At 35.1% G+C, this 67,267-nt stretch overlaps 3 protein-coding genes and 1 pseudogene across 7 annotated transcripts in view; 2 read left to right on the top strand and 2 right to left on the bottom strand.

The window, feature by feature from the left end:
• LOC127862947 (hippocalcin-like protein 1) overlaps window positions 1-2,872 on the bottom strand; it is a 10,242-nt gene extending 7,370 nt beyond the window's left edge. Inside the window, exon 1 of the mRNA XM_052402214.1 lies at window positions 2,074-2,872. Coding sequence (XP_052258174.1) covers window positions 2,074-2,472 — 399 coding nt within the window. The 5' untranslated portion in view covers window positions 2,473-2,872. The remainder of the gene's footprint in view (window positions 1-2,073) is intronic.
• A 5,980-nt stretch (window positions 2,873-8,852) lies between these two features.
• Window positions 8,853-18,151, bottom strand: LOC127862793 (uncharacterized). Of its 5 annotated transcripts, none has more exons than XM_052402065.1 (5): window positions 17,965-18,151; window positions 12,283-12,387; window positions 11,706-11,799; window positions 11,236-11,404; window positions 8,853-9,179 (listed from the first exon to the last, which is right to left on the bottom strand). In XM_052402065.1, the coding sequence occupies exons 2-5, from the start codon at window positions 12,363-12,365 to the stop codon at window positions 8,917-8,919; spliced, it is 609 nt and encodes a 202-aa protein (XP_052258025.1). In that variant the 5' UTR covers window positions 12,366-12,387; window positions 17,965-18,151; the 3' UTR covers window positions 8,853-8,916. The 5 variants fall into 5 exon arrangements, with proteins under 5 accessions (XP_052258025.1, XP_052258024.1, XP_052258023.1 ...); XM_052402064.1 differs by having other exon boundaries at window positions 12,283-12,509; window positions 17,965-18,150; XM_052402063.1 differs by having other exon boundaries at window positions 12,283-12,425; window positions 17,965-18,150.
• An 11,986-nt stretch (window positions 18,152-30,137) lies between these two features.
• Window positions 30,138-41,125, top strand: LOC127862096 (pancreatic lipase-related protein 2-like; annotated as a pseudogene).
• Window positions 41,126-56,804: 15,679 nt separating this feature from the next.
• On the top strand, window positions 56,805-58,692 carry LOC127862099 (uncharacterized). Its single transcript, XM_052401068.1, has 3 exons — window positions 56,805-56,917; window positions 57,717-57,904; window positions 58,113-58,692. The coding sequence occupies exons 2-3, from the start codon at window positions 57,719-57,721 to the stop codon at window positions 58,311-58,313; spliced, it is 387 nt and encodes a 128-aa protein (XP_052257028.1). The 5' UTR covers window positions 56,805-56,917; window positions 57,717-57,718; the 3' UTR covers window positions 58,314-58,692.
• The last annotated feature ends 8,575 nt before the right edge of the window (window positions 58,693-67,267 follow it).

Below are 67,267 nucleotides of genomic sequence, written 5' to 3'. Positions count from 1 at the left end.
CAATGCAACAGAAACCAATATACTATACTAAACTAGAATACTAAACATCAACGCGTGTGTTTCGATGGTTTGCACTCATTGACGCTTGGAAAGCCGTTCGATTATTGGATAAATCTGAAGGCCATATCCCGATTGTTACTCTGTTAATGGGTTATTCCTGGAGCTCAGAGTACAAACAATGGAGGGACCAATTAAGTAAATTAATATTACATTAACCCTCGGGAAATTAGCACTAGACTTGTCCATAATTGTGACCAAACGTACCTGTTTACAAACACATTGCGGAAATGATAACAACGCATGGCTATAATTGTAAACAAACGTACCTGTTTACAAACATATTGCGGAAATGATAACAACGCATGGCTATAATTGTGACCAAACGTACCTGTTTACAAACACATTGCGGAAATGATAACAACGCATGGCTATAATTGTGACCAAACGTACCTGTTTACAAACACATTGCGGAAATGATAACAACGCATGGCTATAATTGTGACCAAACGTACCTGTTTACAAACACATTGCGGAAATGATAACAACGCAAAATACTTATTGTAATTAATAAATAACGTAACAAAATATTCGGTACCGGGTAACTACACTTTAGAATACCGATGTGAGGGTATTAATACATAGACTAAGTTGATTACGAATGTCAGCCGAATAGTTGAATAACTAAATAGGAATACGAATATTGTTTTGCAAATTAAACTTTTATATGATGGAGGGTTTATTTAAAACCTTATTTCATATCATGTGTAAAATATCCGATAACTTTCCTGTGTTCGTATTGTTTGAAATTGGATATTAAAAAACATATTCAGAAATATAAACACTTAATTGTTCCCTAAAAGGTTTTTAACTTAAAGCGTACATAGTCATTAAGTATTGTTTACTTACAGTGACATATTTCAAAACATTTATGCTAAACAATGAGGATTGTAGCAGTTAATCATGAATACATTATATTTATACAATAATACACAGTAATCAACAAAAGTATAATCAAATACATTCTTAATACACCCGATCTGTTTAATAGTTTGAACTGAAGTCAATGTAAAACTAGTACACAAAGTTGAATCTAATTATGACTTAAGAATAGTTTATTGTAAGTACTATAATTCCTATCACATGCATTCGTTGACCAGTTTTATACATATGTTACAAATGAAGTTTTTGAATAAAGAAAACAAAGCATAAAACTATATTAAATCAAAGATACTAAATACTTATAAAAACGCCTATTCCAGTTCGAATAACGCGTACAGTATGTAATATTTCTATTATAAGACGTGTCATTTTATTAATAAAAAAGATTATAATACAACGCCTAGCATACCACTGCCTTCCATCACGATATTACACTTTCATAAAAAATATGTGATAATGTGGGTTTTGTCAATTTCGTTTACGTGCTCCATTTTGTTTATATAACATCGTTTTTGTATTTAAACAAAAGATAACAAATTGCGAGGAAAGGATGTCTGTCCCAAAGCAGAAAATATAAATGTTATTTCTAGAGCTGTATTTAAAATTATATCGCTTGAAAGTATTTCTATGTGTGAGTTTATTGTTGTTTAAGAAATAGAGTAGCGTTTAATTGAACACGAGTTTTAAGTCTTAACGAATACGTGTCAGTTAATTTTTGTTTGATATTTATATAGGGTGCTGTTCAATTGAACATAAGTTATACGTCCCAACGTAATAATTATGATTCTGTACAGCTAACTACTGGTAACATTAGTTTGTAACTACTGATTGTTCAGAATGCTATCGGGGCATAAGTTTTATACATCCATGTACAAAACACATTTAAACTGTTGGGAAATCCACATTTTTTATACGACACGTATACAAAACCTTTATATTGAGTGTTTAAAAAAACACATACAAGTCAAAGATAATCGCCATTTCTGTGTTAACGCCTAAAAGGGGCATTATGTGGAAACCGAAAAGGAGCACGGCACATCACCTAGCTATTGGACACTAGAGATTTTCTTAACACTAAACACATTAAAAACAACAATACACACAGAGTGTTATGACCTTCCGATGCATAGTTACCTTGATAATATTCCTCATTTCGGCCCATGATATCGTGCCGTCACCGTCAATGTCGTACACTTTGAACGCCCAGGTGATCTTTGTTTCCGTGTCCTTACTTCCGGCGAGGCAAAGTCCGAGTAAGAACTCCTGGAAGTCCACGTGGCCATCGTTATTCAGGTCAAACGTTCTAAAAATGTGTTCAGCAAACTCACCGTTATCGCACCGGAAAATACCACGGTAAACGTTCTTAAACTCGTCCCTGGTCAGGTCGGACTTTCCGCTACTGCTGCTTTGTTGGTAAGTTTTAAAACATGCTTGAATCTCCTCCTCCGATAGTTCTTCTTGTGTCAAATGTCGCAATTTGTCGACGGATTTTTTATCCAGTTTCGTTGGTGATTTTGTTACTTTTGCTCCCATTATGAATGTCTTTATTCGTGTTAAATGCACGCAAATAGTATTGATAACAACAACCACAAACTAATTTTGACGGAATGATAATGTTAATTTTTTGTAATAACTCATAATTCCACGTTAACGAATTTGCCGCAATCAAGCAAAGATTTCGCTCTGCCACTTCTAAAACGAATAATATTCCCAAGCGAAAATGAACTAACAAATTTCCATTAACAATAAATTTAAAATCACCCGCGATATACCGCTTTACTACATAATTGTTGTCTATCGAATGACGCGTTTTAAGAATTTCAAATGCTACTATTATTGATCATAAAGATTACAAAAGCGGTTTATAACCCCGAAGTCATCAATCGTCCAACGTCACGCGGATTCCGATACTACATTTACGAATACCAACATCGCGATGGGCCATTGTCGTTGGAATTGGAAAATCTGGATTAAATCCAGCTATACATACCCATCGGATGCTTGGCTGAAGTTCAATTTCCCATTTCGCATAATTGATTGGGGAAGCTAAAGAAAGAATTCAAGATCACTATCGATCTGCACGCTTAAAATCAAGGTATCACATTGGCGAGATCTTTATTAGCACGTTATAAATGATACAATCAGTCGATATATTGCCCGCTATAAGACTAATACATAAAGGGGTGTTACACTATACGAAATAGTAAGTTTAACTACTACTACTACTACTACTACTACTACTACTACTACTACTACTACTACTACTACTACTACTACTACTACTACTACTACTACTACTACTACTACTACTACTACTACTACTACTACTACTACTACTACTACTAACTACTACTACTACTACTACTACTACTACTACTACTACTACTACTACTACTACTACTACTACTACTACTACTACTACTACTACTACTACTACTACTACTACTACTACTACTACTACTACTACTACTACTACTACTACTACTACTACTACTACTACTACTACGACTACTACTACTACTACTACTACTACTACTACACTACTACTACTACTACTACTACTACTACTACTACTACTACTACTACTACTACTACTACTACTACTACTACTACTACTACTACTACTACTACTACTACTACTACTACTACTACTACTACTACTACTACTACTACTACTACTACTACTACTACTATAACTAATACCTACTACTACAATACTCTAAACTACAATAATACTACTACTACTTACTACTACTACTACTAGACTACTACTCCTACTACTACTACTACTACTACTACTACTAAACTACTAACTACTACTACTACTACTACTAACTAATACTAACGACTATTTCTTCTACTACTACTACTACTAATACTACTACTACTCTAATAATAATAATAAAATACTTATAATAAATACTACTACTACTACTTACTCTCTACTACTACGCGTACCGATAATAAAACCAATTTCAGATGAACATAACATTTCAATTGGTCTAATCGAGTGTAACTCGTCTGAGAAATAAGCAATCGAGCCGGCGTTGATGCACATATTTGGACCCCGTCATATCTTTTTAATAAAACTAGGACATAACTTGTCAGCTGCTGATTTCCGCAGGGGATCGATCACATGCAAGGTTTCGGTCCACGGTTGACCCTAAGACAGCTCATTTTTTCACACAGACTTGCACATATACTTTAACATCGTTACACTGTCATTGGCGCAGTGTTACAGCATGACCGCGAAAATCGAGAAGCACTAATTTGTCATGTTTTTTATATTGCCGACAAGCAAGCCTTAATCAACTTATTGGCAACGCAACAGAAACAAATATCAACTCGGGAATGTTTACCACGAACACGTGTGTTTCGGTGGTTTGCACTTATAAATGCTGGTTACAGCGAATACTGCGCCCGGTCTATTGTTTGGTAAATATGAAGGTTATGTCTCGTTTGTTCCTCTCTTGGTGGTTTATTTCTGGAGTCTTAAGTATAAACAATGGAAGGACCAATTAAGTAAATTAACACTGCATTAACCCTCGGGAAATCAGTGCAAGATCGGTTAATAATTGTGACCACACATAATTGAAACAACGTACGTTGGTATTGTGCTTGAATAATAAATAACATAACACAATTTTCGGCATTTGGCGGCTTGACTTAACCTTGTACGTTTTTTTCCAGTAATACATTGACCAAGCTTTATTGTGAATGTCAGCTAACAAGTTGAACAATTTAAATCGAATAAGAAAATTGTTTTGTAAATGAAAAATGTTTATGATGAAAGGTCTTGTTCAAAACCTCCTTTTATATAATATGTTTGAAATCCAATCACTTTAATGCCCTCGCACTGTTGGCAATAGGATATCGAAGAAAAGCTGTTAAGATAATCACAATATATATAAATTATATATATTTTCGTACACGTTTTTAAATTTTACGCGTACATATGTTCCAAATGTTTTAAATTGTCACTGATTCTTGTCTTAAAATACATGTACAAGGGATGTCGGCAAAACAGCGCGGATTTTTTAAATTACCGCATTTAAAAAAAAATTAATAAAACGATTAGGTTATTAACAAAAATTGGTACGAATAAAAGTAAACTCTCGATATACGATTTTTTTTATCAGTTAAACTGAAGTTTATGCACAACCTGTATACCAAATTGACTCTGTTTAAGACTATGAGTGTAAAATTGCCAATTTATTAGTATTCTAATTTAAGACATATTATGTAAATGAACTCTTTGAATTTAGAAAAATGTAGATACGGGTACTAAAGGCTTTAAAAACAAAAATGTTGTCTTTCGCTGCAATAACGACAATGCGTAAGATAGTCTGTGCTATTTTCAAAAAGACCGAGCTTATTTTGTTCACCACTAAAAAAATAATAAGACGGTAAGCATGTTACCTTAAACAACTGAACCACTTGGATATGCATTCAAATACAAAAACTGAATGTTCCGAGAAATAATAGTGTTAAGAACCTAACTGATGTAACCAACTAATTTTATCAAGTCAACAGGTCATTAGAGCATCTGTAAAATATCAGCACACGTGATTCCCAACGTGTTTGGTCCACCTCTCATACATGGAAATCCAATATCCTTCTGCTAACACTGGTTTGTATCAATAGCGCAATGAGTTAAACGACCAACGCCTGGGTTTCGATTTAGTACATGTCATTTATAGTTCGTACTTAGACGTCTGTAATGTCTGTTACGTCAAAACAATAACGTCATTCACTCACTTTGATTACACATCCAAAAAAAAAGGAATGAAGAATTGATTTGCTTATATACATATAAGTTTGGAGACTACTATTCCATGTCTTACATTCATTCAATTCCTTTAGCATGTTTCTTCGTTATGTGTAGTCTTACATGGCATTTTAGGAAATAAAACGCGTTTGCGTCTGCCTACCTAATTTGCTTATTTGACTCGCAAAACTTGGGACGAATGTTGAATTATAGCTGCATTTCAAGATTTTCCAGAAAGTTATTCAATTTTGGTGTGGCCTTGTGCTGTGGGGAAACCTGAGTACCCGGATGAAACCCCACCTTTCCGGGATGGTGTCCACAGACTAAACGTACATGCGCCGGGAGCGGAGATTGAAGCCGGATCGCCTTTGTGAGAAGTGCATGTATCATTCACTGCGGTAACCGGACAGCCTTTGGCGGATGAAGTGCCTTCGCAACTGCTGTAAACACATTGCAAACTGGACAGAGTGGGCAGTTAAAACACGTGGGTTGGACTACTTTCTGAGCCAACTAAAAGTATGAAGCTTATTAAGATTGTAGTTCTTTTGCAAGACATTACGAAATTATGTTTACATGAGATCATTAAGCTGCACGTGTGGTATGTGTACGCCGACATTAAATAATATATCTTATGTAACGGTACATTATTGTTCCCTATTGTTCGCTATGCATAATTTATATGCGGATTATATAAACCTTCTGAAGACCACGTGTTTAAGACTTAACTTATTTATTATTTAGCATCCTGCGTTATTTCGGTGGTCTTGATGATAGTTAATGTGCCATAACGACCATTATTACTGTCACACATGAATTATGAAACTTGGAATTTAATTTGGTAAGAAAATTTAAACATATTAGCCGTTTTCTGGGAAACCTGGGCTTAATGCATGCGCTTAAAGTTTAGTCACATAGTATTCTGTGCAGTTGTATTCACTCATATAAAATCAAACTACTTTTTAATTAGGCATACATTAGCGCTCGATAAATAGCAATTGTTGGGTGCTTGCGTTTCAAGCTAGCGCCCCAGCATGCTCAAGAAAGTGTTCAATAAATGATGAAATTATATTTATAAACTCACTGTGCATATCAATGTACATTTGAATTTTGGTTGCTTTCTACGGTATTTTTATATGTACGTTTTACGATAAATCATTTTGTCTTATGGCGAATAATGTGTTATTATGCCGTTTCTCAACAAACTTTCAAGGTATTTTTTATCCACTCTTTAAAGTTTTGTATATTTCCATGAAATCAAATTAATTGTGTAAAAGGTTCAGCTAAGGCTCTATTTATTTAATCGCGTTCTGAGAAAACTGGACATAATGCATGTGCGTAAAGTGTCGTCCCAGATTAGCCTGTGCAGTCCGCACAAGCTAATCAGGGGCGACACTTTCCGCTTAAACAAGATTTTCGGTAAGAAGGGACTTCCTTTAAACGAAAAATACCATAAAAGCGGAAAGTGTCGTCCCTGATTAGCCTGTGCGGACTGCACATGCTAATCTGGGACGACACTTTACGCATATGCAATAAACCCAGTTTTCTCAGAACAAGACTCAATTGATGGTTTGTTTTCAAACTGATGCACATGCGCACTTTTTTGCTAATGTTTAGTTAAGCGTTCACTGTTTGCTTAAATTGATCGATGTGTGTATGTATGTCGATACTTCTGTGTGCACATAATATTCGATTTTGCCAAATGTCTGGTGTTCTTACAAGAGTAATATTACATTAATTGTATTTAACCGTTTGAAATTAATTATAGGCTGGGGCATGTATAAAGAATTTAGCAAATGGGTCGCGTTCCGAGAAAACTGGGCATAATGCATGTGCGTTAAGTGTCGTTATAGATTAGCCTGTGCAGTCTGCACAGGCTAATCATGGACGACACTTTCCACCTTAATTGGATTTTTGCTAAGAAGAGACGTCATTTAAACGAAAAATGTCATAAAAGCGGAAAGTGTCGTCCCTGATAAGCCTGTGCGGACTGCACAGGCTAATCTTGGACGCCACTTTACGCACATGCATTATGCCCGGTTTTCTCAGAACGCGTCTCATATTTAGTTCGCTTTCTTTAATTCTTTCAGTGCTGGAACCGAGTTTTGAAGGCTTTTGCAAACATTTTGGATCCAGATGATCCAAACTGTTTGCTATTTTGATAGTAGTCTTTGAAAAAAATCGAAGATAATGCTAATTTTAGAAGTTCAGCAGACGACATTTTAGCAGTGATGAGTCTATTTCATAAACATATTAGTTTTGTTTAAATGCATGTAGCGGTCTAAGTCACCATACAAAATTATGGTGTGGACCGGGGGACTTAAGTGAGATGTTGGTGAAATTTGTCCAGTATTTCTAGCAATGATGACCAAATAATTGTGAATCATGAGTAAGTATTTGTACGGCAGTTAGATCAAAAAGTGTTAAAGCTAGGTCGACGAATAACGTGGCATTGTTAGCACGAATCCAAAGAAGGTGCGTGAATTACGGGGGCTGGCACTTTCATATGATTACACGCGATTTAGAAAGATCGAATACTCAAGCATGTAACGCCAGAATAATGAAAACTGTTCTTTATTTCTAGCGGATTAGTTCCACATTATACATTAAAGCTCGCTTTCAACGTTGTATTTTTGTTTGCGCTAAATCATTTTCAAGGTTCCAGTTTTTACAATAACTATTACAGTTTCTTATCTAGTTCAGGTCAGAGGGATATTGTGAGACCATGGCGGCCTGAGTAGCAAACAACAATTATTTAACAAGGGCCTCCTCTCCATACTTCATCAAATCCCCAAGAAAAATCAGCTAAGGCGCAGAATATATGTTTTTTAAATATATGTTTGTGAAAATACGTTTATTTGAACGTTTATTAAAATATCATGAAATAAGACACATTCGTTGAAGCATAATTTCGACAATTTAGTTAGGCAGCATTGAATTAAAACAAACGACATAAACAGTATTTAAATTGTTAAATTAATAAAATTTAAATTATAGGACATAGTTTGTACTTTAAAAACTAAATGCAACAAATTAATGACATTGTTTAAGCATTGATTTAGAACATTATTTGATGGCACATGGTTTTATGGTATTCAAATGGTGTATAGTCCCATATCCCAAATTCAATAAAACGCAAGAAGATGAATACAAACAAGGGGTTTTAATGTATCATCTGATCTTTAAAAACAACGTCATCAAAAATAATAGTATCATTTTTCATAAAAAGAAGACAGTCTACAGACTGGCTGAAAATCGCCAACTGATTCATCGCCCGACGAACCGAGTTCATTGAACAATCGCCGACGGGCAGGCGTTGCCAAACCCGACGAGACGGAGCATATAGAAATCGACGAGACGGGGTCTATCGTTGAGGGCTCACATGTCGGCGGCGATTCTAGATGCGATGTTCTGCATTCAGGGGACGCAGCGGAAAGGTTAAAATGGTTAGGCTTGAAAAGCAAGGCTTCGGTCTCTGGAACACACACGCAAGAATAACAAAATAAATGTTAATAAGAATTAGTAAAGCATGGAACTTACAAACGAACCCACGAAAAGAAACGATATTAGCTACCTTAAGCTACCTAACGATCATAGACCTGTTGCTCAATACTGTTACGATCTCTTAAACCCGCAGCCGTTTGATTTTGGATAACATGTTTTGACAGAAAAAAATCTGATAGTATTAAAATGAGTTTTTTTTTTCTAAATTATTTGTGGTATCATTAGACACGTATGTCTGATGTAACTAAGCAAAACCAAACTGTTAAAATGTGATGTATAAAACGTATGATTTTAAGTTTGGAAGAGGTGATAAGACTTTTACAGTAGGACCTCATTTATAAAAAACATTTACAGTTTTGGAAAATCCCCACTTATATATGATGTTTTTTATATGAGACAAACACACAATATTTGGTTCTATAACTAATATGGTGGTGGCGTAAACTTGGTATGTATGAATTTCAATGAAATAAGCTCATTTTATTTATGGTGAAATTATTAAACAGTCATTATGTTTTGTTTACATTCATCATTAATACTCTGTTCATAAAAAATACAGAGTAAAACAAAGTTATATGCAATGTGGAAATTTGTTATGGACAAATACTATATGAAGCCATCTATTCCGGCAAGTACCAAATAGAACATATTCAAAAAATCTAAATGGATTGACATATTGTTTGAGTTAAATTTGTAAACATTATAAAAGCATAGAAGCACTTCACATATAGTCACAATCATGGAGAACATTCGAATTATTTTAAAATTAGTACCTCTGCAAAAAAAGTCATACGTGTCAATACAAATAATCGCAAAGAGCGTAAAAGGTCGCCGAAAGCATTATGGAATTATATCAAATTACAGGCAAAGAGTACACGCTATATTGGTGATTCGGAAAGCCGTAATAGAGTACTTCAACGATACAGACAAAGTAAACTAATGAACGATCTCTTTGCATCAGTGCTTTTACATGTATAAGACTTAAGATTACAATTCATGCTTTTTTTTCATTCTTTTTAGATAAAACATATGTTTTTACAGACAGTATTTTATTGGGAAAGTCAGTCTTTTTATTTCTAATCTAACTTTAGTTGACATAATTATATTTGAAAAAGAATGTAATAATGGAAAACACATAAAAGCCTTTTTCATGCTGTTTACATTAGTTTTATTTTTAAATATACCCTGCATTCAAAATCACTTGGTTATTGTTTTAGACGACTTACAGATGAATTATATCGTTTTCACGTCCGAGTAACATTTTATGTCAAGATTGAATGATCCTATTGATGTTGAGGATTTATTGTTTGTGGGCCATGAAGACAACAACAACATAGCTTCAACTGACACATTCAACAACGAAAGCCAGCTGTATCCCTTGAGTAAACACTGATGGTAACCTATCAAGGCGCCAAAAGGCAATCAATGGTATGATGCATTTCCATAAAAGGAATGTGGTTAAGATACAGCTTATCTAAGTTTTGATTGGGAACAAAATCCACGTTTAACACATGGTAACAACAAAATCATCTGCAAAAATGGGAACGTATTTAAAAGTGGATTCGACAAACACTGGAAAGACAAGTGATATGCAATGTACAGTATTTATAAATAATATCAATAATAATAAAAAATATAATAAAGAAAAGCAGTCATTGAGAGTTCATATAATCCATAATGGATATGTACCATCTATAATCTACATCATGTAAACAGGTAGGTTTTGGCTTAATATTGAGAAAATGTTGACATTAAAATCACAAAAAAACTTAGGGTTACTGACTGTAACCATCGGTCACCAAATTGATACAATAAAGAATAGTGCGAGTTAAAAAGGTGTTTATTTCAATTATTAAGCTCTGCACCTTCGCAACCAGTTGCCAACAAAAGCCTAACATAGTTTGAATTAAAACTTTACTGTTTGAACTATTGAGATGAATGCGTACGTTTAAATTGTTAGAAATGTGCTTATAGAGATAGTTTAAGTTGCATTTCGTTGTACAAGAATATTTTATCAGATACATTACCAGCCAATTTCTTTGAAATACAATTTTCCGATGACGTAGTATTGGTTGTATTTTTGTCGTGATCGTCACCAGTCCGTTGTGTATTTATCAACGAATGAGATTCGCTTAGGTTTCTTATAGCAACATGATTTTGATCGGAAACACTGGCGTTCAACAAGTCATGGCGAGGCTGTAAAAATAAAATTAAAATACCATATTAAATAACAAATTTAACTATTGCTTTTTAATGGCCTTTTTATTAGCTGCAGCACAAACACATTTTTGCTCAAAAATGTCAAAATGAAATGCGCAGCCAGGTATAATAATATGAAATAACTGATTTAGACAATTTAGTTGCGGTTCTTCCGCATGTTTACGTCGAGTCGCAAACTTTCTCGCATGAAAATACACGTACAGAATTAAACCAATCTGTTTTAAACAAAAAAACAACGAAATTTTGTACAACAGAAGACACGAACGTATAGTAATACCTCAATGAAGGGTGTCATTGGCGACCATTCACATTTCAACAGCCATATATTGCTTTCCGGACACAGGAACGTGTCGTGTGTCCGTGTCATGGTACTGGAATTGCAGTTAATACTTATTCAATATACACCTAGCATGTTCTTAAATGTCAGCCTGTATACGTAGGATTTATTTAGAAATAGTGTTTCGTGCGTCATGTATGGAAATGTCTAAGGTATCCGTTAATGAACGCCATGAGTAATATTAGGTAGATTTGTATATTGAACATGCTGCGTAGTGTTCGACTTAATGCTTTTAAACAGTTTTTTTTATACAAGTGTTCATATTTTTCGGAAAGACTTTCGAGCGAAAAGCGAAAAACACGCGCGTAAGATTATGAAATATCAATACATATATTACAAATTAAAATATTAATTGAAATACAACAATAGTACAATTAACTTTTACTGGTAGTAACTGAAGACAATTACAAAACAAATCAGTATAATAATATTGTTATGCTATGAGCTATCAATTACAATAATGACATGCACAAATTAACCAGTGTATTTAGTCTAGAATTTGACGATAATAACATACCTATCGACAAGTTGCCCACAGTTTTTGCACTGCACAATATTACGACAAATTTCCTCGTGATTTCGATCTTCGGATACTTGCATCTTCCTGCCACAGTTTGAACACCTGCCGGACATGTTGCATATGCTCCGTTTATGTAGCCGCTATAAGTATTGGAGCTCCAACTTAACACACAATGAGTACATCTTTGTAATACTATATCAACGGCCTAACTGTGAGGTAAACATCTGCAGAGTGACAAACGGTATGATAGAGCATATCAAACATGTGAAAGATACGCCATAGAGCTGCAAACATCTGTATTGAAATCCTAACTTAATAACTTAACAAAAAGGAAATGCTTGCTACGATATCTCAATTAAATTTATGATAGGCAATCACATTGGAATTCGCACACCATACATGTTATGGTATGTATCACTTAAACACGACATAACCATGTAAGAGAAGGCTTAGAATGTTTTAAACCTTGTGAAACAAATCGTGTCGTCTTTCGCATAAAAGTACTCTCCAAAGTTCTGTCGTATGTCATCGATTTAGACTATTATATTTCGCAATACTTGTACCCCTTTACACCGTTTACAAAAATACTAATAAATAATACTGAAACCGCTTTCAAATGCGTGTGTTAAATATGGGATATTCTAACGATTATACGATTCATTTGTACATTTGTATGTGTATATGTGTAGGTGACAGCCTGCTTCCCATTTCTTTCAGCGTAATGCAATCACGCGGTCTAAATGTCTAGAAAACACATTTGCTTATATGCCCTTATAGTTAACCTAAAAATCTGAGAAATGTGCCTGAAAAAAAAGTTGGTTGGCATTTTTAAGCCATGGGTTCTTTTTATGTTTTTGGTATCTGCATAACCTCTGCTGAAAATCTAGAGGGAATGTCACCTTCTTAGGTGCTTGATATCCTTTTAATTAGGTCCATAGGTACAGTTTTCAGTTGTTTAGGAGATGAAATACATCTCATTTTGATTTATAACCAAAACTGAAACGTTTAAGACAGTGATATTGTCTGAAAATGAATCTTCTTGGATCTATTTAAAATTTTATTTATTCTAGTATATACTTATATAGAGCAAAAGGTCATTCAGTGCACTTTTATGCCAAAATAAACATGACAAATGGCATTGAACATCAACAGAATAACATATTATTTTCCAAAAGTATTTTTAAAAAATTGAATAATTCTTGCTGATTTTTGTTAACTCTATAAACATATTTGTTAAGTAAAAAGAAGAAAAAAGCATCCATTAAATATATATATATTCGAGCGAAAAGCGAAAACAACGTACGCTTAAAAAAGACTGAAACTCATCTGTGTGTAAGAAATATGTAGGCATGTTTGACAGAAATACACTGTTATAACTGCTGACCAGCCATTATACAGCAAAGGCAAAGAAATATTATGGGCAAATAAAATAACGTTACAAGAATATTATTTTCATGATGGGAGGACTTCATGTATGCTTCAATTTCCTTCGCGCGATCGGTCAACATATGGAATGTTCAGAATTAGAGGACGTTTTTCTTGAAGTAGGTGTATTTAGACCAAATGCTGTTACTTATGTTATGGATGGAATGGCATATTAGTGAGCGGTTAGGGGTCTTATGCTTGCATATGAAGCGATTTGGAGGTTAAAGTTAAGATATTTAAGTCAGTGGTAATAATCTAAGGAAGAAGAAATTCCAGAACTTGAACATGAAGTAAGAGAGTTAGAGGTTGCTTTTGAAATGAAAAGTCGCTTGAACCAAGATGATTTTCGTGAAGCAAATGATAATCTTCTTGAAGAAGTCAAGGAGATAGATAGGTGAATTACTAGATAAATTCGTCAAAGAGAAAAGGGAATTAAAGAACTTTTCTTTCTTGAATTCCTACCTTTATTTTGTTGAAATACTTATGAAGTTCATTACAGCCCAAAGAATAGTCTATTGGCTGTTGCATATTGAAGCCTTTTCCGAAATTCTACCGTGGCTAATGGTGTACGACCAGACAAACCATGCCCGTTGGGGTCCTGTATATCTAGCAGACATAAAAGCATTAGAATATGAAGCACCTGAAGTGTTCAAAGAGTATACTGAAGGTCACTTTGTAGTCAGACTGAAGTAAAAAAGCACTCAACGGAGTACCCGTCGACCAAGCTACTGAGCGGATAAACAGAGTGTGTAAAACGACAGGGGGTATACTTGGAATAACAAGACAGGACCAGGCAATAGATAGTTTTCGTATTACGTGGTCAGTAAGATCTGAGGTTTACAATTATAACATGAAATTGTTTAATCAACATGATGATGACGTAGATAATGGAATATTCAAGAATAGAGCAGATGGAACTCGTTCGAGAGTTTCTTCCGAGGAAAAGTGCATCAAGAAAATGATGCAGCTCTTTGGTTCGTATGATATTTTCTGAGTGCATGAAGAGGAGAACAGACTGTTCTCAATAGCATCTAAGGACGTTGATATCAGAGATGAATTATTAATCTGTGAAAGTCGATGTAAAACATTACTCAAGGAATTTGTAGAGAAAAGGCTGAAAGAGCAGAATATTGAATTTTATGCTCCTATTCAAAAGGTACATTCCAAAACATTTGCATATCTCTATAAGAGGACAGTCATTGAACAGCAGAAAGTGAAAAAGATTTTAAAGGCTGATAGAAAGCTAATGTAGAGACTGTTCAACGCAGCTTATTCAGGGAGAGCCGTAGAAACAGCATCTGTACTAGAACATTACTTTTTGATGTGCCATTATCATTTGCAAAGGCTAGTGGGAAAATGCATGAAACTCAGAAAACGAATTACTCCAATTGCTAACAAAGGGCAATGATATAGTGAAGCCTCAAGTTGTTCCGACGATGACTGATGCAACATGTGCAATAATTGATGGACACGCGCTAATACAGAGTTTTGGTAAGCCTTAGGACTGTCAAGCATTTGGACAATATGCAACTGTTTTTGTAACATCTGTTTCAAGGCATTTCAGCGCAAACACTACCCGAGTTGACGCGACTTTTGATCGATACTTTGGAAGTTAATCTACCAAGGAAGCAACTAGAGTTAATAGAAAAGGAAAGCGTCGACCTATTAGGAAGCTCATAACAAGTCAAAACGTTCCTCCTCCGCAAATATGAGAACAGTATATCACACACGATGACAATTAAGCAGACTTGGCTGAATTTCTCTCAAACGAATTGCTAAAACAATCAGCAAATCTTCCAGCAGGATCAACTAAAGTTGTAGGAGGTGGATTGCCAGGTAATATTGATTCCTAGTCGAGTACTTTTTATGTGACAAACCTATGTGTAAATCATGAGGAGGCAGATACGCGGATGATATTGCACTCAAGGGACGCTATTGATAGAGGCTACAAGCGTTTAAAAGTATATTGTAGAGACACTGACGTTCTGATCTTGCTAATATACCACCTTGGAGCTGACGCCGAGGTATATAAGATATCTGGTACAGGCTAACAAAGAAAACTTTATCCTGTGTACACAATATCTGAAAAACTAGGTGGCAATGTCAGAAGGAACATTTTGGGGTTTTACGCATTGACAGGATGCGACACCACGTCTGCTCAAAATGGAATAAGTCAGAAAACCGCCTGGGTGAAGTATATCGCAAAACCTGATACATTGGAGGGTATTGGTAGTGATGGTGATGCTATAGCAGTTTCTAAATTTCTGTGTGTGCTATATGGCTGCTGTCAGGACCACCCACCAAACATTGACACATGTAGGTATCGGTGATTTTGGATAGCAAGGAACAATTTGGATTTCTTACCCCCTACAAATGATGCGCTTGAACTTCACATTAAAAGGGCAAATTATCAGGCAAAGATATGGCTAAATGCCACAGATAAGGATTTTCAGCCTGATGAACTTCTTGATACTGGCGCATGGACACTTGCAGAAAATAAATTGTAACCGGTACGGATGAGGAAACCAAATGTCCCTGCAGCATGTGTCAAGTTAGTATCATGTGGCTGTCAAACCAAGTGTAGAACAGCACGATGTAAGTGCTATCGATCTGACCAAGGATGGTTGTTTGAATGCGCATGTGAAGCGAATGGCTTTTTAAACCCTAGATAATTAACGTAAACGACAAAAGATAAGGAGACACATATACTGCGATAGTAATTCGTGTTAAATGTATTATCACACAAGACCGACAATATCTTCAGCATGATGACACAGTATGTCATAATAGTGCATTGAAGTCAGATGAACATTTGCTTTATTTTATAAATGGTAATCCAAGATTTTGAAATGTATTACTAAATAGATCACTGTTTTTGGTAAAATAATTTCTGTTCAACATTATTCATATCTATTACAATTAATAGAGAGAGAGAGAGAGGAGAGCGAGATAGAGAGGAGAGATGAGAGATAGCAGAGAGAGAGAGAGAGAGAGATAGAGAGCAAGAGAGAGAGAGACGAGAGAGAGAATCGGGACGAGACATGAGACAGACGGAGAGAGAGACAGAGGAGAGAGAGAAAAGAGAGAGAAAGAGAGAGAGAGAGAGCGCAAGAGAGAGAAGAGAGAGATGCTAGTCGAGAGAATATTTAGAGAGAGCCGCCACGAGAGACAGAGATTAGATAGGAGAGCCTCGAGACAGGATAGAGAGAGATAGAGAGTGAGAGGGAAGAGAGACGAGAGAGAGAGAGAGAGAGAGACTGAGAGAGAGAGACTGTAGCGTAGATCACACATATTTACTTGTAACTATATTGTTTAAAGTCTTGTAATTGTATTGATAGGATAGACAAAATGTTGGTTCTTTTTATAAAAAGTAGTTATTTTATAAAACGCAATAAGTATTAAAAGTCTTTAAATGAACATTGTTTTCTTTTAATTTAGGTTACGTAATTTACAAAGTTAGGAACATTCACTTAAAATACAACAGATACATACTCTTTTCATCAACAAAGTATCCATCACTCATTGAAAAGTTACTTACAAATATATAATACATGGATCCATGGTTGGTTTCAACAAACACTGCAATTTACGTCCTATACGGGTTATAAAAGTGTACTGGATGACCTTTGACCTACTTATGAAAAGCCAACACCAGTTTTAAACAACCCATTCGAGTATCAAATATAAGTCAGTTCAGGAGTTAAATCAATAATAGTATCTGATATTTCACAATTTTGGCAATGTTACCACAATTTTTAAAGCAAAATGCACTCATTGACCTTTTGACCTAATTACAGGGTCGTCAAGCATCCCAGAGGGTGACATTCCCTCCAGAAACTTTTAAAAAGTTATTTGCAATCATTATAACATTAAAGGAAGCCATGCCTAAGAAATGCCATCAGATGTCAGATTTCAGGAATTTTTAGGCCAACTATTATGTAACACTTTTATTGGCCCTATGGCTTATTGCTTTACGTTTTGGAATCAATCTGCCCATTATACTTTGCCTGTTCATGTCAGTTTATATATATATCACCACATATTATTTTTTAACCCATAACAAATTATGTGCGTTGGTTAACAAATATTAGACATGTAAATGTATACATCCTAAATATAGATCATATTAATCAATAAATTATATTAATAGACATACAAATCTAAGTACTTGTAACGTTGCTATGTGAATTTCACATTGGCATACATGCCGCAATAGCACACATGTACTACATGTAATAAAATATGTGTACTCACCGCAAATATCCTGTATTTGTATTATAAACAGAAATCGTATAATATCACATTCTATTGTTTGTCTTATGTAATGTTAGTCCATACGGGCAGACATAAACACGTTAACTTATCTGGTTTCGTTCGAAAAACTTAGATTGTATAGATATTATATAGATAAACGCCGGGCTTCACATACTTGGACGTATGACTGTTTGCGTTTAATAATACACTTACCTCGTGATTTAAACAAAACTTGTTTTGTTTTAAAATTTGATATCAGTATACGCTGTTATAAATGATGTTTAGGATTGGTGAACAAAGTGTAGGCTTAACAAATACTAATAATAGGTCACTGTAACATTTACAAAATGCAAATTAAAAAACGAATTCTCGTAACTATGAATTCGCTATAAGTATAGCTATGTGAAAGAAAATATAATGGTTTATTTTATTTACATAATCAGCAATACATGCTTTTGGCAAAATAAATCATGGTATAAATACATATACACGGTAAGATGAAGTTCGGCTATACATATAATTATAGTATGTTATATGGATTATTGTTATTCCACAAGTAAAGGAAAGTAAATTATAAAATAAAATAATGTCGATAGATGATATAAATAAAGCCAAAAAGGCTCAAGAAACAGTAAAATGTAGCAAAAAAAAGAAAAACAACAATGTGACGGAATTTTAAGCAACTAGGAAGCAACAGAAGAATCAATGACATCTTTTCGTTTTAACATTGCAAAGTAGATAAATTTCGATACGTTACGGATACGTTTTACAGACTTTGTTGACATATTTTTTTCAAAATAATTCAATGTGTTAAAGTGATATTATGGGCATATTTCACTGTTGAATTGAGCTGAAAAGAATTAACAGGTAAAAAGAGTTAGTTAAAATGTGGTTACTGACCAATTATCTGCAACTCATCTTGCTACCAATTGTTTATAAAAATATATTTTATATTCGATATTTTACGTGACCCAGCCAGTCCCGTAAGGCGAAATGATCCTTAAAACAAAATTGTGTCTTTGTGTCGTATGAAAGAATCTGCACTAAAACTCAATTTAGGTTCACATCGTACATGCATGATCAGTTGTCAAACGAAAGTACGGTTGATATTGAAATGCATTATTTTTCTCTTTCCGGGATATGTTTTTAGTATGTTGATGCTGCATTAACAAATATAAGTCTATATGTAGTAAAAACACCAAAAATAAACAACGGTTGCGATAGACACCTATAAACTGCTAGATGCCCATAATATCACTTTAAAGGACAGCGTTATGTTGTATGTTGACCTAACATCTCGATAAATTGGACACATACATAGAAAATGAAATATTCAGATTCAATCATACCAGTAGTACACATTTTACGCTTTCGATCTTTGACGTTAATATTATTAAATCTTTCTTTTTCTATGTCTAAGTGATGCGAACACAATCGGAATCTACTCAATGCAATTCTATGTTTTTCATTATCTATACAATTTAGGTGTGTTTCAAAACATTTTTTAAATATGTTATAATATTTAAGCTTATTTTGAGACTGTATACATTCAAACCACGTTTGAATGTATACATCACGGACTCTTTGTTTTAGTATACAAATGTAATCGATTTCATGATTCTGATGCAACCATAAATGACTGAAACCAAGTGAATCAAGTGTAGTTTTAACAGCATTTGGCCAACACAGTTTGCCATCAATATTTATGCAAGCAACGTCAGTAATTAAAGTATTTAATACTCTATTTAACAAATTATTATGTGATCTTTTGATTTTACACCAATAATTAAGGGCTCGTTCTTAACATATGACTGATAATGGGAAGCGACCAAGTTCACCTACTCTACTACAGCCGCGTTTGATGTTTGTTGACGAACCCCAAGTATTTGTTAACATAATTTGAAATGCAATTTATCAACCTCGGGAATATCGCAAATACCCCAGACTTCGCAGCCATACGTGATAATTGGTGATACCGTTGCGTTAAAAAGTAATAATGTAGTTTAAATATCTAATTTGATTCTGCTAAAAAATGAGATAAGGTGATTAAATGCTTCGAGAGCCTGCTCATTCAATGCTCCAACTGCGCGTTAAAATGAACCGTTATAGAAAAATTTAACACCTAAGTACGTAAAAACATCTACTATTTCAATATTGTCGCCGTTGAGTTCCCATTTGTGAATATTTTTATATTAATATTTTTGAAATATACATACCTTAATTTTTGGGACAATGGAGCCTTTAGTCCAGGACTCAGGATATACGCAGCTATCAAATAAATAATTGAATATTTTAACTAGGTATGGGGAAATAAACTCTTTACAATCAATAAAAAAAGTCCGCAAAGTTACCGTCCAAATCAGCGCTTTTATTTCGGGACATCGAAGATATCGTCTTAATAATTTCATCAGTCGTTAATGGATCATCGAGAGAATCAATATTTATGCCGTCGGCTGAATCTGCATATTTGTAATTCTATAACAATTGTCGTTTGGCGTTGCCGACATTTGTTTAAAGGGATCTTTTTACGGTTTGGTAAATTGACAAAATTGAAAAAAGTTGTTTCAGATTCGCACATTTTCGGTTTAGTTATGATATTTGTGAGGAAACAGTATTACTGAACATTTGCCATGGTCTAATATAGCCATTATATGCATCTTTTGACGATTTAAAAACCTAAAAATTATAAAGCGTTGCAACGCGAAGCAATTGAATAATTTGGAGAGTTTTGTTATTGTCGTTTAAATTTGTGAAACTACGAAGATTACTTATATAACGTATAAAATACGCATCTTGGCAGGATAGCTCAGTTGGCTAATGCGTTTTTACTTCAGGATTCCGGGGGTCACTGGTTCGAGCCCTGCTGCGGGCTACTTTTTTTTCCTTTTTGAAATTTTATTTTTGATTTTTTACTGGAGCTTTTAAAATTTAATGTTTACATTTATCAATATAAAGCATTTAATGACAAACTTCAAAACATTCCAAAATCTGTGAAAAGGCCCCTTTAAAGTGATTAACAAACTCATTTACATTTATATTGGTTTGTTTTTTATTACCGCCTTTAAATTTCTAAATGTATTTTAAAACTTTTCGAGAATTGAATTTACTCATATGTTGTGTCACTCGGCTGGTTGTAAAATAATTGTTTCGATCTATAAAATAGGTCCTTAGCTTGTTTACAGTCAGTGTTAAACCAAGGCCAACATTTTTTATTTTCTGTTTCACGGAAGATTTAAAAAAAAATTGAGTTGGGGGGGGGGGATACAAAAAATAAATATAAAAGCATGAAAAGTGAGCAGTCGACCAAAAAAATAATAATAAAACTGTCTAAACCGATATATTTTTTTATTTTTGAAAATTTAATATCTCAGCCAATTTAACGTTATGTATACTTGCATTTACCTTTAAGTGTTTTATTTACCTCATTACACTGTTGTAGAAGCTTTTTATAATAAAAGTAGACATACTTGTTTATATATTTATAGCTAAAAGCACCTTTTGCATGTATATTACTTTAATAGAGACTAAACACGCGTGTAGTGTAGTATAGTGTAGTAGTGGTGATTCTGTTGTACTTCTAACACTAGATTTCCTACATTATTAAAGTTTTTTCGCGATTTAATTCAGTCTTGGAGGTCCCGGCAAAATTTTAAACACGTTTTAAATCTGGCCACGATTTTTCGGGAGCTCACGAATTGCATGAATCACTTACGACCGGCCCACGACTAGCTACGAATGAGTAAGGACCTTCGCCGATTGAGCTACGAATGTCCCCGACCGCAGAATCCTGAAGTAAAAACGCATTAGCCAACTGAGCTATCCTTCCAAGCATACATAAGATGCGTATTTAATACGTTTTATAAGCAATCTTCGTAGTTTCACAAATTAAAACGACAACAACAGAACTCTCCAAAGTATTCAATCGTTTCGCGTTGCAACGCTTTATAATGTTTAGGTTTTTAAATTGTCAAAAGATGCATATACTGGCTATATCAGACCATGGCAAATGTTCAGTAATACTGTTTCCTCACAAATATCATAACTAAACCGAAAATTTGCGAATCTGAAACAGTTTTTTTCAATTTTGTCAATTTACCAAAGCTTCAGAAATATAGTTTATAACAACTGGTCGTTTTAGCCGAATATCGACTTGTCGTGCTTGCCTTGAATTTCGTTGCTTGTCTTGTTTGCCAAATTGTTGATGTATATTAGAAATGTCATTAGATGGTGTTTTAAGATACTGTTTTCGGACAAAACACATTTTATATGGAATTATTCACGTCCGCATATATTAGTGCATTGCAAAAAGGAATATAAAATAGATATTTTGGCAGATTTAAACTGTGCTTGTCGTGCTTGCGTGAATTGTAACATAAAAACTAGGAATTTGCCTCGAATGATAGACTAAACTACTTATCTGGTGTCAAATGTTTATATAACAGGTAATAGTGCTCAACTTTTCCCATAGCCTGCGCTTCATTTCGTCAAAATAGAGTAAATAATAAGATACTTACGTTGATTTGAAGTTTCTTAGCCGAGGAAATGTTTACAATTTTCTACTTGACGTGCTAGCAAAAATGACGTCACGGACCACGTGTTATGGCCGCACTGAACAATATATGTTTATTTAATGTTTATTTAACAGTATACCAAATCAAACTTTGTGAAGGACATGACTTTATTATGCAGTTCACGGTTTACATATTTAGTTTACAATGATTCCAGGGAAGTTGCATTTCCAATAGCAATGGCATATTTAATAAACCTGATCAGTTGTGTGCGTTTTCTTCACTTGTATACATACTAAATCGAAGAGATTAAAAAAAGTGTCTTTTATAATGCGTGAATAAAGTTTAAGTTTACGAACGAGGTGAAATACTTACTTTATGCAGCTTCAAACTGGAACGTGAACAAGTTTTAAAAGATTTGCCACTCAATACCCGCGTCCTTCTTTTAGGGTCCTGGAACAGGAGCGTCTACACGTCAGAGAATATTAAAGCGTCTATTGGCACGGAAAAAGAGAGAATATGCTTCTAATAACGTTTTTTGCTTTGCGATTTTTTTAAAAACAATAATAAAAATGGGCTGACGCTTCTCATCTGGAATTTGGAAAATAGGCGGATTTCTTATATACTAGTACTTAGTTTTTGCAGTTTTAACAGGTTAAAAAAACGTTAATGTTTGAACTTTTACTTATTTCATATCAGGAATATAAAATATAATATTTTAAAGTTGTGTAGATAAATAGGAATATTAAGAATTATATCTTGCACTCAAATTAAATCAATACCACCAAATGGCAACGATGAGAAACCATGCCGTATGACGATGAAAAGCAAACAATTGTACATTTTAAATAAAGGTTCAGTTCAAAACCCTCAAATTAAAATACGTTAATTGTGTCAAAAAATGACAAATTTGCCCTTTTAAAAGTCAGGTTGATTCTGTTTTAAAGGTGTATTACTTCACAAACAAACAAAAAACTGATTGTTATTCCCACATGAGACCCACGTGCAAATAACATCCATGTTTGTTTCACAGATTCCTAAACCGGCTCACAAAGTCACAGTTTATTTACAAAACGACTGTAACAGGAACCCCATCCCATACCCCATAACAACCCTTCCCCAATAAGGTTAACCGAATAACAAACGATCTAAGAGAATATGCGTGTGTTATGTTCTTGTTATTAGTAGCCTTTCATTGAATATTCACTTCTCAACAGCTTTCTTTTCTAAAGTGTATGTGAAAATGCTACTGTTAGTAAGCACATACAAGTTTTGAATGTATAACTTGTAAATATTGTTTGATGTTTCTGATTTCCCATTCAGGTTTAAAACTGAAAGAAAAGAACAAATTGAACTGTAAACTATGCAAGCATGATCTTAATATGTCCGCACATTTATCAACACTGAAAACAAAAACTACTTTCAAGAAAATATTCCACAGACAAATCCAGTCAAAACCGATTTATGATCGTACATGTTGTTAATGTATTTGTTATTGGGAAATGAAAGGTTTACAATACTTTGTCTACTTCTCCGAACTCAATGAATATTTAGAAGTCAACACTGTATAAATATATATATAAAGATAAAATACCGAAAATGGATACATTGACCTTGCAGTCATCATTTTCCGCAGTAAAGAGATCATTGCAGCATAATCAATCAATCATCATTGATATCATTATTGTTATCGACGTTTCACAACCATCGTCACAACGAGCATTATCATCATCGACACAATTGCAATTGTCATCTTAATCAGCAACATTATTACAGCGCAGCAGCATCAGCTTCTACTAGAAATGGCGCGGCAGGTGCCGACGCGTATCCCCACGCCGCATGTTTGACCCAGGGGCGCGCCATGGTTAGTAATGGGTCAATGCATAGTTGAGATTGACCGTAATGTCATAAGAGAAGTTCAGTATCAATTAGAAGTGAATCGGAGTAGAAATGAACAAATTATAGTAAAAGACAATTTTGGGTGGGTGTGACCTATTATGGGCGGGGCGCCCCAGGGTTGGTAAAGGGGCCATACATAGTTGAGATTGTCCTTATTGTCATAAGAGAAGTTCAGTATTAATTTGAAGTAAATCGGTGTAGAAATGAAGAAATTACAGTAAAAGGCAAATGAGATTAACTGTATTGTCATCAGAGAGGTTCAGTATCAATTTGAAGTGAATTGGTGTAGAAATGAAGAAATTATAGTAAAAGGCAATTTTGGGTGGGCGTGGCCTATGTCGGCGGGGCGCCCCAGGGTTGGTAATGGGGCCATGCATAGCTGAGTTTGACCGTATTGTCATAAGAGAGGTATAGTATCAATTTGAAATGAATTTGTGTAGAAATGAAGAAATTATAGTATAAAGGAAATTTTGGATGGGCGTGGCCTATGTGGGCGGGTGCCCTAGGGTTGGTAATGGGGCCGTGCATAGCTGAGATTGACCGTATTGTGATAAGAGAGGTTAAGTATCAATTTGAAGTAAATCGGTGTAGAAACGAAGAAATTATAGTAAAAGGCAATTTTGGGTGGGCGTGGCCTATGTGGGCGGGGCGCCCCAGGGTTGGTAATGGGGCCATGCATAGTTGAGATTGACCTTAGTGTCATAAGAGAGAGAAGCTCAGTGTCAATTTGAAGTAAATCGGTGCAGAAATAAAGAAGTTAATGTAAAATAACATAAAAAAAATGAGTGAAAATCTCTGACCCGGCCCCGCCCTAGCCCCCATAACTTTTGACCCAGGGGTCAGATCAAAATTCCGTCACTGTCACCGTCGCACATATGCTCATAGCTACCATGTTTGTAAGTTTCAAGGTTCTAGTGCTAATAGTGTAGGAGGAGCAGTTGCCCAGGACGGACGGACGGACGGACAGACGCACATCAATACAATATCCCCACTTTTTCTCCGAAAAACATGGGGATAATAATAATGATTATGGTATTCATCATCCGTTGTATCATCATCATTGTATTTGTTCATTATACACATAGTTGTCTTTTTCAACAAACGAAAGAAGCAGCCATTTTTTTACAGATAACGGTGTTAAACTGTAGTAAGTGTTGTTTATCCTATCCATGTATAAATCAATTTCGCTTTGCCTATTTCGTGTACATGCCTTAACACAGGCGATTTCGAAACTTCTGGAAAATCCGACGAATTATTGATATTTTCACAGAAACAGAAACAAATGTTACAAGTCGAGTATACATTTGGGCCGTGCTCTGTGAAAAGGGGGTTTAATGCATGTGTCCATTTAGAATTAAAAACTTACCTTTTCCGTGATTTTATGCACTTTTCTGAGATTATGCCCGCTTTTTTATACCGCATATCAAAGCATTGTGCTTTGTGTTTTGTAAGTTGTTAAACGATGTAATTTTAATTTAAAAGATTTAAATTCCAACATCAACAAAGAGGGCCAATTTTCACCCCAAAAGATGATGTAAACAAATATTTCACCTCTGACTTAGCATTTAGAGAAGATTGTTCAACTATGTATGTCTATTTCAATTAAGTGACATTGGATCATGTTCAATCTTGAAACCTTGGATAAAAACTTTAACATTCTCTTTAGTGGAACACTAACTGATGTCATCTACCAAATATCAAATATGCAGCACATGTTTATATAAGTCTATAACTCACGGTTTCTTAAATAAAATATTCACATTTTATGTACTAGAATTTTCACTTCCCTAAGTTTGGATCAAGATCAATTCAAGCGCAGTCTGATCAGGATCCAAAGTGTTCGCTTAACATCTTTAGAAGAACTGACTGATTGACAATTATGTTGAACAGTTTGGATCCTGATCAGACTGCTCTTTTGGAGCCAAAATGGTCGCAATCGCCCTAAGGTCCAATTTCCTGTTATGTGGCTCATTTTTTCTCATGATTGATACAAATTATCATGATATAAAGCAAGTATGTTGTATATTAAATAGTATTTTTAGTGTGCATATTACGCCCATGGATGAAAGTTACAAAGTTGATTGTTATTTAAAGCTATTTAACAATTTAAAAAGTTTTCAATTCATTTTTATTTAAGTCAAATGCATGCTATATTTGTTACAAACATACATATGATTAACACTCAACAAAAGTTTAACGATCATTATAATACACTACACACCTGGCGTGGTTAATGGTCTCTATTGAAGCAATATAGTATAATACATGCGAATGGTGCTTTTAGATATAAATATATATAAATATGTTTACTATTATTATTTAAAGATTCTACAACAGTGTAATAAGATATATAAGACACTTAAAGGTTAATGCAAGTATACATAAGGTTAAATTGGCCTAATTTTAAATTTTCAACAACAAAAAAATCAGTTTAGATAGTTTTTTTATTATTTATTTGGCAGACTGCTCACTTTTCATGATTTTATTTTTATTGTTATTTATCCCCCCTGAGTCAATGTTTTTGAAAAAATTCCCGTAAAACAAATATAAAAAAATGCTGGCCTAATCATGTAAATAACTGCGGTATTTAAGGTATTGCAGTTTATGTTTTATATTCCATTACATTTTATGACAAACATAAATTATTTATCATCTAACCATTTAGAATAAAAACAAACACATTTGTTTAGGTGTCATGACAATCAGGGTATTTTATTTCTTGAAACACACGCACGGAGTGGGTGTTTGTATTTGACGGGGATTTCTACACATAAATGCAAGAAACAATTCTTCTGACGATCGTATGTGTTCAATGTGCAACAGAGATCGACCCCAATGGCACCGCTCAGTTGAAGAGCCTCGAGACGTCAGTAAACGTTACGACATCCTTCTCATATATCTAAGAACTGAAACGATACTAAATCCATTCTGTAGAACACGTCGTTATACGTATCATTAAACATGCACATGCGTTGCATGCGAATAATTAAATATTATTAATACCAATCAGACGTCAAGCCTTAACTCAAAATCATACAATTGCACAATTTAACTACACAATTCAAAAGCATAAGCCCAAGGACGCCACGGCCCTAATAACCGCCCGTCCGCCGCCGATGCCCAAAGCGCACACATGTCGCCCCCTATGCCCATCCACAACGGTAATTTGCGAAAAGTACATAAAGTGAAGCATAAGTTTTGATAAAAGCAGCTGCGATAATTACACGATTTATCCATTACCACCAATTAAGAGAAGTGCACATGACTTCACGTACACCCCAAACAATAATCGGTGGTAACGAACGATTCAGGTGTAACCGCGAGCGGGATACGCAACCCTACTGCTCATTTTTCATTTTTCTTATAACGGCAGGGGGATGTATGAGGACCCATGGCTCAAGACCGGTGTCTAGGTGCCTTCATCACCTCATGAAACCTCTAATTTTAGAGAAATCTGCAAATACTCAGCTGTTACTATATCGTAAACGTTAAGTATTCTTTTTAGAAAACCATGTAAATCCCATGGTAAATTGTCCGGAACCAATGCCCCTTTCTATCTCAAGTCAGTCATCCGTCTGCTCTCATAAAACTCACTGAAACACATAAAACATAATACTAACATCAACACACAACAGAGCATACATAAGCAAGATCACCGCCTTGCGGGTGCAGACCGCTCATCTATTTTCTTTTTAAAGGTGAAGGGACTCTTATTTTCAATCACAAAGGAGGGAGGGGTGGAATAAAGAGGGGTGTGAGTGTGTGGGTGTGGTGGTCATTTGTGAGATGATCTTTAAAAAAAAATAGGGGGGGGATTCGGGGGGGATTTGGGGGGGGGGGTATAGTATAGTGTGAGGGTGTGGTGGTCATTTGTGAGATGATCTTAAAAAAAAATAGGGGGTGGGGATTCGGGGGGGGGTGGGGGGTATAGTATAGTGTGAGGGTGTGGTGGTCATTTGTGAGATGATCTTAAAAAAAAATGGGGGGGGGGGAATTCGGGGGGGGGAGGGGTGGGGTGGGGGTTCTTGGGTGCGATGGTTGGACGGTATTTCAAACATAAAATAATAAAAATAAATATTTGTTTTTTTAACCGTTTAAAGAAAAACAATTTAGGGGTGGGGGGGTATAGTGTGAGGGGTGTGGTGGTCATTTGTGAGATGATCTTAAAAAAAAATTAGGGGGGGATTCGGGGGGGGGAGGGATTCGGGGGGGAGGGCACGGGGGAGGGCACGGGGGATGGTTTGGGTTGAGTCTATTATGGTATGTCAGGTAAGAGTAGTTTTGTCAAAGTATCAATCAAATCTAATCATAAAAAAGAAGTTATGGCATTTTAAGCAAAATTTAATAATTTGACCTTGAGAGTCAAGGTCATTCAAAGGTCAAGGTAACATTCAACTTGCCAGGTACAGTAAACTCATGATAGCATGAAAGTATTTGAAGTTTGAAAGCAATAGCCTTGATACTTTAGAAGTAAAGTGGATCGAAACACAAAATTGAACCATATATTCAAAGTTACTAAGTCAAAAAAGGGCCATAATTCCGTAAAAATGACAACCAGAGTTATGCATATTGTCCTTTTACTGTACCCTTATGATAGTTTGCGAGTGTTCCAAGTATGAAAGCAATATCTATGGTAGTTTAGGGGTAAAGTGGACCAAAACACAAAACTTAACAAAATTTTCAATTTTCTATGTATAAAGGGCCCATAATTCCGCCCAAATACCAGTCAGAGTTACATAACTTTGCCTGCACAGTCCTCTTATGATAGTTAATAAGTGTTGCAAGTATAAAAGCAATAGCTTTGATACTGTAGGAATAAAGTGGACCTTAACACAAAACTTAACCAAATTCTGTCAAAATGCACGCCAGAGTTATCTAACTTTGCCTGCCCAGTCCCCTCATGATAGTAAGTAAGTGTACCAAGTTTGAATGCAATAGCATTGATACTTTCTGAGAAAAGTGGACCTAAACGCAAAACTTAACCGGACGCCGACGCCAAGGTGATGACAATAGCTCATAATTTTTTTTCAAAAAATAGATGAGCTAATAAAACGATTTAAATCAAGTCTTCGCTCTACCCTGCTTGCCAATCTCTTGCACGACGGTTACATTACATTCACCTCTGTGTTGGGCTCAGAACGGACTATTGTTATGAAAGCGTCTCATTCATGTCATGATCATACCAAGCGTTCATCATTGAGGTTACAGTATACTAAACAATCTTTTGCACGACGGTTATATTGCATTCACTGCTATAAAGAAAACCATCTCATACCATGATATCTTATATAAGTCTTAATTCATTATTATAAAATTGATATGGTTTTTGGTTGTTAAGAAACCAACATACATACACACGTCGAAGCAATTCCTAACGTCACTCAATAAACATTATGTTCAATTATTTACATATGTAAAGTGCGTGGAATGATTCCATCTGCGTAAATGGGCAATAAAATAGTTCCAAAGAGTTGCATTAAAACTCGCAAGTATTTGCTCGATTTATCGTACATTTAAAAGTCATATTTCTTAATTTAATGCATGCGATCTTAAATATCCAATCAAATATACATTGAATGCGTTTGTTCGGTTTTAGCTATTTTATAGACAAAATGGCGTGCTGAGCCTTCCGCAGAGCTGTATGTGAGAGCAACGAACGACAACTCTGCATGGAGATTGCCTGCTTGCCTGTCGAATGACTAAACCTACAAATCTGTGCACGAGGAAATCTTGATTTCCGCACCATTGGACATGTATCACCTTCAAAAACCTGTATAACCAGTTTATTCATTCACACAACGATAATAAATACATTTATATTAACGATCAGTTTTGCAAACGCGGCAGTCAGGAACGTACAAGATGAGGATAACACTTGGCTTATGTGTTCTTGGGCTTTGCACAGGGGCTTTTGGTATGAATTAAAGAGAAGTTTTTGTCTTTTTATTGGTAGTTTTTAATAATAATGATGCTAGATTGTTCAGAGAAGTGATTTGACGAATACTAATACGATGATGATGGTGGTGACGATAATGGCGATGATGATTAAGAAATATTAAAATAATCATCATCATCATCATTATAATCAGTATTATCATTTTAAATAATAATAATAATAATAATTATTGTATTATTATTATTATTATTATTATCATTATTATTATTGCTGTTTTTGTTGTTCTTCTTCTTATTATTATTATTAGTATTATGTTTAAATAAAACGGAATTATTTGCAATTAAACTGAATATTTTTCATAAATGCAGGTTTCTCGCTGAGAATAAATTTCGTTCGCCACCTATCGTCCCTAGTTAAAAAATAATGTATTACCGGTATCTCAAAAATATGGACCATTTTATAGCCAATCTATATTATATGTATACAATTCATACACTTAGTTTCTAGTTGTATTTTATTGAATTTAAGGCAAACAAACGTAAATTTGTATCATGATTTTTTCTTTATTTATACATGTCAATAACTCAAGCAACAAACATACATATATCGGTAATAATATTAGTTTATTTATTTGCTAACCATGGACTGACCTGGCATAGCTGCTATAAGTAGCATGGAAATATAGTATAATCAAAACATACACGCTAACTTAAGTACCTGAAAATGTATGAATATCAGAACAATACTTAAACACTATTTGCAAGTAAAAGAATTAGTAAAAGAATAGTAATACATTAAGTAGAACAATGCCACCAACTTATATAAAAAGTTAGATGCATACAAATTGATGTTATCTTTGGAAATACAGTTGAATAAATGATTAATGTAATATATTCCATTCACTGCATGTATGAAACAATAATTAGAAAACATTACAATATAAAGTCTGTTTAAAACACTATCGCATAAGTAATATAGTGTATTTTCTATAAAACATAAATCATGCTGGTTTTGTATACGGGTATGAAACATGGATCAGGTAACGGACAGTTTATTATTGCGCAATAAGGAAGACATTGTATAAATACATTCATTAAACAAGCTAATAAATGTTACTTTTTAGAGTTGTGGTGTCTTACTCCAAACGATCATAACACAGTGGTCTAGTGACAGGGTTATTTAACTTGCTTGCCGTAGTTATTTTAGTTACTAGTTATATTGAGGCATTTAGTGACATGCATACTAATTTGCATATTTCATCAACATGGTTATCGCCTGCAAATTTTTCATTAAACTTCTCCTTGATAATATTTGCACATCTGATCTCTGTGAAGCCATGTTTATGTTTACGGATATGCATACTATATTTAATCTTCAATTTTATCAAATTGAACTTATGTTCCATCCAAGTTTACCAACGCGTCATAACTTTTTAACAAAATCACCATGTCACTATTTTTATTCCTCGCAAACATTGATTGTTCCTAATTCGCTCCGTTAGTTATTTTTGGGAACCAATGCTATCCGTTTTCTACAGAAAAATGGATTGTTAGATGCCCTGTTCTTGGCATTACAGCTTCTAAATACGAAAAACAATGAGAAAAAAAATTCAATCATACAGAAGTTTTGAAATAAAAAAATTGTTTTTCTTGAATTTTAACAATTATCTCAAATTTTCAGTACGAAAGATCTTGGAAGGAACATTATTTATTTTGTTAATTGATAAAAGGCAAGAGTATGTTGAAGAGCTTATAAATGCTGTTATCATTTAACTACACATATTACCAAGAGGTTAGTAAAACTGTTTTTTTTCTTTTATTATTTCGACTGAAGAGCACTTCACTTTAAATCATTGACGAAAGCAGTTTTAATGTTGATAAAATGTACCGCTCAGGACCGGATTTAGGGAATTAATAGCAGATGCGGATTTCAGTGGTATTTTTCGAAGTGGTTACAATGTACCTCCCGTAAATGGCGAGAGTTCAAAACCAACGCGGCGTTTTCATGTTTTCAACAAATCAAACTTTTAATACACATTTTTATTGATACATGAGGATAATTATAGCAACATAATATTGAATTGATAAGAGTAAATTCATTCAGCACTAATTTAATTATATAAATTACATGGGGTTTCGTGCAGTTTTAGACGGATTATATTTTATTAGATTTAGTTTAAAAAATACTTTAAGTATGTTTAGTAATATCGTAATGCCCTTTTCCCAAACGAAGGCCGAGCAGCAGAATCAGGAATCATACCAAAATGGCGACACAAACTTTTAAATTGAAGGAATAATAATAATACCATTACTATTATTATTATTTTTATTAGCTCATCTATTTTTTTTTTTTAAATTATGAGCTATTGTCATCACCTTGGCGTCGGCGTCGGCGTCGGCGTCCGGTTAAGTTTTGCGTTTAGGTCCACTTTTCTCAGAAAGTATCAATGCTATTGCATTCGAACTTGGAACACTTACTTACTATCATGAGGGGACTGGGCAGGCAAAGTTAGATAACTCTGGCGTGCATTTTGACTGAATTATGTGACCTTTTTATACTTAGAAAATTTAAAATTTTGGTTAAGTTTTGCGGTTAGGTCCACTTTTTTCAGAAAGTATCAATGCTATTGCATTCAAACTTGGTACACTTACTTACTATCATGAGGGGACTGGTCAGGCAAAGTTAGATAACTCTGGCGTGCATTTTGACAGAATTATGTGCACTTTTTATACTTAGAAAATTGAAAATTTTGGTTAAGTTTTGTGTTTAGGTCCATTTTATTCCTCAAGTATCAAAGCTATTGCTTTCATACTTGCAACACTTACTAACTATCATAAGGGGACTGTGCAGGCAAAGTAATGTAACTCTGACTGGTATTTTGACAGAATTATGTGCCCTTTTTATACTTAGAAAATTGAAAATTTGGTTAAGTTTTGTGTTTAGGTCCACTTTATTCCTACAGTATCAAAGCTATTGCTTTCATACTTGCAACACTTATTAACTATCATAAGGGGACTGTGCAGGCAAAGTTATGTAACTCTGACTGGCATTTGGACGGAATTATGGGCCCTTTATACTTAGAAAATTGAAAATTTGGTTAAGTTTTGTGTTTTGGGCCACTTTACCCCTAAATTATCATAGATATTGCTTTCATACTTGGAACACTCGCAAACTATCATAAGGGCAAGTTGCATAACTCTGGATGTCATTTTTATGGAATTATGGCCCTTTTTTTACTTAGTAACTTTGAATATATGGTTAAATTTTGTGTTTCGATCCACTTTACTTCTTAAGTATCAAGGCTATTGCTTTCAAACTTCAAATACTTTCATGCTATCATGAGTTTACTGTACCTGGCAAGTTGAATTTTACTTTGACCTTTGAATGACCTTGACTCTCAAGGTCAAATAATTAAATTTTGCTAAAATTTCAATAACTTCTTTATTAATGATAAGATTTGATTGATACTTTGACAAAACTACTCTTACCTGACATACCACAATAGACTCCACCCAAACCATCCCCCGTGCCGCCCCCCCCCCCCCCGAATACCCCCCTATTTTTTTTTCTTTTTTTTTTTAAAGATCATCTCACAAATGACCACACCCCTCACACTATACCCCCCCCCCATTTTTTTTTTAAACGGTTAAAAAACACAACTATTTATTTTATTATTTTATGTTTGAAATACCCTCCAACCGTCGCACCCAAGAATCACCCCCACCCCCCCCCCTCCCCCAACCCGAATCCCCCCCCCCCTAATTTTTTTTTTAAGATCATCTCACAAATTACCACCACACCCTCACACTATACCCCCCCCCACCTCACCCCCTCCCCAATTTTTTTTTATCCCCCGCCAGAGGCGGAGGGATATTGTTTTGGCGTTGTCCGTCCGTCCTTCCGTCCGTCCGTCCTTCCGTCCGTCCGTCCGTCTGGCTGTCCGTCCGTCCGTCCGGCACTTTTGTGTCCGGAGCCATATCTTGGAAGTTCTTTGGTGGATTTCATTTAAACTTGGTATGAGTATATATATGCATAAGAGGGTGATGCACGCCAAATGGCATTGTACACCATCTGTTAAAAACAGACTTATGGCCCTTTGTATCTTGAAAAAATGCTTTTTAGTGTCCGGAGCCATATCTTGGAAGTTCTTTGGCGGATTTCATTGAAACTTGGTATGAGTATATATATGCATAAGAGGATGATGCACGCCAAATGGCATTGTACACCATCTGTTAAAAAAAGAGTTATGGCCCTTTGTATCTTGAAAAAATACTTTTTACTATAGGCATTTTTGTTTCCGGAGCCATATCTTTGAAGTGCTTTGGCGGATTTCATTGAAACTTGGTATGAGTATATATATGTTTAAGAGGATAATGCACGCCAAATGGCATTGTACACCATCTGTTAAAAACAGACTTATGGCCCTTTGTATCTTGAAAAAATGCTTTTTACTATAGGCATTTTTGTGTCCGGAGCCATATCTTGGAAGCGCTTTTGTGGATTTCTTTGAAACTTGGTATGAATATAACCTTCCTTTGTCTTAGTTTTGTGTTATTGTCCTCCGTCCGTCCATCTATCATTATGTTCATCCGTCCAATTTGCACCCATTCTCAAACAAAGCATATGTTGCGGGTGATACCTTGGGCCTTTCAGGCCCTCTTGTTTTTTTTGTTTTTAAGATCATCTCACAAATTACCACCACACCCTCACACTATACCCCCCCCCCCACCTCACCCCCCCCCCCCAATTTTTTTTTTTTTTGAAACGGTTAAAAAACACAAATATTTATTTTTTATTATTTTATGTTTGAAATACCGTCCAACCATCACACCAAAGAATCCCCCCCACCCCCCCCCCCCCCCACCACCATACCCCCCTCCACCCTCGCCGAATTTATTTTCTTTTGCATTTTTTTCGCATTTTTGAAAGATAATGTAATAAATGTCCACACCCCCACACTATACACCCCTCTTCACTCCACCCCTCCCTCCTTTGTGATTAAAAATGAGAGTCCCTTCACCTTTAAAAAGAAAATAGATGAGCGGTCTGCACCCGCAAGGCGGTGCTCTTGTTATTTTTATTATTATAAGTAGTAGTATTATTTTTATGATTTTACAAAATAATAATAATAATATTATTAACCCTTTATAATAAGCATATGGCCTCATATTCCAGGTTGTTGGTGGTCACTTACAGAGGAAGTTTGTTACAAAGCTGACGGAATCGGATGCTTCAGCAACGCCAAACCATATGACAACGCCAATTGTAAACTTCCAGAGTCGCCAAATGCTATTCAGGTAAAGAACTTGCTCAAAATAAGCAATGTTATGAAGACAGTAAAATTCTGTGAAACTACGTGCATTAATTTCCACCTATAAATACACGTCCGTTTCATTTAAGAATAATAGTATATTAAATCTACAACACGTCATTAAGGATATTATATAAAAGTCTTAGATATTTGTTAAAGTGATATTATGGGCATTTTTCACTATTGCATTTAGCTGAAATGAATTAACAGGTCAAAAGAGTAAGTTAAAATGTGGTTACTGACCAATTATCTACAACTCATCTTGCGACCAGTTGTTTATAAAAAATATTTTATAGTCGATATTCTTACGTGACTCACCCAGTCCTCTAAGCCAAAATGATCCGTAAAACAAAATTGTGCCTATGTGTCGTATGAACGAATCTGCACTAAAACTAAATTTAGGTTCACATCGTAAATGCATGATCAGTTGTCAAACGAAAGTACGGTTGATATTCAAATGCATTATTTTTCTCTTTCCGTGATATTGTTTTAATATGTTGATGCTGCATTAACAAAAATAAGTGTATATGAAGTGAAAACACCAAAAATAAACAACGGTTGCGATAGACACCTATAAACTGCTAGATGCCCATAATATCACTTTAAATGAGCCTCACTACAATGTTGTGCATAAGATTGATTCATTAATCCAATAGTACCCAAGTAATTCACAACATGCATTTACATTTTTAAAATACACTATTAACACCTGTGGAAGAAATGTGGACGACACGATATTAAATATTATACCATGTTTCAAAGAGTGATACAAGTTTGCCCTTTCCACAGTGTTTAATTCAAGTTACATGCACGTTAGAGTTTTCTATAACTTCCCATCGGACTGGTGTATGGCATTCTCGTGTCATCTTAAGGTCAAGTTCCTGCTGTACACCCGTGCGAACACCCAGTCGCCTCAGATTGTAAATACAACTCAAGACTCCATCCAGGCGTCGCGTTTCTCCAGCACCAGAAAGACTAAGTTCATCATCCACGGCTACAATGATGAACACGGTCCATGGATGAGCGAAATGGCACAGGCTATAATCAAAAGGGTAAAATCTCGATAGCAAGAACGTGGGCTGCTTGCTTCAACTGGCCTAGAAAGGAATATCGACTGATAAATTTGCTTTTTTCGATAATTTATTTTGTAGCTCATCTATTTTTTTGAAAAAAATTATGAGCTATTGTCATCACCTTGGCGTCGGCGTCGGCGTCTGCGTCGGCATCCGGTTAAGTTTTGCGTTTAGGTCCACTTTTCTCAGAAAATATCAATGCTATTGCATTCAAACTTGGAACACTTACTTACTATCATGAGGGGACTGGGCAGGCAAAGTTAGATAACTCTGGCGTGCATTTTGACAGAATTATGTGCCCTTTTTATACTTAGAAAATTGAAAATTTTGGTTAAGTTTTGTGTTTAGGTCCATTTTATTCCTTAAGTATCAAACTATTGATTTCATACTTGCAACACTTACTAACTATCATAAGGGGACTGTGCAGGCAAAGTAATGTAACTCTGACTGGCATTTTGACAGAATTATGTGCCCTTTTTATACTTAGAAAATTTAAAATTTGGTTAAGTTGTGTGTTTAGGTCCACTTTATTCATACAGTATCAAAGCTATTGCTTTCATACTTGCAACACTCGCAAACTATCATAAGGGTACAGTAAAAGGACAATATGCATAACTCTGGTTGTCGTTTTTACGGAATTATCGCCCTTTTTTGATTTAGTAACTTTGAATTTATGGTTAAATTTTGTGTTTCGATCCATTTTACTTCTTAAGTATCAAGGCTATTGCTTTCAAACTTCAAATACTTTCATGCTATCATGAGGTTACTGTACCTGGCAAGTTTAATTTTACCTTGACCTTTGAATGACCTTGACTCTCAAGGTCAAATTATTATATTTTGCTAAAATTGCCATAACTTCTTTAGTTATGATTAGATTTGATTGATACTTTGACAAAACTACTCTTACCTGACATACCACAATAGACTCCACCCAAACCATCCCCCGTGCCCTCCACCCCCCCGAACCCCCCCCCCCCCCATTTTTTTTTTTAAGATCATCTCATAAATTACCACCACACCCTCACACTATACTCCCCCCCACCCCACCCCCAATTTTTTTTGGAAACGGTTAAAAAACACAAATATTTATTTTCATTATTTTATGTTTGAAATACCGTCCAACCATCGCACCCAAGAATCCCCCCACCCCCCTCCCCCACCCGAATTCCCCTCCCCCTATTTTCTTTTTTAAGATCTTCTCACAAATTACCACCACACCCTCACACTTTACCCCCCCACCCCACCCCCCATTTTTTTTAAACAGTTAAAAAACACAAATATTTATTTATATTATTTTATGTTTGAAATACCGTCCAACCATCGCACCCAAGAATCCCCCCCCCTCGAATTTTTTTTTTCATTTTTGCATTTTTTTCGCATTTTTGGAAGATAATGTAATAAATGTCCACACCCCCACACTATACACCCCTCTTCACTCCACCCCTCCCTCCTTTGTGTTTGAAAATGAGAGTCCCTTCACCTTTAAAAAGAAAATAGATGAGCGGTCTGCACCCGCAAGGCGGTGCTCTTGTTCTATTTTAGCTTCATTTCCTGTATGTACATTAATAATATTCTCACTAGAGCTAGTTTAAGTAATTATAGAGACCATTTAAAGCAAAACGAATTATGGTCTTAATTTTATAGACAGGCAAAATATCAGTGTTAGAAAAGGGTTTAAGTTGTATCGTGTTTTGTAACAAATGTATGTTTCTTCCACCCTGTCTTCAAAAGCCGACATTGTTTAATGTGAATGTGCTCAAAGAAACAGAATCAAGGACTGCGCGAATGATCTTATTAATGCAGCCTGAGAAGATACTCAGTTTTCAAGATACATGTTTTATTATTGTAATTACATGTAGAATACTAATTTACTTCGACATTACTCAGAAAAAGATTTGAATCGTGTGCAAGTCTTGCGTGTTTTCCATTAATCTGCACACAACTTGCCCCCTTCCTAGTTTACTGTATCATTTCAAGATTGTATGTTTTTTTGCTTTCGTTGTCAATTTAGTTCGAGGAGATGTATGAACGTTTGCGCATTTAATACGCAGGAAGACGCAAATGTGTTTGCAGTGGATTGGTCGAAAGGAGCTGACTATCAATTACAATCAGGCAGCGGCGAATACCAGGGTCGTCGGGGCTCTGATTGCGCAATTTATAACACAACTTCGCACCACTTCGCAGGCGCAATATGGCGACTTCCATTTGATTGGTCACAGTCTTGGTGCCCATATTTCCGGTTACGCCGGTGAAAGGATTTCCAGAATCGGTCGAATAACCGGTCTGTGTGCCTAGTACATATATCGAATGTATTGTCCTTTATTTAATATGGACTATTTAGTCAGTGTAATTCTTCTTTATGCCCACTTAACGTGCCTCTTAAAGCGTTTTTTTTTCAAATTATCCTTTAACATGTAACTTTGAGTGGCCTTATTCGATGTTCTATTGTTTATATATAATTGTATATTTTATAAACATAATCAATTGCCTGTGTTGCCCTTATTTATCGGTACAACGTGTGACCCTAGCTTTAAATATTGCCAATATACTCGCTGCAGGCCTTGATCCGGCTGGTCCCAGGTTCGAGAAAAGGGACCCCAAGGTTCGTCTTGACCCTACAGATGCTTTGTTTGTCGACGCTATTCATACGGACGGCGACTCACTCATTCAACTTGGTAGGTAAAGAAACGCAATAGTGATGTAATGTATTCAAAATACTCCGTACACAAGTGAAGCATTTAAGTTTTCGATAAAAAAATGTCTATCTATAACTATAGGCGTAATGGTAGTAGCATTTAATGCACTTTTGTCATGTCGATATCTCAGTATTTATTGCCTTTACGTTTTAAGTTCACTTGAGCACAGAATTCTTATGGTGATCATAGTTCGTGCGTCAATCGTCTTGTGTCGTCTTGCGACAACATTTACGTTGTTAACAGTCTTAAGTTTATTGTTCGATCCATATGTAACGTGGTCAGACATTTTGTAAGAATTTTCATGAGGTCAACGATAAGGTCACTTTTAATTTAAAAAAAACGCTTGACACTCTGGAAGACAATTTATAGTGTAATCTTCGTGAACTTGGTAAAGACATTTTTTATAATTTTGCGTCGATTAAGCATTATAATTGCTCCGATTATTGGAAAACAATGTCTCTATGGAAAAGGGGCGTTTTGCTCGTATGACTATAGTGAAACATTGTTTACAATACAGAAGTCAAACTTTAAGCCAAATCTTCGTGAAACATGAACAGGGCATTTGTTTAATAGCTTGGTTAAGTTTCAAAATGATTCTCTTTTGTCATAAATCATGGACGCCAGGGATGGGGAGCAGTTATCCTCGTTAAACTTGGTAGGAAAAGTTGTTCAAATGGTATCTCGACCGAGTTCGAAAATTATTCCGGTCTGTAATATTTCTGTAATATTTCCGGGCAATATTTCGTCCATGGCTATAGTAAATCCTTGTGAACGGTCTATTTGCCACATTTATTGCCCGGGTGAGCGTCTTAGGAGCCCTGGTCCTCTTGTTAATCTTAGCGCAACACTACACCACAACTATAAAATGTTGTTAACAAACCAATAAACACGGCTTAATAAAAAGTGTCTCATATAAAAATGACTGATACATCTATGTTCAGGTTTCGGGCTCGAGCAGCCAGTAGGTCACGTGGACTACTACCCTAACGGCGGAGAAAATCAGCCGGGCTGTTCCAAAGAGTTAGGGCAACATTGGTTCAACCTTAAAACAGGGGGCATTGAAGGTAAAGACTTCAGTTTCTTAGCCTTTCTTATTCCCTTTTTTACCTTATGACTATTGAACATATGAAGAGAATGATACGACACATAATTAATATGAATTGAATAAATTTTAAAATTACAGCTGATGGTTTTTCATCACATTTATAGTTTATAATGTTCAAACTTTAACATATTGTTGATTCAACACAGGCGTGTAATTGACACCATGTTATTATCTATAATGTACATTAAAGCAGCCTGTTTAGTATTTTAACTTATATTGCATTGGCTGTAACCGCCTATATGCAGACAAGTCATCTTTTAAGATAACTTTTCATGATTAAGTAATTATTTTTGTCTTACTCTACTTTAGAGATGACCGGCGGTGTTGCTTGCAGTCACATGCGCGTCCTTGACTTATTCACCGAGTCCATCAACTCCAACTGCAACTTCGTGGCGCAACCGTGCAGCAGCCGCGCTGACTTCCAGGCCGGCAGGTGTAACACGTGCGGTGCCGGATGTGCAAACATGGGCTACGACTCCAACATCCAACAACCCCTTAGCGGCACTTACTACCTCTCCACCAATGGCCAAAGTCCTTACTGCCAATCTTGAATTACGAAATTACAGAATACCTTCTTGACAACGCTAAAGACGAATTCTCTCGAGTTGCTGATTTTCGAACGTAGAATATGATGTCCTTGTAATATAGGTTTCACTAAAGTATACTCCCTATATTTTTGTATTTGTATTTTTGTTGATATTTGGAAACTTTGTTTGTATGATAAAATAATTAGAAGACGGCGATGATGAAACAAATAATAATTATAATAATAATAATAATTAGAAGAAGAAGAAGAAGAAGAAAAATAAGTATAATAAAGTATAATAACATAATAATAATAATAATCATAACAATAATTATTATAATAATAATACAGTGCCCCAGATAAGCTGCGTATCTGCGTCTTTCACCCTATCAAAATGTTTAAAAATGCAAAGAAATACAATATCATGCGTATTGAAAACGCAACCAATTTGACTTTTACGCAAATTCGTCAAATTTGTTGCGTACGATACAAAAGCTTCGATAAAAAATGCTTTGCTCATTTTAGGTATTTTCTCTTTGGAATTATTATCGTATCGCGGTGACGCTTACATTCAGCAAGCTCAGCAAATGGTCATAGTTATTCAAATGCTATGCGGACTGGATTTTATAGTTAAATTAAGCGTCTGACCAAATTATTTACGACGACAAACATGCGTTTTCAATCTGACTTAATTCGTCGCTCATTGTGCATGTATTTGTAAAGCGTCTGTTCTTTTAGTTTCTATTACGATGCGAAATAAAAATGGATAAGAGAGGTCGAAAGACGTCCGAGATTGTTGCGCCAAAATATAAGCCGATCACAAACTTTTTCGAATCAAGAAAGCAAGAGCCAATAAGTGCCGAATCATTCGTGTTATCGGTTTTGTTAGAAACTGTGTATACAGCAGTTGAGTTGACATCCAAAAAACATGATGGAAAGTCTGTGACTGAACAAACCTGTCAAAAGTATAAAAAGGCATGTCCTTGGTTAGAAATTGCCGACATTTCTTTAAGTTTATATCATGGACAGTTTCAAGGATTAAAGATATTACGAAACATAAGTTTATTAAAATTTATGATGATAGTTTACAGTTCTATTGAATCAATACAAGTGTGTAGCGTCAACAGAAGTAAATCAGTAATTATTTTAAGGTATGCATTTTTGTTACTCATTTCACTTGAAGATAGTTGAAGAATGGAATCACCCTATTTTTCAAAATCAATGAGTGAAAACCCTATTTCCCAAATAATTATCTGTGGCACTGTAATAGTAATAATAATAAAAAAAATAATAATAATAAAATAATGTTAATAATAATAAAAATAATTATACTGATAATAATAATAAGAAGAAGAAGAAGAAGAACACGAACAAGAAGAAGAAGAAGAAAATAAATAATGACCAAAATAATAATAATAATAATTATCATTATTATTATTATAATAATTACATGATGACGATGATGATGATGACGATATGATGATAATGATGATATGATGATGGTATTATAATGATGATATGAGGATGAAGATGATGAGGATGATGAGGATGAGAATGATGCTGATATGATGATGAGGAGGAGGATGTGGATGATGATGTGGATGATGATGTGGATGATGATGTGGATGATGTGGAGCATGATGTGGAGCATGATGTGGATGATATGGATGATGATATGGATGATGATATGGATGATGATATGGATGAGGATATGGATGAGGATGAGGAGGAGAATGATGAGGAGAAGGATGATGATAAGAATGATGAGGATGATGATGAGGAGAATGATGTGGATGATGATGTGGATGATGATGTGGATGATGATGTGGATGATGATGTGGATGATGATGTGGATGATGATGTGGATGATGATGTGGATGATGATGTGGATGATGATGTGGATGATGATATGGATGAGGAGGAGGAGGATCATGATGATCATGAGGAGGATGAGGATGATGATAAGGATGTTTTGGATGATGAGGATGGTGATGATGAGGATGAAGATGTATATGAGGATTAAAATGATGATGATGATGATGAGGAGGAGTATGTGATGATGATGATGAAGATGATGATGATGAAGATGATGATGGATGATGATGGATGATGATGATGGATGATGATGGATGATGATGATTGATGATGATGATGATGATGGATGATGATGGATGATGATGATGAGGAGGAGGAGTATGTGATGATGATGATGATGGTTGATGATGAATGATGATGGATGATGATGGATGATGATGGATGATGATGATTGATGATGATGATGATGATTTTACATGCTTAAATTTAATGAAAGAATTGAAGCTACACACGTTGCATTCACGTATGTGAAATTCTCGAAAATCTTTTTTTTTTGTCATTAAATCTTCCGTCACCTGTATTTTTCCTAAATATTTGTTGTCTCTAAATTTTCGGACAGGATATAATTTGTACAAGTTCAAAAACGTAGAGTTATTATGGCATGCTGGATATATGTTTATCCTACAGCTAAATGATTTTATAGAACAAAATAGGACTCGTACAGAAAAGATAAGGTTTTCACCACGGCTATTTTTAGATAAGGTTTATTCCACAGATATTGTAAGAACATATGGAGTACTTTTTCGGCCTTTCACCCCTGATTGCGTCATTCAGGTCATTGGGTACGCAGTCGTTGGACGAGTTAACGAGTGTGTGCGTTCGCGATTGATTATTAAGAGGATAATACACGGCTGAGCCGGGCCAAGCAGTGATAATCGGCCCGCAGGAAGCATAACGGCCCGAGGGCTTTAGCGACCTGGGGCATATTATCACTGCCCGGCCCGGCTCAGCCGGGTATTTAACGTCTATAATATATATCTTACTTTTATACTACATTATAGATGGGCACAGGTTTTGAGTCATACAATCATACTATTTTGGTCCTTCACTAAAATTTATGAAAACCAGCTTTCCGTACTTATATTTTTATTGAATTGATTACGCAATTTATTACGTATCTCATGTGACGTAATTTAAATGACGAAACAAGCTAGACGCTTTGGATGTAAGGACAACAACAATTCGAACTTGGATGGTTTTTCTTAAGGTAGCGCACCTCTAATGATTTCCCGCGATTTATTTTAAGATCATTGCCGATCTTCAATGATCGGTTATTTCCGAGAGATGCATTTTATTTTTTTCAAACTTCGAATTTTGATATGTGTTTACCTAATTCATTAAGAATACATTATTTTCACTATAAATATTGACTTTGATCCAATTATCATCTGAAAAATACGATTTCGCGATTTCTTCAAAGATCGACTAGCCTTTTTACCTGTTAACTTATCGATATTTAATTAAAGGTAGCACCGATATGAGGTTGTCGTGGCCGAGTGGTTTAGGCGATGGTCTTTTGGGATCTTCCCGCCTAGGTTCGAATCCTGCCGACATCGCATTCTTTTTCCGACGCGTTTTATTTCTTTTCTAACGTAATTTGATTTAATATAGCATATAAGTTATGTTTATTGTTAAATATGTTGAAAATTGTATGCACATCCTTCAATTTTTAAAATTAAAACAACGTTATGGCTAAATTGGGTAATTTACTGCTGAAAATACGAATGATGCATGTTGCATTTTTATTTTTATTTCAAAAAGTAAACGATAAATCTATCTATTTCTTGGTATTTTTATTGTATATATTGTTTCTATAAAAACTAAGTTTAAAATATAACTTAAATGATACTATTTTGAATTTTACTTGGCTGAAATCACTAACATTTCATGGCGCTATTCCATAGATAAAAATTTGTAAAAAATAAATGTCTGTAAAAGAATACTTATTTCATCTTGTTTAAACTTTAAACACCTTTACAGCATCTGTACACACCAACTGCATGCCCATATTTGGAAATTTAAATGAATTATGGAACTTTTATATACCCCAGGGGTGAAAATAAACTGGACAAAAGCCGAGCGCGAGGGTGGTTTTGAAAAAAATCGTTATATTTTTTTTAAAAGCATGGAAAGCCTACCTACAAACTTGCATGTAGTTCAGTGAAATGATGCTGATTAGGAAAATAATTAATTAAATTATATTTGGATATGTGCCCATTAGGGGTGCGCTACCTTAAGGTTCATGGGGGGGGGATAAAATTAATTAAAACTTCGCTTTGGATTTTCTTCATTCAATGTGGTACAATATGGTCAAACTATATATCATTTTAAGACGGATAGAATAACATAAACACATTTTTGACATTCAATATTTGTGTGCTTTATTCATATTTTGGTTTTAAACCAATACATTTTTACACTAATTTACAAAATCTCAATCTAAAGTTAGGAAGGATATGCACTACCTTAAGTTGAATAAATACAAAGCTATATACATATACAAGGTCAAGTTAGCAACATTTCACAGAAAATTATTGTCATAAAACAACAAATGAGTTTTTATTCAACTGCCTTTTTTGGATAAATTTCCTAAACAAAGTTAAAAAAATAACAAAAACGTAACTACTTTTTTAAAAATCCAGGTATGGTGGATAATAAGAGTCACAATTCTGTTTCAAAGAACTAACAATTTTGTAATTTACCTCTCAACCAAATTGCAAATTTTAAACCATCTCAAATTGAAATAGATTGCAGACGACGTATTAAATTGTAAAGGAATATAAAGAAATTGGCAAACCGATTGATTTTATATTTCGATTCCTTCTACCCATTTTGAAAGCGTGGCCATCGCTGTGCTCCGTAGAAAAACGTGCAAAACAAATCGGTCGAAACCACGTGCAGTAGTGAGAAAACCGGGTATGTGTATACACATACCTGAGAAAACACATAACTTATTTTGACAGTTGGGTGACAACTAGTAAAACAACTATTAACATTAATCAGCAAGAGATCGCACTAAATAACAGAAATGAACACGTAGAGATATCATCACTTACCCTATTTCAAATATTTTCCAGCTGAAAATTGTCCCCAACACCTCTTTTTTAGTTTATTTGTATTGTTTTTCTGGAGCCGTAGTGCATCTCACAGAATATCCATCCAACTTCCGTTGTTTTCACTTTCGTTATTAAAAACTCCGTAAAAAAGAATTATTTCTACTTTTAGATTGTTAAAGCGATGTATTATTATATATCATTATAATAGTATACCGTGATGAATTGAACGGAGTTGCGTATCGATCTTTCTGTCAGTCTGTAAGCGTACTATTTTATGCGCAATAATATAAGTAATGTGATTCGACAACGATTGTAAACATTGGTGAAATGCTTCTTACATAGTTATTCTTTTGAGTGTTTATGAGGTCTGATCGTGCAGTTTGCAAACATCATCGGAAAGATTACAATCCAATGCATTTGTCATCGTCAACCGTTGTCAATTAGGCGATGAGTGAGTTTTTAGCATGTTTCTTTCTATTTTATTAATTTAAAAATGGCTGCCCCCATGGTGATGAAATGACATGTGTTCGAGTTTTGATATTTCTAGATATGTACACTTTTTTAACTATTTAAGCGTTACTTGCCCTCGTCAATGTCGATATTAATCACTAGTTATATAATTTTCCGCCGAAATACGTGGAATAAACATGATTCAGATTTTTTTAAATAATGTATATTTTATTGTTAAAATCGCTTTGTATTTTGATTGATTTTGTGGATGTTATGATATGTTGATGTACAAAATTGGTAGCAGTTTGAAGGAAAAACATCCTTTAAAGCATATATGTATACATTTTCAATGTGGCACTCTTCCTTTAGTCAAATTTGAGTTCAATGCTAGGGGTCCCACATTTTTCAAATTGAAGCCTCTACATGAACCTTAACAGTTAAATATTTTTTAAGCATCGAACGATTAGTGTGTGCGTTTACGATGGATTATGAATGTGAATTACAGTGTTGGGATATAAAACTGGAATGAAACTGGTGAGACTGCATTTTCGAATTCGTTAAAATGTCGAATGTACTCGAATAACGCGATGTTTTGTTGAACAATTGATGGATTAAATTTAAGAAAAGTATCAGCGCATTGTTCTTTAACTGTTCAAAGGGAATCGATGTTGAGTTAAAAGGGTAATTCTTTGATAAATAAAGTCGTTCCTTTGTCAGTCGATCAAAGAATGTCTATTCACAAAGAATTTCCTTCTTGCATCCAGTGCGTTAAAATGGAAAAGATGTATGGCGATGAAGAAATGTTTCCAGAATTTTAACTCGTCATGGAAGCAACTTAAACTTTACGAAAATAAACATAGTTAGAAGATCTAAACAACTTCACGTAGGTTTCTACACATTTTGTAAATTTCAAAATGGAAGCCATTTTTGTTTTCGGTATTTTACAGTCGTCACAGGTTTGTTTATATATGTCAACTAAGTCCTGGCGTAGGTTCTTACTTATATTCATCCGTATAAAACGGGTCACAGTGTCCGACTATTTAATAATAATAAATCTCCTTTATAGTTAATATAAAGAGTTACAGATTTCTAAACCTCTTAACTTGTGAAAGTTCTGAAGGGTTGTGAGGGACGAAGGAATTTGGCGGGGAAGGAAAAAAAGGGTGAACGAACAACCCAATAGGAACCTTTCTCTCAAAATTTCTTTCATTCAAACATAAACATTAAAGAACAATTGAACGGATACGGTAAACAGTGCTCACACGAAAGCACGTGCAGCAGTTGGATAGCCTCGGCCGACTTCGTAGATATACATTGTTAAATGTATAAATCCGAAGTATTCCGATTCACCCAACAACAGCAGACGACACAATGACAAATCACCTTGATAAAGACGAACGAGGACAAACGGAAAAGTCGGCGCATGCGCGATGACAATTATACGTTCGCGTGCACTTTAACTATGGAACGGCGCATGCAAATTCAATATAGGTAAAAACGAACATATCGAAAATGTCAAACTGTAACATTTTCCTCTGCTAAGAGAAAAAATGTCTCCTGACATTTCATGACTCTAACTAATAAAATACCTACAATATCTACAAAACATACAACTATACAGTACCCAGTATGACTTTATGATTAACTAATCAACTTGAGATTATGACAAACTGAATTACATGTAAAACTATATCTCAAAACGTATTTGCATTTGAAAATAGTTTCTTCCAGTGGTTACTAATATCAAGTATACGTATATGCGAAACATTATGAAATAACTTGTCGAAAGAATTGAACAATATCAGTTGATGCTGTTAAGTGCCACATTCATCAGCTTAGTACTGGATTGTGTTAACAACCAAGGGAAGTAACTGCAATAGACATATCAACATTTTATACAGGACTTATTTCCATGCAACAGATATTTCAAGGCTATATCCCTAAATTTAAGTATTTTAAAGACTGGTACACAAACACATGAAATTAAATGTGGTAACACATAGTACCTGAAATTAAAGATCGCTATTCACTTATTCTTAAAGGTACATTCTGATTTTTCTGAAATAAATGGTACTGCTAATATTAAAAACATATATAAACATAATGTGCAAATATTCTTTTGAAACATCTGCAATAAAACAATACATTAAAATAACTGTAAAAGAAGGTTAAAACATTCTATGGCTAATAATATAACATAACATACAATTTATGCAATATTAGCCATAATCACCATGTATGAATGTTAACATACTGTCTCTGTGTTAGACACTCATCTTAGATGTCTGAAAATAATCAGTAGAAATGAGAATTTCAAACTGATACAAAATAATTGTATTTAATCTGAAACTTAATAAAGATCAGACCTACAAAATAAGACAATTGAAAACATGTTACAGCTTTTCAATAATACAATGAAAAGAAAATACATTCTCAACCTATTGAAACTGTGACATTCTCCTCTGTCACACATAATAAATTTCACCCTGGGAGAAAGTCTCTATATGAGCTGTTATTGGTTGAACCCAATCTCCATACCAATCTGGCATTCTCCTTGACCTCTGTGGTCGTTGTGGTAACACCGGCTCTGCAGCCTGTGGTCGTTGTGGAAATACTGGCTCTGCAGAGTGCGGTCTTAGGAGTAACACCGGCGTTGGAGCCTGTGGTGTATTATTTCTGCTCTGGTCTGCAATCTGAGACTCGGACCTATGACCTAAGGATAAAGATTGGTTCTGATTAGACATATTATTACCTGAAAAATTAAAATCAGTAGAACTGTGAGGTTGAGACCTAGAGAAACTTGCGTTATTAGAGCTAGGTGTGTCCCGCTGACTATTAAACGCTAGGTAGGACCTACCAGTAGAGTTATTTCTGGATTTACCGTCACAAGTAGCACGTAAGATGCTAGATGGTAACTCTGGTCGGGAAAAATTGACACAGGGCTGTGGTAACGGTCTTCTCCTATGTGGTATGATATGTAAAAAAGTTTATGAAAATAGTAATATTAACCTATTTTGGTCAATAAAAAACACCTAAGAAGTTATTGATAAAATTGAAAATAAAAATATAAGGTGTCACAGGTAAGTACTTATGATTTTTCTACACTATATACAACGCTTCCTCACGCTTTAATAAAATCCAAACTTGTTTCTTTGATTGAAAAAACTTTTGCTAGAGAGAAGTGTTTGTATCTAGCTTTAAACACTAAAACAGCTTTTTTTTACTAATCATTTATTAGATAATTACATCATTTGCACTGGTCTTGACTTTTGTGCAGCACTTACTTTTCTTCTGGATAACTTGTTTGTTGAATTTAATGGTAAAATATTTAAACAAATAATTGGCGTTCCTATGGGTACTTATTGTGCGCCACTTATAGCTGACCTTTTTTTATATTGTTATGAAAGGGAATTTATGTTAGAATTATCTAAAACTAAGCAAGTAGATTTGATTAATTGTTTTAACCCCACTAGTAGGTACATTGATGACATACTTAATTTAGATAATCCATTATTTGAACAATATATTCATAAAATCTACCCAAAAGAACTAGTCTTAAATATATCGTGTATATCCAATACAGACGCTGCGTATTTAGACTTACATTTAACTATTAATAATAATTTGATCAAAACTAGTTTATACGACAAACGGGACGATTTTAACTTTGAAATCGTGAATTTTCCGTTCCTAGATGGCAACATCCCTAAAGGACCTTCCTATGGTATTTACATTTCGCAGTTGGTACGTTATGCCAGAGCATGTTCATGTATTAAAGATTTTAATGATCGTAATCTAATATTAATATCCAAAATGTCGTCAGCTGAATTTCTAAAATTATTATTTTGTTTTTTTTTCAAAGAATAGCAAACAATTTGGATCCTGATGAGACGCCACAGAACGCAAAGGCGTTCAAAATTCGGTTACAACACTGAAAGAGATTAAGTAAAAGAGTGTGCATTTAACAACGCGTCAGGGCTAGAATAAGAAGTTTACATGGTCATTTTTTCAGTTGAACTTCTTAAATTCTATTAAATTATCATTTTATGATTTTTTCATCCATGTGTACATTTACAACAGTGAACATGTTGTATTCTGAACAAACGAACTATTTCAGAGAAATCGCACAATTTATTTATTTCTAATAGGACAATTTAATTTGTAGAAAAGTAATTACCAAAATAGATACAATTAATATGTTCGATAAAAGCAAACATTACATTGATATTACATAAGCAATCATGTACATCGCAATTAATTATTCCATGTTTACAGTCTATTTGTTTGCAACATTCCTTAAACGAATTATCGCGGATGCAATTTCAATTTTTTTTCAAATGCGTACATCGTTCCATCTATGTGTGATATTAATGATATTAAGTGGTAGGGTGTTCAGGGGCATATAATGATTTTTATTGTAAGTGTTTAAAACAACTCTAGCTGTATGCAGCCATGTGTAACAAGTACATCAGTGAAAGAATTATGCAAATCGGCCAAGAAATGTCAAAGTTACGCTATTTTCAGCATACCTTCGTGTGGAATAATTTGGTGACAAATAGAACAAAGGTATATATATAAGTAATCAAATTATAATGGCACCAAAATGGACAGAAATCTTAAGAAATTCACAGAAAATAATACAATATGCATTGTTTGACAACAGAAACCTGCTATAACTATTTATCAAAATGTTCGCGAAAGAGTAACGCAACTTGTCGCGTTTTTGGAATATTACAAAATCAAAATGGCGTCCAAAATGGCCGCTACATCAGCTACAAATTTGACCCTAAACACATCATAGTGACAAATATTTCACATTTATGACAGAAAAAGTTATAATTTAAATAAAAATAAATTATATGATGAATGTGCATTAATTTTTCGACAGGTATAGCGTTAACCTGAAATGGCGGCCATCTTTTTTTGAAAATGCCGTTTGCTCACAATATAGGCATGTAATATATCAAATTGAAGACAATTTTGTATGCAATTAAAATGTAATCTAGAAAATATGATTACTTCCTTTACAAAGAAACTAGTTAATAAAATGATTATTTAAAACTATTAAAAAAAAATCCGTGAATCAAAACGACTTCCGCTCGATGAAATTTTGTTTGAAAACTTATTACACCGGTTTTTGTGAGTTATAATCATAATTTACTTCTCATGCAATTACAATCATGTGCACAGACGTTAAGGCGTACACATTATTACAAACAGTTCTCTCTGCAAACATGCACATGGATATTAAATGATGATTTGTATGTTAATGATACATATTTTGAATATTTAATTTTAACCGCTGTTATTTAACCATTATATTCCGCTTTTCTCTATTACGGGCGTGCGCTAAACCCATTAATCAAATGAACAATTAATTCTGCGTACAGTAAAACGTCTTTAACTCGGACACACCGGGATGACAGAAACGCTCTTTAACTCGGGGACATAAATAATTACACTGGTCGATATAAATGTAATAGTGTTGATAGACAACGTGTAAAAACAATACATCTGCTAAGTTATAGGTATCATTCCATGTTTTAAGTGTATACATGTACGTCCGTCCTCGTTTAAATCAATGGGGATGTAATGCGGATATTATTTGTTTAAAAAAAAAACATCCGCGGTAAGTCATCACTCTGCGATCTCATGGAACTTAGTAACGATCGTTTTTCACCAATATAAACCATTCAGATCAGCGTCGATTTGTTTGAAGTATTTTTGTCTGTCCTTCTTTCGAAAGTAAGAAACAGATAATGGCAGTTTAACAACACAAACACATCAAATTATGTCAAATTATGTCATAAAAGAGAAACACAAAGACGTCACGTTTTTGATAGTTCTTTTGCAGTTTTAAAAGGCTGAAACTCACGGAAGCATATAAGAAAGATGTTTGAGTAAATGCGGGAAAAAGATGGGACATATTTTGTTATGCTTTTCATCTGAAATCGGAAAATACTCTTATCACTTGCATAAGGGTAAAAAATATTCATGCCATTGATAAGTATAAATTTCCAAGTTGGAATTGCGTTAAATTTCATTTCTAAAGGCACCGGGGTCGAGACCTACTACAGGTATTTATAATACAGACGTTTTTGCTTAAACCGATATTTTAAAAATACGTTGATCTGTGAATAATTCCCTAAACAATACAAAAAAAAATAACAACATGTTTTGTATGTAATAGCGATCTTCCTTTCAAATGAAAGCGACCGAAGGACTACGATGAGTAAACATCGATACATGGCAATGTATAACATAAAGAGCTCATCTGATGTAACGATTAATAGCATAAACAGCTCATCCGAAGCTACGATGTATAGCATTAACAGCTGATCTGAAGTTACTAGTATACGATGTCTAGCATAAGCATATCCTCTAAAGTAACAATGTGCAGCATAACAGTCTATTGGAAGTTGTACGATGAGCATTAAAACCCCCGAGCACTTATTGACTACAAATGGACACATGCATTAAACCCCCTTTTCACAGAGCACGGCCCGAATGTATGCTTTTAAATATAATCCCATAAAAGTCAGTCTGTGTCTGTAATACTTTCATTAAATATACACTATTAAACAGATTTCTTGCAATAAAGTGTTGTGATAATGACATTATTGGTAAGCACATTAAAGTAGAGTTGTTGTTTTTTAATTGTTGATCCGTACACATCGTTTTACGGTAATGAGTTTTAACTGTGTGCCATGTCAACATGCACTTGAAAATTTATTTCGCACATGTTTGCAACACAAAACACAAAAACTACATTCAAGATTGATAATAATTTGACAGAACCACTAGAAACCAGTGTATAGCCGTAAATATTGTTTATGTATTAATCCTAGTGAAAAGAAAATGTTTAAAGTAACATTACTACTCAAAATCAACGAAAATTTCGTACAATATTTCGCAAAATAAAGCTAAACAATTAAAAATCATTGTTCCTTATGGCCATTGTCGAAATTTCAACGACAGATGTGGTGTGGTAAAATAGATGTTTATAATTAGTAATGTAATATACCAGTCGTGATATTTTAATCAATATAAACTAATAATTGTAAATAAAATACGGTATTTTAGAACTTTACTTTTTGCGTTAATCGCGGTTGACGGTCCCTTTAAAACAATCAGTCAGGTAAAGTTTGCACTCGATACCAGGCAAACATGCACATTGAAAGTGCGCGCATTTCACAACACTTAACAATAAAACAACAGTTAACATTTATTATAAACAGAACCAGGCAAAACCAGTTTTAGACGTTCAGTGGAATTACGTAATTGTCATTGTAAAGTTTTCTTATGTTTTATATTCCATTACATTAAATGACAAACATACATTATTTATCATCTAACCATTTAGAATAAAAACAAACACATTTGTTTAGGTGTCATGACAAGCAGGGTATTTTATTTCTTGAAACACACGCACGGAGTGGGTGTTTGTATCTGACAGGGCTTTCTACACATAAATGCAAGAAACAAATCTTCTGACGATCGTATGTGTTCAATGAGCAACAGATATCGACCCCAATGGCACCGCTCAGTTGAAAAGTCTCGAGACGTCAGTAAACGTTGCGACATCCTTCTCATATATTTAAGAACTGAAACGATACTAAATCCATTCTGTAGAACACGTCGTTATACGTATCATTAAACATGCTCATGCGTTACATGTGAATAATTGAATATTATTAATACCCATCAGACGTCAAGCCTAAACTCAAAATCATACAATTGCACAATTTAACTACACAATTCAAAATCACAAGCCCAACCAAGGACGCCACGGCCCTAACAACCGCCCGTCCGCCGCCGATGCCCAAAGCGCACACATGTCGCCCCCTATGCCCATCCACAACGGTAATTTGCGAAAAGTACATTAAGTGAAGCATTAGTTTTGATAAAAGCAGCTGCGATAATTACAAGATTTATTCATTACCATCAATTAAGAGAAGTGCATATGACTTCACGTACACTCCAAACAATAATCGGTGGTAACGAACGATTCAGATGTAACCGCGAGCGGGATACGCAACCCTACTGCTCATTTTTCATTTTTTCTTTTAATGGCAGAGGGACGTATGAGGACCCATGGCTCAAGACCGGTGTCTAGGTGCCTTCATCACCTCTTGAAACCTCTAATTTTAGAGAAATCTACAAATAATCAGCTGTTACTATATCGTAAACGTTAAGTATTCTTTTTAGACAACCATGTAAATCTAATGGTAAAATGTCCGGAACCAATGCCCCTTTCTATCTCAAGTCAGTTATCCGTCTGCTGTCATAAAACTCACTGAAACACATAAAACATAATATTAACATCAACACACACACAGAGCATAACTAAATAAAACGATTTAAATCAAGTCTTCGCTCTACCCTGCTTGCCTGTCGAATGACTAAACCTACAAATCTGGGCACGAGGAAATCTTGATTTCCGCACCATTGGACATATATCACATTCAAAAACCTGTATAACCAGTTTATTCATTCACACAACGATAATAAATACATACAACTTGAGGGATGTTTAAACATCAGCAATTATCATACATCTCAAAAACATAAGGACACGCATCTCCAAGATATATACATTGTTGATGCAATAATTAATATCATCGTCATCCTTATCATCATATAATTATGCATTAATCGTATCACCATCACAGTACTGTTTCTTTATTGTTATTGTTTATTGCCAAGACCCTTACATGGGGTGGTTAATTCACAAGACCCAACTAGAAATGGCGCGGCAGAGGCCGACGCGTATCCCCACGCCGAATGTTTGACCTAGGTGTGCCCCAGGGTTGGTATTGGGGCCATGCATAGCTGAGATTGACCGTATTGTCATAAGAGAAGTTCATCATCAATTAGAAGTGAATTGGTGTAGAAATGAAGAAGTTATAGTAAAAGGCAATTTTGGGTGGGTGTGACATATGTGGGCAGGGCGCCCCAGGGTTGGTAATTGTGCCATGCATAGTTGAGATTGACCATATTGTCATAAGAGAAGTTCAGTATCAATTTGAAGTGAATCGGTGTAGAAAAGAAGAAATTATAGTAAAAGGCAATTTTGGGTGGGTGTGGTCTATGTGGGCGGGGCCCCAGGGTTGGTAATGGGGCCATGCATAGTTGAGATTGACCGTATTGTCATAAGAGAGGTTCAGTATCAATTTGAAGTGAATCGGTGTAGAAATGAAGAAATTATAGTAAAAGGCAATTTTGGGTGGGTGTGGTCTATGTGGGCGGGGCGCCCCAGGGTTGGTAATGGGGCCATGCATAGTTGAGATTGACTGTATAGTCATAAGAGAAGTTCAATATCAATTTGAAGTGAATCGGTGTAGAAATGAAGAAATTATAGTTAAGGCAATTTTGGGTGGGTGTGGTCTATGTGGGCGGGGCCCCAGGGTTGGTTATGGGGCCATGCATAGTTGAGATTGACCCTAATGTCATAAGAGAAGTTCAGTATCAATTTGAAGTGAATCCGTGTAGAAATGAAAAAATTATAGTAAATGGAATTTTTTGGTGGGTGTGGCCTATGTGGGCGGGCGCCCCAGGGTTGGGATTGGGGCCATGCATAGTTGAGATTGACCCTTATGTCATAACAAAAGTTCAGTATCAATTTGAAGTGAATCCGTGTAGAAATGAAAAAATTATAGTAAATGGAAATTTTTGGTGGGTGTGGCCTATGTGGGCGGGGCGCCCCAGGGTTGGGAATGGGGCCATGCATGGTTGAGATTGACCGTATTGTTATAAGAGAGGTCCAGTATCAATTTGAAGTGAATCGGTGTAGAAATAAAGAAGTAAATGTAAAATAACCTAAAAAAATGAGTGATAATTTCTGACGCGGCCCCACCCCAACCGCTATAACTTTTGACCCAGGGGTCAGATCAAAATTCCAAATAGTGCAGGGTCGCACATATGCTCATAGCTACCATGTGTGTAAGATTCAAGGTTCTAGTGCTTTTAGTGTAGGAGGAGATAGTGGCCAGGACGGACGGACAGACGGACAGACGGACGGACGGCGGAGATAACCACAATATCCCCAGCTTTTTTTCAAAAAGCGTGGGGATAACAAGGAAAGATTTCCTACTCTATCAAGGAACAACTAACAACAAAACAAGCATACATAATACAGCCAGCTTTTATTCGCTAATCAGGCCACTTGGCGGGGCTTATCAGGCATTGCTGACCATTAAAATCACAAGCAGCAATAATGTACGCATCATAGTCAACATTTTTGTCATCATCATCGTCATTATTCTCATGACTTCTACTGCTACTTAATAAACAGTATGTCCATCATCATTATCAGCATCATAAGAAAGCACGAGCAACAGTTAAACGTATTCAAATGAAACAATAACATATATGTTGACGAAAGCAATTCATAGTAGTTATGATTTATCATTCTTAAGCATACGTCTTTAACAACCCTTAAGAAACTTATGTAACGTGCGCAAACAAGTACTATCCGTTATAAGTCGAGTATAAATTCACCAGTGTAGAAGCAACCAATTTGAGAGCTATCCAGGAGTATAATTCATATAACAGAAAGGTAAATAAACACAGCATGTTTGTTTTTTTCACTGTTTTGCAACTATATAAATAAATTGATCATCAACTGTAATAATATATTTGTTAATAGCTTTCGATAATAACATCGCTTTTATCAGTTGACTATTTACATTCACATTTATAACTAAGCATCAGCTTAGAATTCGGATTAAAATATAATAAAATTTATTGTAAAAGAAATATCAAATAAGTTAGGTGAAAGCACTGAGTCATTTAGATAATTTTATAATAAAAAGAGCATGAATTGGTTTCAATGATATGTAATGTACTGTATAAAACAATTTTTAAGTAATAATTAATATTTTAGTTTATGCTAAACTATGCCATTTAAGTGTATACTCAGCGCTAAAATATATAAACGTATCATTGAACGGAATAACTTTTTTCTCACTTTTTAAGTTCGTACATCAACAATGATTTTCTAAAAGGGAAGCGAGACAATTTTACCAATATATTACAAGATCCCACTCAAGATAGCAGACGATTTATTGCTTAAATCTGACGGTCTCCGGAGATAGTTGATGTTTCACGATTGAAATTACTTATTGTCTCCCTTTAACGTTATGACAGAAAGCGTGGAACAGAAATTATATGAGTATACGCAAAATAAACAAAAAAGGAACATTTCAACTTAATGAAAAAACTTAAAAATCGTGTACACACTGAATACATCATAATGATTTATATAACGAACTAATTTCAGGAACGGAAACGCGTTATTAATTTTCATGTTACGTCGTACCTAGTCTTTAATTGTAGATGAGTTTTTTGTTTTGTAGACATGTCGATATACACACTCATTGTCACGCTTGCGATGATTGCACTCGTGGTCTCCAAGCATCCGCCAGACATCAGTTCGCTAAGAATCACAGGATGCCAGTGCTTCGGAGGAAGTAACTCGTGCAGCTTCCGACAGATTGGCCACGCCCTTCGCGGACATGTAACACCATCATTCGATGGAGCCAAGGTGAGTTAAAAGGATAAGTACTTTATGGTGTAGCGTGTTATTAATGAATTAAAATATTGTGTTTTTACCAGCAAAAACTATAACCGATGCAGAACTCTGTATGGGACATATGTTTTCATGTAAATTATTTAACTATACAACAACCAGCATAAAAAATGTCATTTTTTTTAGTACCTATGCCCAACGCTATACAATATTATTTGTGTAGATCCGATGCACCGAAACACCACTAACGAACGCCATAAGAACAATATACGGTTGGGACGTCACATGTGATATACCATCCACTTCCGGGCGATTTGAAATCAGCTACAACGGCGCCCAGAACCAGCTTTGCGGTACCAGCTTCGATCGTGTCACGCTACAGAGTTGTTCGTTCGTCGGCCGCCCGTGCAGTGCTTTCGGCTAAACACAAAAATGAAAAAAAACAACATCTCTTTAGACAATATTCAAAGGCCACAAATAACATTTAAGTGCATAATTGTGTATTCTTGTATTATTATCAATTTTCGAAAACAAATTCAACCATTTTCGTATGGATTCATACTTTTTCGTGACATGTTGTATTATTTTTTTATTAAGAAAACGAGTTTGAAATGACATTTCAATTTGATTTAGGACACGTTTTTACGCATTTTAATCGCAATTGCTTTACATTCTTTATACATGCAGTTTATGCTCATATTTGTGATGATAAAGCTGAGACACTGTGAAATCCGGTGAAAATGATCTTTGAATCCCCAACATGTTTATTTGTAACTCCGTAAAATAAACTATACATTTTGTATCGAATTCTAAATAAATGTCAGTTTGCAAATAAGCTTGACCTTACTAATGCGTACATGTTATGCTGCACAAACATACAAGACCGCGATCATCAAATTCAAAACGCAGTTTAAAAGTTATCCAAATCCACGTTCAAACTACGTAACTAATCATTAAAAAAGTAACGTTAAAAAGGAAACTTATTTAGCCAGCCATGTATCGTTTATACTCAGACTTGTGAATGTCACTTACTATGACATGACCTAGTATTTCCATTAGAAACGTACAATTGTGTTCCTGTGTTCGCTTTGATTATATGAGCCTCGTTCTGAGAAAAGGGGCTTAATGCATGTGCGTAAATTGTCGTCCCAGATAAGTCTGTACTGTCCGCACATGCTAATCAAGGACAACACTTTCCGCCTAAACTGGATCCCTGAAACGAAAAATGCCATAAAAGTGGAAGTGTCGTCCCTAATTAGCCTGTGCGGACTGTATTAACACCCTTGTTCCAAGAGCAATGCTATATTACCATAAACAATGATACTCTGTTTCTGACTGCTACAAAATATGAGCGGTGCTACCGCGAAAGTATTTGTGGTTCAAGGCGGATTGTTGCGTATAATTTTTTAAATAATCTTTAGTTCCAAAACTATAATTTGAACATGAAAAATATTCACTTATAAATCGACGGCTGCTTGTTTTCTATAAATATACATTTATCAAATCGTCTTTAATAACGTCATTTATCAAAACATGACATTTTAATATCTGCTTTCATTAAATAAATACAAATTTTCATTTTTTCTCAAGGTGCGTTGGGGGCACTTACAGTGACATTTATTTTTTTGAGAAAAACATTAACAATCAATGTTGTAGAACTACGGATTCTCAGACAATTCTCAGAATTGTCGTACTTTTAGGCACATGCTGGGAAAACGTTCCGATTGACGGTCATTCGCAAAATAAGACGAAAATACACGATGCACGTTATATACTTAAAACTCTTAACATATCCGAACACAATCGACCTCGAGCTAACACGTGCAATATGTTAATGTTTATTATTCCTGTGAAATCTAGAAAAGTGTGAACTTGAATACAACACATAGCAATTACACCTGTTCATCCGCATGACAAATAAATAAAGCTATTGGTAATATATTTAAGTAACGAGGTATTTTGCGAGCACAATATAGTGTCCGCAACTACCGTTACGATAACAAATAACGACCGAACTAATTAAAGGGACCGTCAACCGCGTTTGACGAAAAAAGAAAGTTCTAAAATACCGTATTTTTTACAATAAGAAGTAACAAATTGCGTATGGATGTATTCATACGACGCATAGAGACAATTTGTGTTTCTGCAATCAGCCTAGTAAGGGTATAACGTTTATACGTTTAAACGGTCGCGTTTCGTGTTTTGCCGATAAACGTTTACAAAATCAGTAAACGTTTAAACGGCAGTCCATATCAACATAATACATTTTAGTTCATTTCGTTACGACGTTGCAAAGCTTATTAACAGCTGCCGAAAAAGACTCATATTTGTATCATGTGCGCCAATGGCCCTTATTCACAATACCGTAAACATAACAATACACCATGTACGGACTAGACGTCTTGAATATTTAACGCGCGTCGGAACACAGTGCTCGATACATTTTCCCCGCCATTTGTTGCATGAGCATGCCCCGAATCGTCTTGAACATTCGACGCGCGTCGGCACGAAGTGCTCGAGGAAATTTTCCCGCCGTTTCTTCATCGGCATTCATGTTTAGAGATATGGCGAACGAGACAGGTCGCGGCAAAAAATCTCCGTATTGGAATTTTTTTTTACTAAAATTGAAGTATGCGGAAAAGAAAAGGTTAAATGTAACTTGTGTGCAGCTGAGTTGGCGTTCAAAGGTGGAAGTACGGGGACCATGGCGAACCACATTAAACTGGTTCACAAGTCTGTGCTACTGGATGCAACTAAAACGTCCGCAGACGATAGTGAGAAACAGCAGCGGAAGCTAACTGATTATGCCAAACCCACAATGTCTCGGCAAAAATGGATAGTTTGCACAGAGAAATTAGCCCTCATGTGTGCGCAAGATCTCCGACCTATTTCCATTGTAAATGGAGAAGGTTTCATTGACTTTTGTCGAGAGCTTAATCCGTCGTATGACGTGCCGGGCCCTAGCACAGTGTCAACTTAATTAACAAAAATGTACGAGTCGGAAAAAAGCGAACTGCTAAACGTATTATCCATGCAGACTGGCGTGGCACTGACATCGGACCATTGGACTAGCCTTGCAACGGAGGGCTATATTACAGTAACTTGTCACTTCATTGATGAAGGTAAGCACAAACTATAAATGCATTGATTTATTTTTAATTACATAATTTTATACCAAATCAGTTTATGGAAACCACAGTACAATGGTACATTAATCATTTAATTATTTGAAATTTGACATTTAATTCGTATACATGTTTATAAATTAAAATGAAATAGGACATATTTTAAGTTTACTGTAGTGATGCAATTATTAAGTAAACAAATATACGTCAAGGACGTGTTTGTCAATTTGGATGTATGAAAAAATACCTCATCACGTTAGGGAAATGCGTATGTTGACTTTAGTATAATGCCAAAAAATGATAAAGTATCTTGTAAAAAAAATGCTGATTTAATCATGTAAGAACTTAATAAGATAGTTTATGTATTCCATTTTATGTTTGCAGATTGGAATAACCACAACAGAGTGTTGGCCATTCGAGCTGTCAAAGAGCGACACACTGCAGAAAATACAGCTGCGGAAATCAAATTGATAACCCAGGAATTCGGCATTAAAGATGAGCATGTTTCCGCTATTGTAACTGACAATGCGTCGAATATGGTGGCGTGCGTACAACAACTTTAGTGGACTCACGTACGCTGTTTTGGACACACGCTACAATTGGTATCCGGACAATCGCTCCCACGGACAATCGCTCCTACGCAAATTTTCACAAGGCGGACAGTCGCTCCAACGTTGTTTTGACAACCCGGACAGTCGCTCCTACATTATTTTGACAACCCGGACAGTCGCTCCTACATAGTTGTAACACCATGGCGATTGGTAATAAGTTATATATCCTACAATTAGATGCGAAACGTTAAAACATAGTATACGCCGATCAAAGCCTAACACCTATAATTAGCCGACAATGAAATTAACATTTTAATTTATAAATGTAAATATGAGCTAATTTCCTTTCTGTAAATTCGTGTGCAAAATAGAATAAATACAAGTTAAATAAAGAACAACATTTCAACTTTTTATGCGTTTTTATGTTTTATTCCATTCGCAAAATTGGCAATTCCAATAGATGTAATATTAACGGTTGTCAGGGGTGTCCATATAACGTAGGAACGAATGTCAAAATAATGTAGGATCGACAGTCCGGGTTGTCAAAATAATGTAGAAGCGACTGTCCGATTTGTCAAAATAATGTAGGAGCGACTATCCGCTTTGTCAAAATTAGCGAAGGAGCGATTGTCCATGAGAGCGATTGTCCGGGATTCGCTTCAATTGTCCATTCGCGGTGAGTTTGAGAAGTCGGAGACTATCAAAAAGCTACTGGTTTAATGCAAAAGATTAGTAAAACACTTCCGAAAATCCGTAATCGTCTCAAATGCACTCGAAGAAAAAAAAAGCAAATGGGCTACAAGGAAAACAGCTTAATCATTGACTGTGAAACAAGTTGGAGTTCATCATACGACATGCTCGAAAGGCTTCTCGAACAGCGTTTACCGGTGTATGCCGTCTTGCATGACCCAACCGTAACAAAGATGGCTGATGCGCGCTCTCTTAACCTAACTGATCACCAGTTGAAAATAATCGAGGGTCTGGTCCCGGTTTTAAAACCGCTATATTTTGCAACGAGAACAATGTTTTCAGAGCTTTACCCTACCGTCGGTGGTATTTACCAGATACTTTTCAGTATAATAAACCACCACCTCGCTGAGAATGCCCAAGACACTCCCGCTGATGCAAAATTCATTAATCAGTCCTACCAAGTTACTCTCAGAACGGCTAGATTTTAGCTATCGCTTATCAGCAGAACTAATCAGTGTTAACTGTTCTGTGGTCATAAAGCATCCTTCCCTGTCAGGCTGACCACAGCCTGCTTGGCGAAAATAAATAAACCCAGGTGTTATCTCTGGCCAGATCTAAATCTGCTGCACATGTTTCAGAGGGTTATCGACCAGTGTAATAAGCAGTTGTGCCAAATATTAATTGCAAAAAAAAAATAAAATATATATATATATATATATATATATATATATATATATATAAATGGATATGTATAAAACGGGTAAGCTTGAAATTTGTTAGTAAAATAATTTTATGTTCACCTTTGTTAGATTTTTAATTTGACATGAAACAAGCACCGAACATGTATAATGAAATGATTGAAATTAAAACTAATAGAACTTATATGATTTTAAAAGATAGTTTTCTTTACTCTTTCAGAATCTTTTTTTAACCAAATGCATTAAACCCCGTTTTCCCAGAGCGCGGCTCAGATGAAATTAAAGAGCGTTTTGATATTTAACCACATTCTCTTGGGTCGAGGATAAGAATACACTGAAGCTTTTGAAATCAACTTAATATTAACTAGAAATGGCGCGGCAGATGCCGACGCGTATCCCCACACCGCCCGTGTTGAAAGAAGAGATGTTCAGTATAAAAGTGACGTCACGCCAATTGGTGAATAAATGAAGAAGTTATGTTAACACAAAATTTTGGGCCCCACCCCAACCCCCATTCTCCTCCATCTCCTCCTACACTATTAGCACTAGAACCTTGAAACTTACACACATGGTAGCTATGAGCATATGTGCGACGGTGCACTATTTGGAATTTTTATCTGACCCCTGGGTCAAAAGTTGTTATCATGTACGTCGCATGTTGTAAGTAAACCGAGTTTTTTTTTACCCATTTTACCCATTTATTTACTCATAACTTTTGAACCAGGGGTCAGATCAAAATTTCGTCACCGTCACCGTCGCACATATGCTAATAATTACCAAGTTTCAAGGTTCTAGTGCTAAAAGTGTGGGAGAAAATATGGTCCGATCAAAAAATAAAGCGGAGATCAATACAATATCCCCACGCGTTTAAAAAACATGGGGATTAATAAACATTCATAAATTACTTGTTAATATTTCATTTAAAAAACTTCATGCATGGCTTTATCCGAATTAATAAAAATCCGAGATAAAAAGCAAATTCACGCGGAGCTCTAGGGTAGACAAAAACGAGTTGAAATGAAATGAATAAACCGAAAAAGAGAATCTGGATTGATCTATGGCAATCAGAACTGATGTTCAGGTCCCGCTGCGAATTTAATAAACCTTAAGTGTTTAAAATATTATTAAATTCATGTTCGCGTTTTGATTACCAAAGATTGACGAAGCAAGACGTATACATTTAGACAAGGAAGTGTGTTTTCAGTCCAAAGGAGTGTTTACTTAGCTTGCGGTTTGGAATTTGCATAAGTAACAATAAACGTTGTTCGAGTTTGTCGATATTTAGCTTTTACATTATGGTCGGTTGAAGATGAAACCAGTTGGAAACTCTGGGGGTGCGCATTTTCTTTCATTCATCCCTTCGTCCATCCCATTTCGTAATCACTGTGAAAAAAATTCATTGAAGATTTTGTAAATTACTTTGCGAAATTAGTCAGCATCATAAGCGGATGTGTCATTCACACTCTAAGGCCAAGGTCACACTTAGAGGGAAAAGATCGAATTTGTTATCTCTTGCTTATGATTGCTCAATGGTTGTGTCATTAGAATCGCGTTCTGAGAAAACTGGGCATAATGCTTGTGCGTAAATTGTCATCCCAGATTAGCCTGTGCAGTCCGCACAGGCTAATCAGGGACGATAATTTCCGTTTTTATGGAATTTTTCGTTTAAATGGTGTCTCTTCTTGGCGAAAATCCAGTTTAGGCGGAAAGTGTCGTCCCGGATTAGCCTGTGCGGATATCATAGGCTTATCTGGGATGAAACTTTTTTACGCACATGCATTATGACCAGTTTTCTCAGAACGGAACTCATTATAGGAAAAGGTTCGATATTAATTTGAAGAAAGGAATATTCATAATTATGAGACAATGCGGCGCGCGAAGTCCGTACTTCCTATGTCATATTCCTGTACATAGGTATATTGTTGTCATGCCATTTCAAAAGATTGAAGGGATGAAATAACTTGGCGGAAATTTAAAAGACATGAAGATATCTGTCAATATCACTTGAAACTGGTCTGCTGATTGAAATGCTCCATTGACTGTCTTTTAAGGCATGATTATGAAAAGTAAATTTATTGAACACCTATCCAAAAAGGACATACGAAATACTTAAACGTGCATGCACACACTTTCACCGAGGCATTTTCGAAACCTAGGCAACATGTCGAGCCCATTGTCAATACTACCTCTAATAATTTGAGTCGCGTTCTGAGAAAACTGGACAAAATGCATGTGCGTTAAGTGTCGTCCCAGATTAACCTGTGCACTCCGCACATGCTAATCATGGACGACACTTTCCGCCTCAATTGGATTTTTGCTAAGAAGAGACTTCATTTATACCAGAGTTGCGACACCTTAAGGGTTTCGCGGGATGGAATGAGTGGGGAGATCAAATCAAATTGAAAACCGATTATTTCGACCAAAAAATTGGGTACGAAAAACATTTGGGTAGCTACGAAAAAAATAAAAGGGTAAGAATATAAAAATGTGGGTACGAAAACATTTGGATACGAAAAAAAATTGGGTACGAAAAAAATGGGAACCAAAAAATAATTGGGTATGAAAAAATTTGGGTACGAAAAATTTGGGTAGTAAAAAAAATGGGAACGAAAAAAATTTGGGTACGAAAAAAAATTGGGTACGAAAAATTTTGGGTAAAAAAAAAGAGTGGGTACGAAAAAGAGTGGGTACGAAAAAGTTTGGGTACAAAAAAAAAAGGGTACGAAAAAAATTTGGGTACGAAAACATGTGGGTACGAACAAAAATTGGGTACGAAAAAAATTTGGGTACGAAATAAATGGGTACGAAAAAAAAATTGGATACGAAAAAATTTGGGTACGAAAAAAATGGGTACGAAAAAAAAATTGGGTACAAACAAAATTTGGTAGGAAAAAAATGGGTACAAAAAAAATTTGGGTACACAAAAAATTTGGGTACGAAAAACATTTGATTACGAAAAATATTTGGGTACGAAAAAAATAGGTACGAAAAAAATGTGTGGGTACAATGGGTTCATGTTAAGGTTTTAGCATGGCGGACGCCGGATGGCGAAAAGACACTTCATGACACAATGAGCTTGCTATGACAAAACCTCAGGTTTTGTTCGAAAACAGCCGAGCTCATGTGCATAAATCAGTGAGTTATAGTACTTATACTCAATAAAAGCTAGGCACAGCGTATAAAATCAGAACCACTGGACCGAATCTGCTGAAACTTGGTCGCATTATAGATTATGGTCTAAACATGCTACAGAATGAGCGCTTCTGGACCTGACAGCGTAAAACATTAACCGATAATGGACAGCACAAAATGGGTTATTTTGTACAAAAAAAAAGTAAACTTTAAGTGGCATTTGATGACTTTTAGACATCAGAAAGTTGCAAATGTTTAATATTCTGCACACTTCGACTTGTTTGTTTTTTTTTACAAATTTAGAAGCATTTATCCTTGGGGTGTATATAAACCCTGTTATTCAATGCCAAAAATAGCTAAGCAGCAATTCCCCTTTAACATTATTCCTTATATTTAATTGTATTGTTTAAAAAGATAACTGTGTATATTTTATCATAAAGGCTCCGTATTTCACACTTGATAGGCCACTGCTGGGGCTTGAACCCAGAACTCATCTCACATTGTAAGATGCATTTTTCAATTAAACTACAATGACTGTATCGTGTGAAGTGGAGCCAACATACACCCACATAAGTGAAAAAATCATTACGTCGATATATTTGTCCTGGGCGTTTCCCGACATGTCGCATAACTATTTACAACAAAAGATGTATACATAGATAAATATACATACATGTAAATGGGGAAAAAATGAACCATCTATTTTTAATTTTTGCTTCATATATACACATTTCCTAGCCATGATTTATAATTATATCATGTTGAAATCATTTTTAGACAGAATATTACTGAAACTGCAATAAACAATAAGATGGATAGATATAATGTTTACTTTTATCTAGTACAATGAACAAATGTTCTTCCGATGCCATTTTCACTAAGGTATAGGTATTGAATCCTGATATATATACGACTAAAAATGAACATCTAAACAGCAGTATTTTACATGAAGAGTACTTACAAAACCACAACAATAATACTCAATGAATGGGCTGTCCGAAATCCGAAAAATATGTACACTACAATAACAAGACGTTAATACAAAATATGCACGTTAACATTATTCAAGATATGAAAGCAATATATCAAGGGATATAGGAAATATTTGGGGTGGTACGCACACTTTAACAAAGAGTCAGTGTGCGAATTTCACTTTTGAAACCACTAGCCCGTTCGGGCTAC

The sequence above is a fragment of the Dreissena polymorpha genome, chromosome 16 (assembly GCF_020536995.1).
Source record: "Dreissena polymorpha isolate Duluth1 chromosome 16, UMN_Dpol_1.0, whole genome shotgun sequence".
NCBI classification, from domain to species: Eukaryota; Metazoa; Mollusca; class Bivalvia; order Myida; family Dreissenidae; genus Dreissena; species Dreissena polymorpha.
The sequence above is the reverse complement of the archived record's forward strand: the minus strand, read 5'-3'. Positions and strand labels throughout refer to the sequence as shown.

Bases quoted from the DNA above. Each gene is read 5' to 3' on its own strand.
- LOC127862099 (XM_052401068.1), top strand. From the start codon at position 57,719: ATGTCGATATACACACTCATTGTCACGCTTGCGATGATTGCACTCGTG. The intron at 57,905-58,112 runs GTGAGTTAAAAG...TTATTTGTGTAG, and splicing joins CATCATTCGATGGAGCCAAG to ATCCGATGCACCGAAACACC.
- LOC127862793 (XM_052402061.1), bottom strand. From the start codon at position 14,238: ATGCAACAGCCAATAGACTATTCTTTGGGCTGTAATGAACTTCATAAG. The intron at 11,405-11,705 runs GTATTACTATAC...TTATTTTTACAG, and splicing joins CAATGACACCCTTCATTGAG to CCTCGCCATGACTTGTTGAA. The intron at 9,180-11,235 runs GTAATGTATCTG...TGTGTGTTCCAG, and splicing joins TATTTCAAAGAAATTGGCTG to AGACCGAAGCCTTGCTTTTC.